The following is a 72,089-nucleotide window of genomic DNA, read 5'->3' on the forward strand; positions in this document are numbered from 1 at the left end:
CAACTCAGGAAATGATCCAAATGTTTATTAATTGGTTAATGGATAAACAAATTGTGGTACATCCGTACACTTGAATACTACCCAGCAATATAAAGGAACAAGTTGATGTCACGTGCAACAACATGGATGAATCTCAAAAACATTGCGCTAAGAGGAGAATGCCATACACAAAAGATTGTAGGACTACAGGAATCCACTTAGACGACATTCTGGAAAAGGCAAAAATGTAGTGACAAATATCGGATCAGTAGTCACTAGAGAGGAATGGAGAGAAGGGATTGACCAGACAGGGGCACAAAGGAACTTTTTGAGGAAACGGGTATGTTATATATTTTTTATTTTGGTGCTGACTACAGGACTATATGCATTTGTCAAAATTCATAAAAATGTGCACTTTAAAAAGATACATTGTACAGTATGTAAATTATATCTCAATACATGTGAGCATAGGAAAAATAAAGGAAATGGTTGAGTGGAATTGTAGACATCAAAAAGAGACAATTTTCTCAAGAAGTTTTCCTGAAAATAAGAGCAATGAACTGGGACACTGGCTAAGAGGGGAAGTAGAGTCAAAGGGAAACAAAGATTTTAAAATTGATTTTGCAGTTACTTGTTTTTCTTGTTCATTTGTTTTTTTTGCAGTTGTTTGTTGATGATGGAAGCAAGAGAAGTGGCTCTGTGTGTTGATGAGAATAGCCCAGTAATGAGAGAAGAGAATTACTGAATCAATGTCCCTGAAACGGTGAGAAAAGATGGGCTGGGGAGCACAGTGGAAGAACTGGCTTCAGATTGGAGCATGGACAACTCTCCAATGGTAACAGGACAGAAGGCACAAGACATGGGTCTAGACATCAGCAGTTGGCAGATGCTGTGGTGGGAATCTGGAAGTTTTCTTCTGATGGCTTTAGTTCAAGTCATGAAATAGAAAGCAAGATCAAGAGCTGAGAGAGTTTTCATTCTTACTGACTGAGCCTGGCCACTGCTCTTTGTCTCCACTAGACGATAAGCAGGAAAGGACCACACCTTGTGTATGATGGTATAGGATACTTCAAGAGTGGCTGATAGATCAGGTCACTGGACCACTCAATGTCAAGCAATTCCATTTTTTGTTGTTGATTTGTTTTTCAGCTGAATTGACCAATAACTTTGGAATTAGATTCCACCTCCCCCCCTCCAACCAAAACCTATTTTCCTCTTTACCAAGTATTCTTATTTCTGTAAATGCCATGATCACTGGAATTCTGTTTCCTCCCTTTATCCCCACCCCTCACTGCATCCATCTTCTTCAGGCCATGAACACGTCCTCTTTGTTGTTTCTTCAAACATCTCAAGGAAATGACCCCTTCTCTTCATCTCTATTCCCCACTGTCTTAATCCAGACCACTGTACCACATTCCTTCACCTGGACTACTGCACACCTTCCTTAATTTTCTTTCACTTTAAGCTCCCTACATTAACAGAATCTATTCTCCCCTATGGCATCCACTGTTCTCTCCCCCCTGAATTTGTCTACTTCTGAAAACTCATCTCATGCCCTCTCCCGTACTTACTCCTATCCAGTTGCCCTGATCTCGACTCATGTCTTTGAACATCTTATGCTCTTTCTGGTGCAGAGTATTTTCTTTGCCCTTCTGCCTGGAATGCTCTTCCACCTGCCCCTCAAATGGCTAACCCTTTCTCATCTTTAAGAGCTTAGTTGTCTTCTTGACGACTTCTTCTGTAACAGGTCTCTCCTACCCAACTCTCATCATTCTTATCTCTTTTGTTTTGCTCTCATCTCCACAACCTCTTTTAGCATATTTCTCTGCTAGATGGATACTGAATACACAAGCAGACAATAGCCAGACCATATGTAAAAATAGAACTTTGGTTCACAAGCTGCAGCAACCAACCCCTTTATCTACATAACTCAACCAGGAAGCCAGCCTGCTGTAAGTCAGACTTGCAGGAAGCCAGATAGCTATCTCTGATGACAATCCAGGAAGCTGAACAGTAACTTCTGAGGCAATCAGCCCCACATAGCCAAGACTTGATTAATTACTGACAGCTTCCCTAATTTTTGTCTCTATTGCCAACTTAGGACTGATCAGAGGAGGCCAGATATGGCCCAATCTTATGGGATATCGTGCTTCTAGATTGCATGCCTACGGAGGAAATCTATAATCATTGGTTAGTCGATCCTTCCTTAGCTGGGCTTCAAACTTTTTCCTTGCTGTATCCACTCTTACATCCTCTTATCCCTGTGCTCACAGTACATTCTTTTCTATAACACAGTTGAAGTACTTTCTTCCCCATGATACTTTTTTGGATCACCCTAACTCTTAGTGACTTTCCCTTCTCTGAATTCATTGAGCACATACCAGCTCATTTGGTATTTATTTTCTTTTGGTTCATAGGGTGTCTAATGTCCTTCAACTGATGGTTGCATTTTTTGTGTGTGCCTTGCATGATGTCTATCACATGCTATAATAATAAAGATAAGGATGATAACAAATAACTCCAAAAGATATATTCCGCTACTATTCTCATTTCATAGATGAAGAAACTGAGGCACAGAGAGACCAATTCTCTTGTCTAAAGTAATGGATTAGTAAGAAGTAGAGCTGAGGTTTGAATTCAGTTCTGCCCAACTTATATAGTATATATTTCAAAGCTCTAGACCATGTGAACTACTTTTCCTATACTGTACACATATTAGATTCTCAATAAATGCTGCTGAAGGTAATGAAATAACCCACATGCAAAAGTTTCATAAACAAAAGGGAGAAGGGAGCAGAACTCTTTAGGACGGTACCAAAGGGTTGAATGGAACAAGGGACTTTGTGAATTACCCCAGGTCTGCATTCTAGCCCTAGCTCTTGCTGTGATCAGAGAGCAAGTGCTCTTGTCTCCATGGTTTCTTCACTCATCACAGGTGGTCTTTCCACCTGCCTTGAGGCTGTTTCCCAAGAAAGAACCAAAGAGTGGCTGTGGGATATTCGGTGATTAAAAAATGAGCAGTTCTTTTCTTGGTGATTACATTAAAATCAACTCGCAAGTACTTTTTGAGATAGGGTGCTGGGTGCCAAGGTGAGAGCCAACACCTAGCAGGCACCAAGCATGTTCTCCAGCAGTTTGTAATAAGGACTCAGGGAATAGTAATTCAGCGAAGACTTGACCTTCCCCACGCCCGCTGCATCAAAGCCAAGATTAATGGTATTTCATGTGATGTAGAGCCCTCTGTAATTCTGAGTACACACTGAGTAGAAGGCTTGGGAAAAGCTTTCTGACCGGCTAAACAAGAGATGTTCCAATAATGCTCCACCTGCAGTTGTCAAGAACCTATCTCAGAGAAGATTTGAAAGCACTTGCAAAAGCAGAGTTGGATTAAGCAAATATGTAGGTAGTCTTGTTTAGGAATGTGTCTTTGAAGGGGTCTAGGTAGCATCAGACCTGTTCTGGAAGCATGGGAAGCTGTGATGTGTGGCAAGTAGAATTCCCTTTAGCTGCTGCCATGAGATCTGTGAGCTTACCAAATCACCTGGGAAAAGGAAAATCCCCAGGGACGGCTAACCCCGGACAATGCTCCTTACACTCTGGTGTTCTGAAGGAGATGGATGGGTGTGTCATCGCTGAATCACTGAGAACAGCTCCACTGTGATCTCAACTATAACAATAGATGTAAAAATAGACATAACAAATACAGGATATGCATGCACTCACACCAAATTGTTCAGAAAAAAAAAAAACACAGAATTTTGGGTACATGTAAATTAAATTTTCCTTCTCCATGCTTTTCTGTATTTTAAAATTTTTCTATAATGAGCATAAATGACTTACAACATTAGAAAAAGAAGTTGTTTATCATATTAAAATATATTGCCACGGATATAGCAAATTCCTTCTGAGAGCAGTTACTGAGAACTATTCTCTTATTCATAGGGTTTTTAAAGCCTGTAGATTAAAAATATATTCTGAGAGACAAGCAGTGTATTTATTCCATTTACTACCTGGCCAGCAGCTGCCAGTCGAAGACATGTTGGAAAACCGACAATAGTTTATTAAAAAGGAGAGAGTTGTCACTTACGATTAGAAAACTTGTCATCGAATTTTGAAGAGCAGATCAGTATCTCTTATGTGTCTACTGCTTTCTCTGTATCTCTGAGTGGGTTGACAGTCTCTCTCTCTCTCTCTCTCTCTCTCTCTCTCTCTCTCCTTGTAGTCCTGAAGATTGGGGGAAGGAGGGGACCTAAAACTCCTCTGCATACATTTCACCCTTAGCTTGCCAAGGCAGATGCAAGGACGATTACTTAAACAAAGGTGCCCTCCCCAGAACCTGTGAGAAGCTCTCTGATCTTGGGAGGATGTCATTAAGAAGGGCTTTTTTATTAAGCTGGCTTGAACTCCCAAAGGTTTTCCTATTGATATTATACCCCAAGGGATGAGTTAGCAAAAAAGAATTTTAATCAATGTCTGGGATAGGGTCAGGATTAGTTTAAGTGACAATTATTGAGGGTAAAAGGCAGCGAGGAAAGCATCAGTTATAATTAAAATAGAGTTATCAAACTTTAGATTTTTAAAGTAAATTTGGAAACTATCCAACCCAAATCTTTTATTTACAAATGAATAAAGAGCAAAGAAAGGCCAAAGAAATTATATTTTAACTGAGGTCATTCAACTGCTTTTTGCAAAGCTGGCCTGGTACCAAGGTTTTGAATATTGTGGTCTTGCAGGCATGTTAACACTGCTTCCTACCCCGAGTTAATTATTTCTTATGAAAAAAAACTTGACATCACAGGTATAATTTTTAATGGTTTTTCTGTTGACATTTACCTATAGCCAATAGTCACTGTTTTAATCTTTCTAAAACCCTATATTTATGTGGGGGAAAAAAAGCATTGGAAGATTAATGTTTATAATCTGAATTTCATTTAATTGCCATACCCTGTATGGTTTAGATCATAAGACCCCCATGGGCCAAGGTACTCCGTGTCATTTAGAAGCAGAACATTCAGTTCATCATTTTGTTTTTACTGACTCATGAATAACCCACTTGAAATTCAAATTTACAAACTGTTATCATCATCATAAACAGGCTTGAGACTCTAGTTTAAAGTTTGGGAAAGAGGGTGACTGTGTTATTTGGAATGAGACAGAAAGTTGAGGAGAAGAGATTTCTTGGGTTTTTTTTTTTTGCAGAAATGGAGAGATGACCTTTTTCAGAATCTAATGACACCAAAATGGATTACCTCCTATGCTTTTGGGCCTCATCTGTGCGAAATTCTAATGGTGGGGAAGGGGGAAGGCGGAAGGGGGAGAGGATGGCGGGGAAGGAACGTGCACGTGTGTGCACGCACACGCTGTAGAGGTAGACATGGCAGCTTCAAGTTTATTGTTTTGTCCTTTCCATCATGTCTCTTCTCTTTGGCATTACTGTGGTCACGTGTAAACCACAGTTGGCAATTTTTCTTTTATTCTTTTGGTGGAGTGGGAACAGAATAAGTTATATCCTGTTGATTTGGCTATGAAACCTAAATTGTCCTGGTAGAAGCCTGGTGCAGTTCCTGGAATCCTAGGTACCAAAATACCTACTTAACACCTTTGCCATGCCCTTGTGGTTGTTGATAAGGTTTGGAAGAGTGAAGGAGGTAAGGAAGAAGAACCTGATAGAAATAACCCCTGGTGCCTGGCTAATCTCACACTTCTGGGTCATGAAAATATACACCTTCTTTAGGACCAAATGATGTATTGGGTTGTCAAAGTTAAAAAATGCCTTTTCCTTTTGACTTGTTTGGACTCAAAGGTATTCCTTGAACATCTTATGATGAGGAAAATAAATACAGCCATCATTATAACCTAATGGACACAAACAACTCCTTCCTTACCAACGAGTGAGGAGCTCATGTGCAGTTTTTCTAGCTTATGAGTACTTTCCTTATCTCTCTCCCTACCTACGGGAACATGGAGGGTTAGTTCTGTCAGCAACATGCAAAGTCAAGCCGGATGGCTTGGGGGCTGTCTGGGGCACCGGGACATTCTTAGAAATCCAATTCAAGAATCACAAAGAGTATCAGTTTTGAAAGGGACCCAAGAGAGAACTTACTCTAATGAGAAAAGACCGGACTGAGGCTGTGGGTGGTGAATGGCCAGCTGAGGTCTCATGAGTTTTCAAGACAAAGCACGATTTCAGCTGGACTCTTCAAACTTCTGGTTCAACACTCTAATGACCACAACATATAGATTTGGGGAAAATACTAAGAACACATATGTAAAAACTCAGCTATTTTCCTGACACTTCTGCGTTGACCAGAGCTTAGAATTGCTGCCTTGACCTGTTAGTCAATAACCTTGAGGCACAGACATAAATCAGAACAACTCAGGCGAACCAGTTTAACCTGAAGATATTTAAAAATCATTCTGCAGAAGTAGAGAAAAATCAAATGATTAAGCCTCTACCGCAAGTTGTAATGCATCATGGCTTATCTGTGTTTTCCCTTGTTGAAAATGCCCTGTCTAGGTTGGACAGTCTTCTCTTGGTTGGAAAGCTCATCAGAGCCAGTTAGATCAATTGGCTGTTAGGAAGAGCTCAAACGGTCAACACTTTGGGGGCTGAGTCATGATTACCCGGGGACCGTCTCCCAGCAGGCAGCTCGAGAGATTATGCGTGTGGATAAATGCTACATGGGAAATGGTTTTTCTCCTAGTCTCATGTGCTAGTGCAGGTATAGACAGGGAGGCGAGCTTAGACTGTGCCATCCCCAGCAACTAGCACAGCAGGCTCTCAATGAACTTGCTGAGGGAGGGAATGAATAAGCCACTGATTTCACCATACCACACAACAGTTAGGTAAGGAACAACACAGGTAAGGAGACAGAACAGATTTAAAGGAAGATAATCTCCTTTGACCCAGAAAGATGAACCGAAAAAGGTTATTTATGGAATAAAAACTGGTTCTGGCTACTGGTTTAGAGATTCAGGTGGGCTTTTCTCCAGATTAACTCCTCAGACTTTATTGGTGGTCCCTTGGTGTCTTTTTTTTTTTTTAATTGTGTTGGTTTTATTTTATTTTTGCATTTTTTTATTTAATTTATTTTCAGTGTAACAGAATTCATTGTTTATGCACCACACCCAGTGCTCCATGTAATATATGCCTTCCGTAATACCCACCACCAGGCTCACCCAACCTCCCAACTCCCGCCCCTTCAAAACCCTCAGATTGTTTTTCAGAGTCCATAGTCTCTCATGGTTCATTTCCCCCTCCAATTTCGCCCAACTCCCTTCTCCTCTCCATCTCCCCGTGTCTTCCATGTTATTTCTTATGCTCGACAAATAAGTGAAACTATATGATAATTGACTCTCTCTGCTTGACTTATTTCACTCAGCATAATCTCCCCCAGTCCCATCCATGTTGATACAAAAGTTGGGTATTCATCCTTTCTGATGGAGGCATAATACTCCATAGTGTATATGGACCACATCTTCCCTATCCATTCATCCATTGAAAGGCATTTTGGTTCTTTCCACGGTTTGGCGACCGTGGCCTTTGCTGCTATGAACATTGGGGTACAGATGGCCCTTCTTTTCACTACATCTGTATCTTTGGGGTAAATACCCAGTAGTGCAATTGCAGGGTCATCTGAGAAGGGGGATTCATACAGCAATGACAGCATGGGGTTGCTGTAGGATCAAGTGAGGGAACTTAGGTGAAGCACTGAGAATGTCTTGGCTTCATAAGAAATACTAAATAAACATTATGTAAGCCTCCTGTCCTAACACCCTTGTCTCTAAAGTAGTGAAAGGGATAGTTTCTACCTCAAGGTTTTTGGGTACAGATGAAGTAATGATAATGAAAGATAATATTTGAGTGACTCCTATAGACTAAACATTATTCAAGGCACTTTGCATTTATTACTAATCCATTATATGAACCCAAAGGGTCAGACACTGTTATTATTCCCATATGCAGATGAGAAAATTGAGGTTCAGATGGGATAAGCTCAAGGTCACACAGCTAGGAAACAATGGAGTCAAGATTGGAACCCAACCTATTAATTCAAGAGCATTAACCATAGGGCTATGTTGCTTCTTGCAAATATAGAAAAAGCAGTTAGCACAGTGTCTGGCATATATTACATGTTAATTTTTTATCAATCAATATATGTTGCTCAATAAATGCCGACGATACAGCCATTTTGGGTATTTATTTAGCTGAATGATTTGCTTATTTACATTTTTAATTGTGACTGTGACATCATCAGGAAATACTACATCTATTGTCTCTTTAGTTTTACTACATCCATTGCCCTTTAAGCTTTGGTAGAAAAGCACTAGCTTTGCAAAGAAACTCTCACTCTTGATAATCACAGCTGAATCACATCCCATGTGATTTAACCCAGAGGCATTCAATTACGTTTGCTTGGCAAAAATGTCAAAATCTCATGAAACACTGTAAAAGCAAAATTTGCATTTTCAATGTCTATTAGATATTATAAATTGCTGACTGCATGATACATTTATATATAGATATTAATTTCTGTATAAAACCAAGCACACAGTGCTTTGTGGTATTTTCAAGGGAAGTTTTGAATAACCGGAATTTTTATCGTACCTGCTACCCTCCCAACCTGACTTGTGTGCAAGGTGAGGGTCCCCTTGATCCATACACGTACTGAATTGTCACAAGTGGAAGTGGATGGGAGAGTGGGGAGAGTCAGTGGCAGCTTCTCCTCCTGTTAATAACAAGTGGTCGATGACTATTTAGTTCCGACTGTGTGTCAGGAGCCATAGTCAGCCCTGAGCATAGATCATCTCGTCTGATGTCCATAGCGATCCTAGAGGATCTGCACCTTGAGGCAGGTGCAATGGAGCTCGTCCTTGGGCAGGTGAAGAGTAAGGCAGAGAGGCAAAGACAGGCACCCTACTGAGAGCCTGTTACACAGCAGCAAGTGCACACTTTCTCTCTGATTTTCATTAGAACCGCGTAAGGTAGGTTTTATCATTCTTTCACAGCCAAGGAACTAGAGGCTCACGGGGTTGGGTAACTTGGCCAAGGTCATGTCGCTGGCAAGTGACTGAGGCAGGATTGAGCGAGCCCAAAGTCTTTGCTCATCGCACCACACAGCCCTCTCATCAGGGAGGAACCAGCTCCCTGCCAGAAGGTGCATTCTCATCTGCTTTCAGTTATTCTGTGAGCGTAAAGAGGCATTGGCTTTACCGGCCATCACGATGATCATGTGATCTCCTTCTGTTTTGTGCCCTCACCTCTCCTTAAGTTGGTGGGGATTTCATGAAGATCACTATCAAGTTTACATACTGCTTTGACCTCCTTGAAAACAAGACACAAAAGAAACTCCTAGCTGACCATGCCTTTGGCCCTGGTGCAAGACATTATTTTGCCTAATTTCCTGGAAGTTCTGACATGGTGAAAAGGTGGCTTCTTTCCCTCTGTTTTTCTCAGTCAGCTAGTTTTCTATCCAGAAAAGCATGAGGCAGAGAAATGAGGCAGTCCCTTCCTCTCAGCAGAATGCTCTACTGCCTGGTTGCAAAAGCCAGACCTTGAGAGCCCTCCTTCTGCTTTATAGCCTTTTGTCCAGTCCATCCACAAAGGTCCTCCATCTCCAAACCATCCGCACCCTTCCACTTGGTGTTCTGGCATTTCCGACATTATCCCGAGTTGCCTGGGGAGGGGGTGCCCAATCTCTCCCAGCTAGTCTGGGACTTTCTAGGGCTTAGTACGGCAAGGCCAACCCCCAGGGAACCCTCAGGTGCAGGTGAACTGGGCCGGATGACTTCTCCACTGGCCTGGGCATCCGTAATAGCCTCCTAACAGACCCCCGGTCCCCAGGTTTGCTTGCCTTGGATTTCTTCTCCACCCAGCAGACCCCAGCAACCCTCTGACATCGTAGATGGTGGTGTCATGCCCCCCTACTTCAAATACCACCTTGTGAAGAAAAGTCAAACGCCTTACCTCAGCCTACAAGTTGCTGCCTGATTTGGCCTTTACTATTTCTCTCACCCCAAAGCAGTTCCTGCTCCTCCTCCTCCTCCACCAGGCTGCCGGGGGTCAGCCCCTCAACTCTGCCAGGCTCTTCTCTCCCCTGGCACCATTGCCCTTGCTGTTTCCTTGGCCTGGAATGCTCCTTCTCCAGCTCTTTATATGTTCACAATGTGTAATCGTGTACATGTGTGATAATCTGATGACTATCTTCCTCCCAGCATTATGGCTCCTGGGCTCCCGAGTTTATCACTGTCTAGCACTGGGGCTGACACCTAATCAAGTCACATGAAATATTCACAGAATGAATCCATGAATGGGCGAAGAACAGATGGATGAATACGGGGTAGCTCATGGGATGTGCTACTGAGATTCCATGATCTAAAAAGTCAGGGCTCCCAAGACAGAATGAGCAAGGTTCTAAGAAGGGTGGACAGGAGACAGAGGCCAAGGCACGCATGGCTTCACGGGCTGTGTCAAAAGCTGTTCCAAGGACCCTTGGGGAACTTCTGGGGGATTCAGAGCCTCGGACTGACATAATCCCATCTATATTTTGAAAAACTGAAGGTTGGAGAGGGGGAGAGAGGTTCGCTCAGCAAGAAGTCCCTTTAACCTTGGGCAGCTGCAGGAATTAGGATGTGTGTTGGTGGTGAGGCTTGCGGAGCCCGCTGGGTATTACTGTTCTCTTGATTAATTTGCTGGAAACAATCAGCCAATTATGATTCAAAGGCTTCTGTAGCTCTGGCCCATAACTAATTGCATTTTAAAAATGTGTTTAATCACAAACCAGTGATTATGTAAGGGGCCTTATTGATGACAAAGATTGGCTTCCTATAGGAGCAAAGCAAGGGTGCCATTTGTCCAAGGTTGAATTTTATAGTGTACAACATTAAGCTCACACTCCGGAGCAATGGCTCGTATCTGCTCTTGAGTACCTTGTAACCAGAGTTCAATACACTGAAAGAGGGATAGAAAAGCAGGTGCAGGGAGTAAGCAAGTGTTTCTCGGTCCCCTCGGGAGCTCTTTAAAGACAGGCATTGTATTTTGCTCTGACTTTTGAATCTCTCTATAGTATCCAGCATCATGTCTTTAACGTGGTCAATGCCTAGTAAACGCTCTTTGAATTGAACTCAGGATCATTTTCACCTCTAGAATTCTGTGATTGCATGAATTCTTGCCCAAGTAGTCTGCTATCCCGAAGTATAAGGCTCCCAGCGTTGTGCTTCCTCGGCATCCGGAAGTTAGCAAACTCCAGAAGCACCAGCTGGCCATGACCTCCATCTGAGCTCAGGGGTCTTCTTCAAGAATAACAGAGGTTTAATCTTTCTTTTATCTCTCAACTGGGCTGGGCCAAGAGCCCCTACTCGAGGCTTCGCTAGCATGATTTTCATACCTTTATCATTACATTAACCATGTTATATTGAATTTCTATGTATTCACATGTCTCTCTCACAGGGCTGTAGCCTCAGTGGGATATAGGGCTTGGCACACTATAAGCGTCCGATGTGGACACTTTGGGGACTTCTGACTGGTCTGCTGCTTGTGGTTAGCTTCGTGATGTACAGGCCCATGGGACAATTCATTGCAGCAACTGAAGTGTCCCTTGATCTCAGGCAGGATGCCATTCTTCTTTCCTTCCATCCTTTAGCCTTTATCTCCATGAGCTCATCACACCAGCATTTAAGAATCAGTATACTCTCACCCTGAACCTATCACTCCCTCTGAAACTGGTTTCTCATTTTGTTAAAGGCTCTGCCACCAAAACCTTAAAACACTTTCAACATTTGCCTTTAAAAAAACTGCCCCTTGCCTCTAAATAGTTGACCAGAAGCTTCAAGTTCACCTTCAAGGTCTCCTTCAAGGATCCTGGCTTTTCTCCTCCCATTGCCCTGATCCAGGCTCATTATTTATTTTTTAACACTTTATTACAAGAAAATATCAAACATGTATAAAATAAACAGAACAGTATAATGAACTTCCTGTACCTATCACTCAGTTTCTACAATTATCAGTATTATGCCATTCTCCAGCCTCTGCTCAATTATCATTATTGTATTTTTACAGCTATTTTCAAAGAAAGGTAAAATTTATGCAAAATTTATACGGTACACATCTTTGCTGTACAATTTGAAAAATGGAGCTATTCATTTAACTCATGCTTCTACCATGATCTTGAACATTTTTATCTCCCAGTTTCTTTGTGTCCCTGACCAACCTCTCTCTTCCCCCAAAGCGACTAACTCACTGTTCTGATTTTTGATCTTAGATTAGTTTAGCTGTTCTAGAAGTTCATATAAATGGAATCATACAGTCTGTACTCACTCACATCTGGCTTCTTTCACTCAGGAAAATGTCTGTGAGATTCTTCCATGTTGTGTCATTCATTGGTAGTTCATTTTTTAATATTGCCAAGTAGTATTTAATTGTATGAATAAACCATAATTTGTCTCTCTAGTCCCCTGTGCATGTGAACAAAACTACTAGGAACATTTATGTGTGGCCTTTTTATGGGTCTATGTTTTCACTTCTATACAGCACATCCTAGGTATAAAATTCCTGGGTCACACCACCTTAGTTTTTTGTCTAGATGGCTACAGTATTCTCCTAGCTGTCGTGACCACCACCAGGTGTCAGCCCCCAAATCTGGCCACCAGGCCAAGCTCCCTTTCCCAAAGCAGAGCTCCATCCATGTCAAAAATCCACTTAGGAAGCTCCAGTGCTCCTTCCCATTGTCTCCTGAGTAACGTCAAGCCTTCCTGGCCTGATCTTCAAAAATCCACCCCCACCACACACATACACACACCCTTCCCTCTCAACTCTCTTTCCCCACATTTACTTCCTCTGTCTTCCTTAATGCTTTCCGGGAGCTGATGACTTAGTCTCTTTGATCCTAAGCTCCTGTAGGACCATTGCCCTGAGAATCCCATCATACTGGACTCTGCAGTCCCTGGCAGTGCGTGGCTCACAGTGGGACTCAAAAATTTTGCTGACTGGAGATCTGATGCCACATCGTGTAGAGCTCAGACTTTTAACTGCGAGCTCAGGAATGCACCTATGATATAACTGTGCCTCTCACTCTAGCCTTCTAGAAGGTAGGAAATGAAAACAGGTGACATTTCTCTGCATGTTAAGATTCTGGGACTCTGGTGGGAATATTACCAAATCCACTGGATCCAGACATTCCACGTGGCTCATATCATTGAGTTATCAATAATAGGGCACTGAAGGTATAATGGAAAGGGCACAGGAATAACAATCTGCTGTCCCACATTTTCATTTTCCATGTACCATCCACCATGCGTCCTTGGGTAGATTGATCACCTGAGCCTCCATTGCTCCTTCTGGGACACAGGCATGGAGAGAAGTGACCTTGGTGATCACTAAAGTCAAACGCAAGTTCACTCATTGAGATGAAATGTTATGAGTGAACTGGCTCTGCTGGCTTTTCTGTAGCTGGAAGGCCCTTTGGCACTTTGCGTATTCCCCATCCCTTCAGTGATCCTTAAGTAGAACCCGACCTTACTCCTTGCCCCAAACTGTACATGCCAGCAGCCAGACTACAGTTGGAACACCAAATTCCTGCTCACAGGACCTCACCCACTGGTGGGAAAAGATGGTATCCAGCAACACTTTTGCCTGAAGCCGAGATATTTGCTTGAGAGCACACCATTGCTATAGGGCACTCCACAGATTGTAAATTATTCACCTAACAAACAGCAGTGAGAATTGCCAAGAGGCATTATGCATTTTTTTATTAAATTTTTTATTTATTTTCAGCGTAACAGTATTCATTGTTTTTTCACCACACCCAGTGCTCCATGCAATCCGTGCCCTCCCTAATACCCACCACCTGGTTCCCCCAACCTCCCACCCCCCGCCCCTTCAAAACCCTCAGGTTGTTTTTCAGAGTCCATAGTCTCTCATGGTTCACCTCCCCTTCCAATTTCCCTCAACTCCCTTCTCCTCTCCATCTACCCTTGTCCTCTATATTATTTGTTATGCTCCACAAATAAGTGAAACCATATGATACTTGACTCTCTCTGTTTGACTTATTTCACTCAGCATTCTGCATTTTTCTACAGGAGGAAATAAAATCTCTATCCCCCCGTCAGAGACACTAGTCGCCTTCTAGCTCTATGACTTAGTTTTTCTTTGCCTCTATTTGCTCATCTCTAAAACAGATGAAAGGAAGGAAACATTCTTCCTCTACCCCTCAAGGTCTTCCAGCTGGACTAAAAATTAAGTTTGCATGAGACAAGTTAACAGGAGAAAAACCCAAAGATTTATCAGGTGCATGCAGAGGTCCCAAAATAAAAGTCAGACCTAAAGAAATGGTCAAGACAGGCAGTTTATTTATTTATTTATTTATTTATTTGACAGACAGAGATCACAAGTAGGCAGAGAGGCAGGCAGAGAGAGAGAGGAGGAAGCAGGCTCCCCGCAGAGCAGAGAGCCCGATGCGGGGCTTGATCCCAGGACGCTGGGATTATGACCTGAGCTGAAGGCAGAGGCTTAACCCACTGAGCCACCCAGGCGCCCAAGACAGGCAGTTTTGATACATTTTAGACAAAAAGACAATAAATTTGTGAGGAATGGATAATGAAAATGATGTTTGGGAGCTTTCATTAGTAAGGAATTCTAAGCAAAATTGGGGCTAGGGTAGCACCTCAGAAAAAAAGTAACAAGGTTTGTTTTTACAGCTTCCTGGGCTTTAAAATCCCTAAGTCTGGTAATAAAAGTATCCTTTTGCTCCTTAGTATAGAAAGAGTGTTTTTCACATGGGCCATTCGTTTCCTGCCCTTGGATCTGAGTGTACTTGCACCGGCTGTTTCTAAAGTAGCTTTCATTTAAAATAATCCATACGCCAACATGGCATTTAGGGGAAGCTTGCCCTTGGGTGCTACATGGGAATAATAAAGTAATAATGACATCATAATGCCATTAGCCACATCCTAGGAGACAAAGACAGCCCTGAGGAATGTGGACCCCATGCTATGTTCTGCAAGGTTTTAAGGTGCTCACCATGTTCACCAGATGATTTCATTTCCTCACTCGTAAAAACACATTCCAAATGGAAACAGCGTCTCTAAGCGCAAGCCGCCTCTATTCTGTTTTCTTGGCAATGGAAGTTTTTTTTTTTTTTTTTTTTTAAAGATTTTATTTATTTATTTGAGAGAGAGAGAGAGAGCATAAGAGGAGAGCGGTCAGTGGGAGAAGCAGACTCTGTGCCGAGCAGGGAGCCTGATGTGGGACTCGATCCTGGGACTCCAGGATCATGACCTGAGCCGAAGGCAGTCGCTTAACCAACTGAGCCATCCAGGTGCCCCGGCAATGGAAGTTTTAAACTAGAAAGCTCATTTCTGAGTCTCCCATCCCTGACATCCCATCCGTGGTTGTCCTCCATGGGTGATGATGGCAGAAGTGGGCAATGGATTTCCTGTACCCTCTTGGGAAGAAGGAAAGGGAACTGGCAAACCCCTCGGGAGGGCAGGAGCCTAAAGCTCGTGAACATGTCCTTCACCATAAGTGAAGGAAGGCATGAAGAGGAGAACAGAGCGGCCAAACAAAAGCCAGAATTGTCTGAGACACGGACCCTTTTCAGAAGTCTTCAAAGCCACCCTTTCACCGAGCCTGGCGGGGCTACAGTATAGAGCCTGGGTGCCCGCCAAGCCAGGCCTGAATTTATTCTTGCCGACCTGTTTGTTGTCTTTATTTGCCAAGACGTAACTAATTGAACTTTTGTTGGTCCGGCTGCCCCTTGGGAGAACCGGAGCTATTGTTATCTGCTGCGGGAGTCCTTCCGTGGAACGTGCCAGACACTTGACCCAAGCTGTGGCCGACTTCCTTGCCCTGTTCAGGTTGCTCTTTCTCTCTCAGGCATGTTGCTGTTGTTTTGTTTCATTTTGTTTTATGGGTTCCAAGCCAGCGTAAGTGTTTGGAATGACCTGGAATGAAGTTCACTGACCCAAGAGGAGGATTCCTGTTGGGAGGTTGGAAACGTCCTTCCTTGATTTTCCCACTGTGCCTCTGAGAGAAGCACCTGGTCTCAGCTTCTCCCACACAGGGCGTGGAGGCTATGAACCAGGGGTTCTCGAAGTGTGATCTGGGGGGCAGCATCAGTTTCCCCTGGGAATTTGTTAGACATGCAAATTCTTGAGACCTGCTTCAAGCCTTTCCAGGTGGTCCTGGTGTACAATGAGGTCTGAAACCAATGCTCTGGGCTGGGGGTTCTCGCCTTTGGCACTGTTGACAATTTAAGCCAGATGGTTCTTTGTAGCCGGGGCCACCCTGGGCTCTGTAGGATGGTTAGCAGCACCCCTGGCCTTCACCCACTGGATTCCAGTAACCCCCCACCCTCATCCAATGTGACAACCAAAAGCAACTCCAGTCCTTGCCAAACGTCCCATGCGGGAAGGTAGTAGAATCGTCTCCGGCTGAGATAAAGGACGAAATGCCTGTCGTTTCTCCAAGCTCTTGCGTTCTCTGTACCATATTGACAAACAACCTCCAGCCTCTCTGGGTGGCTTAGCACACACACGACTGAGGAGCACAGAAGGACGGAGCCACTTTCCAGCAGATCTGGTTTTTCAATCTTGAGAAATCTTCCCTTTGAATCAGCCGCCATGCAAGAGCACGTGACTTTGACTTCAAGGGCTAGTTCTCTTGCTCACCTGGGTTTGTAGTCAGGCAAAACACAACCAAAAAACCTTTTGGTTTGAGCTCTCCTCGTTCTTTTGTTTGTTTGCTACCCCTAGAAGAGAGCAGGACCGAATTCGGAGATTCCGGGGCATCCCTAACGTCCAGGCTAAAATGAAAGTTTCATCTGCTCATCTTCTCCCTCACCTCCAAAGTGAAAAGATTCCCTTGTGCATTTCTGGACGTTGCCAGATGCCCTTTCTGTAGAATTGCCATCGTGGTTGGGTTCTTGGTGTTGTTGCATTTGTGATTTGAATTTGAAGGGAACCCAAACCAGGAAATTTGCTATTCGGCTCCATTCCCACCATTGTCATTTCAGGCTTTTGACAATATCTCCACTTGAGGAAGCTGAGTTTGGCAAAAATCAGTTCGGACTGACTCAGCCAAATCTGAAGTCAATTGCTCAAACTAACTCCAGCTAAAGGTCACAGTTAATTTGCTCATTTGGTTGGAATCCATTGAGCAGCTACTATATGCCAGCACTCTGCTGGGTCCTCAGGAGGTGGAGAGGGAAACCTAGGGCCACTGCCTGGGGCCTGTTCATTGTCAGACAAAGCAGAAGCCATTTCAGACAGAATGCAGAGTCCTTAACACGGACGAGGAAAGCACAGAGCCCTTGGGAGTGTGCTTCCCTGTGGAATTCCTCAGTGTCTGGTACATACTAGGGGCTTACTAAACATTTGTTGAGGGAATCTTAGAGGTGAACCATTCTACACTCCCTGCAAAGGGTAAAAAAATTCTAGCCAAACATAGTGCTACTTGGGTTGTCCTGGAAAATAGTAAGCTTGAGTCATGCAGAGGAGTGGGAAGGGCATCTCAGAGAAAGTAGCATGTACAAGGACAGTGGATGGAGAAATACCCATCATAGCCTTGGAGAGACTTTAAGAAGGTCTGAATGAATTGTCTGAAGAAGACATTATTCTGGTTATAGATTGCTATTTAACAAATTACCCCCAAACTTAGTGGTTTAAACCAATCATTTTGTTTCTATTGTAATTTCGTAGCAAGGAATGTGGAAGGACTTGGCTGGATGGTTCATCTTTCATTCACTGGCATTGAGTGGGGCAAGGGGGGCTGATGAGCCACTTCTAAGATGGCTTCTTCATTGACATCTCTGGTGTCATCTGTTCCGTGGCTTTCTTTCTCATTATCCAGGGTACACCATGTGATCTGGTCTTCTCATGACATGGCAGACTCAGGGCAGCTGGGCTTCCTACGTGGCAGCCAGCTTCTTCCAGAGAAAATACTTCAAGAGGGAGTGCTCTAACCCAAGAGGGAGTGTTCTGAGCGAGGTGGAAGCTGTAAAATTCTTATGACCTAGTTTTAGAAGTTCTAGAGTCTACTTTGCTATATTCTAATGATCAAACAAGTCACTACAGCCAGCCCAGATCCAAGAAGAGGAGAGACATAGCCCCTGCCCTTAATGGGGGAATGGGTTGCATACAGAAGGAGAGGAGAAATTTGATAAAAGGGAGCCATCTTGGAGAAAAGCTTCCTCAGAGGGTACCAGGAGTTGAAGCTGGGGCTACAAAATTGAGCATGAAGACCTTGGAGCAGCCAGCTCAGGGGTGAGCAATCTGCCTTGAATTATGTGAGAAGGCACGGAAAGGTCTAAACATGGAGTTAAGGTAGTGGTATGACCAGATTTGTTTTAGAATTCTCCACCTCTGAGAGCTACGGAAAATGGGGTGACGTGGAGCGAGACCAGGCACGGGGAGGCACAATGTGAGATGTCAGCAGCCTCGAAGAACAAAAGTGATTTGGGGGTGGGGGGCTGACACCCGGGTGATGCTCAAGGCTGTCAGATAGCTAGACTATACGGAGCACTCAAGTCATCTGAGGGCTTCTGACACCTCTCTCCGCACAACCCCAAATAGCTCCCTTCAAAAGGAGAGAAGAAAGGTATCGTTTTTCATTCCAGGAACTGAATGTGGGTAAATGGCAGCTGGCAACTGAGCTTGCCTTCAGAGGCTTAATGGTCACACTTTTTCAGGTTTGTTAGGAGCTGCCACTGAGGAAAACAAACAGGACTGGTGTGAAGACCATTAGAACGAGCCCTCACAACAAAGGCTCCATTTGGCAGCTGGTGCTCAGAGCTGAGTGAAATAAACAAAAGAGTTCGTTGAGCAAACATAAAAGGAGCCTAATTGATGCAATTAAGGTGAAATTAAATAAAGGAAGGTTTTAGCCCGAAGTTCATGGAATATTTTTCACAAGGTTGTCACTGGAATAGTCATTTGGGGCTTTTAAACAAAGGGAAGCACAGGATGTGGGAAATTGGCCCATTTGACCCTTGGGAGGGGACCAAGTCAAGTGCGGTGATGTGGCTCCCATGTGCTATTGTTTGGCCCGGGCTGTCCATTCTTGGGGTGGGGTGGGTAGTAGGGTGAGGTTGGTAGGCTGAAGAGGGATGGGACAGACACAGCTGCTACGGGAACAATCCAACGAGACCAAAATCTCCTGGTGATCACATTACTCTGGTGTGTTTCCTTCATAACACCACTATCTGAGATTTTCTTGTTAATTGCATGCTTCTTTACTATCTGTGCTCCTCATTCAAGCACACACAAACACACACGCACACATGCCCCACTCTGTGGAATTCTGGGTCTTCCTGGAACATAGCTTTGGAGATGCCTATCCGGCTGGGTTAAGATCCCAGATTCTGAAACCCCAAAGCAAACATTAGTTCCAAGCCACTGACCTGACACCTCCAAACTGTCCCATGGGAAACTTATGCCTAAAATCATCTCAAGTATATTTATTTAACAAACAATTAACATAGTACTTACTATAGGCAGGTACAATTCCAAACTTTTTCCAAATTTTAACCTCATCCTCATACCGATCCTATGAGATGGGGATATTCTTATCTTCACTTTACAGATGAGGAACAATGACAGAGAAGTCAAAGAGGTTTTCAGAGTCAGGAAACAGGGAGCCGGGATTTGAACCCAGGCCTGTGGACTCTAGCGGTCACACTCTTTAACCCTACGCTAGAGCCCTTTGCATTATAGTCAAGGGAGTAGCGACGGGAGCTGGGTAATGAATTCCACTGGCTGTGGCTAGTGGGCTCTGAGTCCTTGGTCTGCTTCCTCCATAACTAGACTCTCACCAGCACCGGCTACTAAGCGCACAGTTCATCCTCTGGCCCCCAGTGGTGGATCAGAGGTGAGACATCCAGAAAGTTCGAAAGCACACACTGATCAACTGATATATTGACAATGATCAGAAAGGGGGCCTTTCAGAGTGGAGGATGAATCCATAGTGAGAAAGTTCAACACTTTACACGTTCATGTATAAAATGTAAAAAATCTGACCCGAGGAAAATTAAGGGCTTAAAAAAAAAAAAAAAAAGGAACACTATATGGGTAACAGGACAAAACACAAACATATGGGGTTAAAAAAATGGTTTTTAGAAATAATTCCAGTTTGACTACTTTACTTCACAAATGAGGAAAGTGAGGGGGTCAAGCATTGTTAAATTTTAATGTTCATGAAAAATGCCCAAGGAACTTTGTTAAAAAAGCAGATACTGAATATTACCCCTTACCACCTACCAGACATCACAGATCAGTAAATGTCTGATTCATGAATTCCAGTGTGGTCCAATCTGTTATTCCCAGATTTTAAGGCAGGAGTTGGTCTTTAGGTGACTCTGATGCAGGAGATCCAGGAATCACACTTAGAAATACACCTAGAAATACACCAACCTGGAGACGAGAGACCTTGTCAAGCCTCGTATCTACTCAGTGATAGGTGTCTCCAAGCCGGCATCTGTTGGATTATAGGCTATATATTTTTTTCATTAAAGACTTTATTCATTTATTTGTCAGAGATAGAGAGAGACAGTGCACAAGCAGGGGAAGTGGCAGGCAGAGGGAGAATCCGAGAGCAGGGAGCCCGATGCAGGACTTGATCTCAGGACCCTGGGATCATGACCTGAGCCAAAGGCAGACACTTAACCGACTGAGCCACCCAGGTGTCCCTAGGCTATCTTTTAAACACTTTTTGCAGACCCAGAGCCACTTCTAAGAACATTATCGATAGCATGTATAACTTAGTTATCATACCATTATTTAATTCTTTTTTCTATGTTTCTGATTTAGAAGAAAGCTCAGCACACAAGTTACTGAACTTCAAGGAAGTTTCTGTACTTTTTTTTTTTTATAGATTTTATTTATTTATTTGTCAGAGAGAGAGAGAGAGAGAGAGAGAGCGCGAGCGAGCGAGCACTGGCAGATGGAGGCAGAGGGAGAAGCAGGCTCCCTGCTGAGCAAGGAGCCCGATGCGGGACTCGATCCCAGGACGCTGGGATCATGACCTGAGCCGAAGGCAGCTGCTTAACCAACTGAGCCACCCAGGCGTCCCAGTTTCTGTACTTTTTTTTACCATGTTATGATTAGCACTGAAAGGGTGAGATAGAAAGCATGAGCAGCACGTGGGTCAAACCCTTGTTCTCTGACCTATCTGTCCTTCCACAGAATTAATCTGAAAGGGAAGACATCTATTTCCAGAAATGGGGAAAAGGGAAAATGAGAGCCCAAACTCAAGTATTAGAATCTATTCCACCTAGAACATTTTTGGAATCATTTTTAATTTTTTACAACTTTATTGACATTTAATTTACATCCCATAACATTCATTTGTCATAAGTGGACATCCCAGTGAGTTTTAGTAAATTTATATAACAATGCACCACAATCCAGTTGAAAATACTTTGTTCACCCAAAAGTCCTCTTGTACTCATTTGCATTCAATCCTGCTTCAATGCCTGCCCCCAGTGGCAGGCAACCCCGGATCTTTCTGTCTCCCTAACTTTTCCTTTGCTAGAAATATTCTGTCCATGAAATCATATAATGAGTAGTCTTTGTATCTGGCTTTTTCACTTAGCATAATATTTTTGAGGGATGTCAATGTTGTTGCACAATTCCCATCTTTTTATTACTGAGGATTATCCTACCATATGGAGACTCCACATATTATCGATCCACTCACTAGTTGATGGGCATTGAAATATCTCCAGTATTTTGCCATGATGAAATATGCTGCTTGATCTTACTTATATGTGAAACCTAAAAATGTTGAATAATGTACATAGAAAGAGGGGGTAGAAAGGTGGTTAGCAGGGGTGAGGAGGTGGAGGGTTTTGGGAGGATGCTGGTCAAAGCATGCAAAGTTGCAGTGATGTAATGTAGAACAAATAAGTCTCCAGATCTAATGTATAGCATGAAGACTACAGTTAAGAAAACTGAATTGAGTGCTGGAAATTTGATAAGAAAGTAGATTTCAGGTGCTCTCATCATACACAAAAAGATTACATGAGGAGAGGATATGCTAATTAGCTTGGCTGCAGTAAACTTTTCACTACGTTATACGTATATCAAATCACCATGTTGTAAACCTTCAATATATATAGCTTTTATTAAGAAAAGAAAGGAAAAAAAAGGAAAGGAAAGAAAGAAAAAGAAAAGAAAAAAGAAAAATGCGGCTAGAAACATCTGTGTACAAGTCCTTATATGGACATTTTTTTTTTTATTTATTTCTCTTGGGTCAATTTCTAGGACTGGAATTGCAGGATCATATGGTAAGTTTATGTTTATTTTTTTAAGTAAGCCGCTAAATCTTTTTCCAAGGTGACTGAACCATTTTGCATTGTCACCGGTGATGTATGAGAGTTTCAGTTGTTCTGTTGCCTCATCAGCCCTTCGTATTATCAGTCTTTTTAAACTTTTGTCATTCCAGTTGGTATGTAGTGCTATCGCTGCAGTGTCATTTTTTGCTGTTGGAATAACAATGTTCCGCATCTTTTCTTGCACTTATTGCAGCCCATGTGTCTTCTGTGTGAAGTGCCTGTTTCAAATCCGTTGGCCATGTTTAAATTAGGTTGTTTGTCTTCATATTGAATGTAAAAGTTCTTATATATTCTAGATACAGCACCATTATAAGATACATTATTTGTACAATTTTCTCCCAGTCTGTGGCCTGACTTTTCATTTTCTTAATGGTGCTTTCTTTCTTTCTTTTTTTTTTTTTAAGATTTTATTTATTTATTTGACAGACAGATCACAAGTAGGCAGAGAGGCAGGCAGAGAGAGAGGGGGAAGCAGGCTCCCTGCTGAGCAGAGAGCTCGATGCAGGGCTCCATACCAAGGACCCTGAGACCATGACCTGAGCTGAAGGCAGAGGCTTAACCCACTGAGTCACCCAGGTGCCCCTTAATGGTGCTTTCTGAAACGCAAAAGTTTTTTATTTTGATGGAATCCAATTTGTAAATGTTCTTTTCTTTTACAGATTGTGCTTTTTGATGTCATCTCTAAGAACTATTTCCCTAATCCAGGGTCACAAAGATATTTTCCTATGTTTTTGTCTAGAAATTTTATACTTTTAGCTCTTAAGTTTGGGTCTGTGATCCATTTTTTACTAATATTTTATGTGTAAAGTGAGGCAGAGTCTAAGTTCATTTGTTGCATATGGATATCCAATTATTCCAGCTTCATTTTTTGAAAAGACTATCTCCCCCCACCATTGAATTACCTCGGTATAAGTGGGTTTCTTTCTGGACTCTGTATCCTTTTGCTTGGTCTTCATGCCAATACTGCACCATCTTGATTGCTGAAGGTTTTATAATAAGTCTTGAATTTAAGTAGTGCAGCTCTATCCTTTTTCAAAATTCTTTTGGCTATTCTGTGTTCTTTGCAATTTTATATTAATTTTGGAAATAAATTTCCCAATTTATACAAATAAAACCTTCTGGGATTCTGTAAGGATTTTATGTTGAATCTATAAATCAATTTCAGGAAAATTATTATTATTATTTTTAAAGATTTTATTTTATTTTTTTGACAGACAGAGATCACAAGTAGGCAGAGAGGAAGGCACAGAGAGAGGGAGAAGCAGGGCCCCTGCTGAGCAGAGCCCGATGCAGGGCTCAATCCCAGGACCCTGAGATCATGACCGGAGCCAAAGGCAGAGGCTTCAACCAACTGAGCCAACCAGGTGCCCCAGGAAAATTATTATTTTAATACCAACTCCTTCTAATATTGCTATGAAAAGGGTATGGATTTCTGTTTACTTAGATCTCCAACTTCCCTCAGCATATTTGGTTGGTTTGAGTTCTCTCTCACTGCTTATGTTAAATTATTACTAAGTATTTTTATGCTATTGAGAATTACATTATTTCTTAATCTTATTAAGATTTTTGGATTGTTGGGTCCGTGGGTGGCTCAGTGGGTTAAGCGACTATGTTCAGCTCAGGTCATGATCCTGGAGCCCTAGGACAGACTCCTGCATTGGGCTCCCTGCTCAGCGGGGAGCCTGGTTCTCCCTCTGACCCTCTCCCCTCTCATGCTCTCTCTTTCTCTCATTCTCTCTCTCAAATAAATAAAATCTTTGAAACAATTTAAAAAAGGATTTTTGGATTGTTTAGTATTTCTTCTTGAGCCAGTTCTGATCAGTTGTGTCATTCTAGGAGTTTTTGTTATTCTACATTGTTCAGTTTATTGGCATAAAGTTCTTCAAAATATTCCTTAAAATATTTCAATTTTTAATTTCTGTGGGTTCTATAGTGATTATAGTATAGTGACCTTATTCCAATTTTAATAATTTGTATCTTCCCTTTTTTCTTGGTAAATCTTAAGATTTATCAATTTTGTTGATCTTTACAAAGGATCCACTTTCAGCATGACTTTTTTCCTGTTGTTTTCTATTTCATTAATTTCCACTCCAATCTTTATTTTTGTCTTTCTCTATTGACCATGGATTTTATTTATTCATCTTCCTTTGTTCCTTCCTTCTTCTTAGAAGCTTAGATTACTGATTTTAAGTCTTTCATTAGAATATAGGCATTTAATGCTATGAATTTTCCTCTCAGCACTGCTTTAACTGCATACCATAAATCTTGATATGTTGCATTTTTCTTTCGGTTAAAGATATTTTCTGATTTTCTTTGTGATTTCTTATAGTCTGAGACATTTACAAATGTGTTAATTCCAAAATAGTTGCAAACTTCCAATTTTTTTCTGTTGTTAATTTTTAATTTAGTTACATTGTACATGTATACTTTTACATTTATTGAGAATTTTTTTATGGCCTAGAATTGGTCTATCCTGGAGAATGTTCCATGGGTGCTTAAAAAAAATCTACTTCGCTGATGTTGGATAGAGTGTTTTATGAAAGTATGTGTGTTGGGATGAAAGGTGGGAGAATGAAATGATGAAGAAGACATGATTCTTGCCCTTTAAAAGTTGAAATCTTGCGGGGCAGTGGTAATTTTGTACCCCAGGGGACATTTGGCAATGTGGGAAGGCATTTTTGTTTTTCCCAACTGGGGGTGTGTGCTACTGTTATCTAGTGGCTAGATGATCTACTAAACGGCCTACAATGCACAGAATACCTACAACAGCGAAGACTTTTCTGGCCCAAAATGTGAATAGTGCCAAGACTTAGAACCCCTGTTGCGGGGGATATAAAAGGTGTTTTGTTGTAACTTAGAGCTTGAGACAGTAATTTTCATGCTATAGCAATTACTATGCTGTGGCTGAAATCAAACAATCCCTTAGTAATTGCCACATCTCTCATGTGTTTGTTTGTTTGTCTTTCCCACTAGACTGTGAATCTCACGAGTGTTGGGATCCTCCCAAGTCATTATGGTGGTTAAAAGCAAAGAGAGGATCTAGAGTCAGACAGACTTGGATTTCAATCCTATATCTATATTGGCTAGATGTTTGACTTTGGGCTAGTTCTTTGACCTCCTTAAGCCTCAATTTTCTCAGTGGTATAATGTGAATAAAATGCCTACAATAGAATTACTGGGATAACTAATAAACTAATCAAGGGAGGCAACTGACACAGTCCTGCCACATACAGTCATTACCTTATTATTGTTATTAATATTGTTATCTCCAGCACTGAGCCCAGTGCCCTGAAAATATGTGTGAATACATGAATAAGTAACTGAGTCACCATCTCTTGCCTTCCTTCCTCCACCATAGGGCACTAGTTCTACAGTATTATTTTTACTGAGATGAAGACTGCCCTGTTTATTCCTGGACCAAGGCTCAGTTTCCACAGAGGAGGTTGTATATGCCCACAGAAGATGGGCAGGAGTCCAATAGGAGAAGCAGGTGCGAGACAAATATAGACTGACCTCAGTTCCATCCTTGAGGCCCCTTTTGGCCCCATAGGAAATAGTCATACGGGAAGGCAGCAAGGTTCATTCCCCAAAAAGCCCCCATGATACCGTTCAACCAGTACCACTCCAGGCCATCTTTCCCAGTTTTGCTTCAGAGAAGTTCTTTTTTCTTAAAGTCCATCCCCTGCCATGACACTCTCTACCCCATTCCTGAGTCTTGGACGCTTCTTCTGCACTAGGAACCTCTCCCAGATATTCCCAATACTTTTTGATCAATGTTAAAAGCCGTTGGACCCCTCCCTAGGCACCTCACCTCCTGTCACCATCTACTTCTGAGAGACTTGGCAAAGATCACATCTGTGAAACAGTTTGCTAATTTTTAAAGTGGTGGGAAAGGGCAAAGCTTTAACTTCCTGATTTTTCCATGTGTTTGCTTTTAAAGAAGGAGTTCAGGGCAAACAAAAAGACACCTCAAGCTTCTAAAGAGCCCTATGGTATATAAAACAGAACTCTCATGGTTCCTGAGAATCGCTGACCAGCCAGGAAGACAAGGAGTAGAGATAAAGTTTAGACGCAAGGTGGGGTCAAATCCACTTAACAACACAGAGGGCATGAGTCCATTTCACTATCTGGTTCCTACTGTGCCCTATCAGGCAGACAAAATCTGGAGCCATCCCCCTTATTGAAATTGATTTATGGGTCATTGATTGATGTCCTTAATACTCATAACCAAAAAAAAAACCCCATTATTTCCTTTATGGAGTTTCTTTATATATTTATCTAGAAACTTGCCTTGCCTGATGACCATATACATCAGAGATCAAGGCTAAGTAAGAATAAGGTGATCTAAACCCAAAGGAGATAAATCTAAGAGCAGCAGAGAGCATTAAGGACAGAGTGGTGGCCTTATTTTCCAAAAAAAAATAATCAGGAAAAGAATTTCCAAAATGGTTTAAAACAAGTATTTCTACTTTGTTAACTCCAAACATAACAAGGAAAATAGTAAAAACTAACACTTTTTCTAAAAACTAACATTTTTGGATGCTGAATATGTACTAGATTCTTTTCTAAATACTTTACACATTTAAATTAATTTCATTCATTCATTTAACAAATATTTTTTGACCACGTATTAGGGCCCTGGCACTGTGTTATGTTCTGGGAGTATAGCAATGAACAAAGTCCTCAAAGATCTCGGTCTTCATGGACTGTACACTCCCTTGGGGAAGTCGATAAACAAAAAGGCTATAGAGTATGTTAGAAGGCAGAAATCAATGCTATTGAGACAAATAAAACTGGGCAGAGGGCTAGAGAAAGTAAGGTGTGGGGTGCTACAATTTTCAATCAAGCGTTCAATGAATGCTTCACTGCAAAGATGTCATTTGACCAAAACCTTACAGGAAATCTCACAATTAATAAGACCAAATCCAAAGAGTGTTGCTGTAGGGAGTTCTTGTTTGTTTGTTTTTTGTTTGTTACTGAACCTTGGACCAACACCCTAAGTCCCGAGGAAATCTATATGAACCTCTACATTGTGTAAAATGACTGAGGCATGGCCAGGTACCACACAAGCAAACATGAAGTCACTCTCGCAGTCCCTGGTCCCTCTTTGTGAGGATCTAAGAGCTGTTGATTTTCCAGGCTACTTAGAGGAGCCAGAGGTATGCCTCTGAGGGGGTGTTGGCATCATGGGCATCTGGAGGGGTTTTCTGAAGATCCTTCTTCCCCAGATGGATCACACCATGTCTCCCCTTCTTGTAACCACCCTATTCCCCAGAATTGGAATTTCTTACTGCTAGATCTGGATGGTAATCATCAGAGAGCCTCCTTGATGTAAGAAAAAAGAAAAGGATCAGGACTTCCAAGGATCTGGGGAGCCCCAGTCCCTGAGCCTGTGAACTACCTATGACTTTGCTTTTGCCACTTTGTCTGCCTTCAACCTAAACTCTTGTTTTCCAAGTTCTTTCAGACTCCTTCCCCAAGTCTCTCAGCTGTGTCCCCTCTAACACCACCTCACTGACTGCCCTAAGCAAAACCAGCTTTGACAGATGTGAATTAGTCATGTATGTCTTAGTTTGACTTTCAATCTAAGGGTCCTCTCTACCTTAAAGCTAATTGTGTTTTAAGACCTATTTTCAACTTTGTGAGTGTAATTTTAAGTATCAAGAGCCCAAAAAGCAAATGAGAAATGATGGCCCTTGGGCAACTTCTGAAATATTTCATGTGATGGATCATATTGACATTCTGTCTCTTTGATTTGCATGATGTGATAGTTTCTCTATCATGCTAAAAAGGAAGACCCCAGTGCCCTGATCTTGTGCATGTAAGTTGGACAGAAGTGCTGGAAGTGTACCCCATTATAAACAGACTAATTGGTGCTTTGTGGATTCATTTCTAGGTTTCTCTGTGAAACCTAGAAATGTAGCTCTGTGAGTCAGGGTCAAATTCAGTTTTTCCCCATCTTTCCACCAATGAGGAGTCTAAATAAATGTTCCCATTCTCTGTTATTTAAAAGATTTTGCCTCTCAAACATTTTTTCAGTAATAATCATAGGGTAAGTTCCCGGTATGGAGTAAATACTCAATAAGTAACTCAGTATAATGGATATCTCCCATTTTTTGTCTTTTCAGCCTCTTTCTTCATGGGAATTACTCCATCTTATATAATAGGTAGTCAAAAATATGGTTCACTTCTCCCACCCCAGGCTTGGCAACTAAGTACCTGATCTCTCTAGCCCAGTAATTGATTTGGAGGGGGTCATTTAATGCAATGCTGACAAATCAGAGCAATCCCCAGGAAGTTGCTGGGATTGTTAGGATACAAGTGCCCTTTCTTTTCTGGGGTCACTAGTAGTAATAATTGTGCAAGTCAAGAGCTGCCAGTGATCATCTTTGCTATCAATTTACCTGAAAGTTAAACCAATGACCAACACAGAGAGATGAAGAGAGGGGAATGATGACCAAATATCCCAGTTTTCCCAAAAACTAAGGGATTTTCCAAGATGCGGGACTTTCAGTGTCCCACAGTAATCAGAATGGTTGGTCACCCTAGGCTGGAGTCCTAATGATATCTTTTGAACACCTGGATTCTGATGGGTCTGAAGACAGTCTACCTTTGGACTGCTTAGCCACAGGAATCAATAAATTAACTATATTGCTTCAGCAAGTCGGAAGAGGTTTCTAGCACTTGAAGTTTCTTGCTTCCCAAATAAAAGTGAAATTGCTATTAACTTGTATTGTTTTATTGCAATTTCCATTAGATAAAGTCACAAGAGCTCAATGACCACCATTATTTTTAAATTGATGGGACCCTAAAAACTCAAGAGTACCCAAGTTGGGAACCACTGAAATGATTTCACCTTCTCCTCTTATAAATGTTGAATTTAAGTTTTACTCTACCACTGAGTCTTATAGTTTAAGTTCATTTACTTCCCTATAAAGGAAGGAAGGAGGAAGGAGGAAAAAGTGGAGAGAAGGTGGGAGGGAGAAGAATTGAATAAGCATTCACAAAAATATCTGGGAATAGAAGACCAAAGTATTTTGGAGGAAGAAAATTGGAAGTAGAAATGGACTGAATAATTCAACCTTTTCTTTAGAATAAACACATATGGACTCTCCATCAAATAATTTAGCAAAGGTAACTACATGCAAGGTGCAGTGCCTAAGGCAAATAGTTCAATGGATGCCTAGTGTCCTGGGAGTTCGGTTCAAAGCAAATAAGTCAGGGAGGGATTTGAGGAATGTAGGCTCCACCCGGGGGCATTACCACCATTTTATTGTTTTTCTATCTCTCTCATTATTGCTAAGCACTGCTACTTATATGGCTATTTCCCAAGGTAGGGCAAATACTTCAACAGATGTGAACCATGATAATCATTACTTACAAGGAAGAAAGTAGAACATCCTCACCATAGTGGGAAACTTTAATGCATGTACTTTGCTAACAGAACAAGCAGACAAAAATTTGGTATGGATATAGAAGTATGAATAAAATAATAAATAAACTTGACCTATTTGAAGTATACAGTATACTGGACAGACACAGAACACACATTCTTCTTAAGCATACATGGAATGTTTACTACAATTGACCTTATGTTGTTAGGTCATAAAGGAAGCCTCAAGAAATTTCAAATGGTTGAACTAATATAGAATATATTCTCTGACCAGAGGTTGTAAAAATGTTTTTAAAAGAAAAAAGAAAGGAAAAAAAGATAAAATGCCCAACTGCTTGGAGATCAAACAATTCTTTCCGAATAACACGTGAAACAAAAAAGTATCAGAGTGGAACTGAGAGAATAGCTTTAATGGAAGGATAATAAAAACAGTATGCATTAAAACTGTCAGGATATAGCTAAGAGTGTTTAGGGAAATATATTATCTTAATGAGTATTGTAGAATATAAGAATGGCTAAAAAGCAGTGATCAAAGTTTTCATATAAAAAAGCTGGAAAAAACAAATTAAACACCAAAAAGTAGAGAGGAAGAAAATTTTAAAAAATTAAAGAAGTGGAAAGCAAAAGCACAGTAGAGAAAATTAACACAATCAAATGTTGGTTTTAAAAAGATTAATAAATTGATAAATTTCTAGCAAACTAAGAAAATAAGAGAAAAATAAAAAATTATCAAAGTGGGATTGAAAAGAGGGACATCACTATAGACATTAGAAAGACAATTAACAGTATCTTATGAACCACTCTGTTTAAATAGATTTGACAATATGATGGACAAATTTATTGAAAAACACAAGTTAGAAAAACTAACAGAAGAATAAATTAAAAATCTAAACAATCTTATGTAATAAAATTGAATCAATTATAAAAGCCCTTCCTTCTCATTAAGAAAACTTTGTTTTAGTCTAAGTTGGTTGACCAATCTATTCTCCCAAACATTTCAGTAGCAAATAAACTAAACTTACAGAAGCTCTTCTAGAGAACAGTTTTCACCTCTTTTTAGGAGTTCAGAATAACTTTAGCACCAAAATCTGATAAAAAATTTGTAACAGTCAAAAAATTACAGACTACTTTCTCTCTTAGACATAACTGGAAAAATTCTGAACAAAACAATCTCTTAGAATCTAATATTATATAAAAAGGATAATATACTATCACCAAATTGGGTTTATTGCAAGAATACATGTGTAGTTTAATATTTGAATATGAATTCATGTAACTTACACACTGTTAGAAAAAAAGGAGGAAAAGAAATCACGTGATCATCTTGAAGATACAGAAAAGACTGATAAAATGTAAAACCAATTCATGATAAAAAAAAATCCTCAGCCCACTAGGAATAAAATAAAACTTTCTCAGTTTATAAAGAACACCTAAAAAGCCAATAGTAAACAACATAATCAGGGGTAAAATATTAAAAACTTTCCCCCACAAGATCAGGAATGAGACAAAGATGCTACCAAATTTTTCTACTCAATATTGTACAGGAGAGGGCTATAACCAGTGCAAGAGAATTCCAATATGCTCACCACCAAGATATAAAAAATGAAGCTTAAAAAAAAAAATCACCCTTAACATTAGCATAAAAAAATCAAGTATCTACAAATCAATCTAATGACAGATATCTAAGACTTTTACATTAAAACTTATAGAACTTTATTAGGAGAAATCAAAGAAGACATAAATGATGGAATATAACTTACTCATTAACTGACTCAATATTGTAGACATGTCAGTTCTGAGATCAATCAATAGATCAAAATAATCCCAAATCAAACACCAAACTGATTCTGAAATTTATGATGAAGCACACTGGGCCAAAAATAAACAAGGCAATCTTAGAGAAAGAGAATGAAGATGGAAGCCTGACCCTACCAAATACTGAGACCTATTTTTAAAACTAACTGGTATTGGAAGGAGGGTAGCAAAGAGACCAAGGGTAAGGAATGAAAAGAAATCTAGAAATAGCCCCATATATAATTGTCCAAAGGTGACAAAGTTGTTACTACAATGCCAAGGGGGAAAGATGGTCCTTTCAAAAAGTCATGCCACATAAAAAGTTATCGGAGAGCCAGATATATAGACAAAAATAAATCTGTCTCCAACTACAGACAAAAATCAGTTCCAGATAAATTTTTAGGTCAAAATATGAAAAGGTAAAACAATAAAGCCTTTGGAAGTAAACAAAATATAATGTCTCCATGGCTTGGGGTAAACAAAGATTTCTCAAATACGATATAAAACTGCTAATCATAGAAGGAAGAATGTTTAAGTCAACATACCTTAAAATTAATAACTTGTTCAAAAAAGACACCATCAAGAGTACAAAAGACAAGCCACCAAGTGGGAGAAGGATTTGATGTACACACATACACAAATACTTGTATTTTGATATGTAACGAGACTGTGTATCCAGGAAATATCCACATCCCCATATCCAGGTCGAACAGAAACCTCATATCTAGAAAAATAGGACTGATTTATACAAATTAATTTTTAAAAGACAAATTTTAAAAAATCAAATAGGCAAATGAGTTGACTAGGCTATTCTTAAAAGAAGATAGCAAGGAGTTTAAGAAACACATGAAAATGTGTTCCATACCATTCATCATCAAAGAAATGTAATTAACATAGCCATGTGACTCACTTGCATATCCACCCCCAGAGACGGCTTCCTGAGAAGTGAGAAGCTCATGCAGTCACGGAGGGCTTGCCCTGAAAAGAACCCTGCAGTTGATTTAAAGCTTCATGGTCACTGTCTTGAAATTTCCAATAATTTTAAATAAAGGGTTCCACGTTTTTATTTTGCACTGGTTTCCACACACTATATATCCTGTCTTGCCCTCTATAATGGCTAAAATCAAAAGACAGACACTGGTGAGGACGAAGAGCCACTGGAAAGCTCATATACGCCTAGCAGGTGTAGAAAGTGCTTCAGTTACTTTGGAAAACTGTTGATCAATGTCTATAACAGTGAACCCAGATATCATCCTTATCGCATGTACGCCGGCACTTCCTCTCATGGATATGTATCGGGCAAAATGTGTGCTTGTGTTCACCAAAAGATACGTCCAAAAGAGTCATAGTGACACTATTCACTAGAGCCCCAAACTGAAAACAACCCAAATGTCAATCAATAGCAAAATGGATAAATGCATTTTGCATGTATGTATATATATATATACACACAGGATACCATACGTTATCAAGACAACACAATAATATGAATGAATCTCACAACAATCCTCAGTGAAAGAAGCCAAACACACAAAGTATACAGTGTAGGATTCCAATTATAAAAATTTCCCAAACATGTAAGAATAGTTGGATTGCTTTTAAAAGTCAAAACACTGGCAAACGGTAGATACTGGAGGAGGACTCGGGGAGGACAGCCTCTTGATCTGGGTACTGATTACACGATGCTGGTCACTCGGCGAGGTCTCACTGATCTGTAGGGATTTCTGCACTTTTTGGTATGTCTGAATGTTATAACGCAAGGTATTTGGGAAAGAACAGGTGCAGAGACACTTAGCTCCCCTCTATCTCCCCGGAAAGCAGTAAACAATCTCCCATGTGAAAAATACACTCTCCGTGTTAAGAAGCAAAAAAGACATCCTCATGATCAGAGATAGTGACTTCGAAGTCCAGAAAGCTGTAACATAAACCCAGTTTTCTTATATTAATCTATGTCAGCCCAAATTCTGCTTAGAATTCCTCACTAATTAAAGCTCCCAAACACCTGCCTTCCTTATCCTGTAGCTTCCTCACAGATCTCCCATTTCTTTGTCTAAAATGTCAAAAAGACTGCCTGCCTCCATCACTTCTTTGGGCTTTGATTCCATTAGTGGGGCTCGGTGTGTATGTAATTCAACATTGGGTTTGTTTTTTTTTTTCCCATAAACTTGTCTCATGTAATTTAATTCTTAGCCCAGCCAGAAGACCATGAGTGTAGAGGAAGAATTCTGCCTCCCTGACAATATCAGATGCTTTTGTTTTCACAGTCGTTTTCTCTGCCATAAACCTAGTTTAGAAGGCAAAAGCTGAGCGTCCAAATCTCAGGCCTCCACCTTCCCCAGCTCTTTTTTCTTGGCTAAGTTACTGACAAATTTCCTGGTCAGTAAAATGGAGATAATACTAGAGATCCTCTCATAAGGTTGTTGAAAATTACATGAGATGACAGGTGGAAAGTGGTCAGAACAATGGCGGGCACCTAGCAAAGTCTCAATAAATGTAAAATATTGCTGTTTCTGCACATTTTGGTCCAACCCTCCTCAGACAACAGATGGCTGTTGCTTGGGGAAGTAGATATAAGAAATCATAATATATTTTTTAAAAATCAACTTGCCATATATCCTTAGAATCCGAGACCTGATTTTTATAAAGTCTTCTTAGCCCTTAGCTTTGGAGATATCAACATTCAAATGCAGAAGAAAATAGGAGACTGGATGCTTGTGCCTTGGGGGAGTTTCCGCCAATCAATCAATCAGTAAGGTCCTAACCAACTGAATCCTAAATTAGAATGAAGTTTGCTTTCCAATGGTCTCATCTTCAGAAAGATGGCTCTAAGTAGGCAATTTAGAGGGAAGAAGTTCTCTCATCCTTGGTGTAAATTTTTGCATTGTGATGCAGTATTTTTGCTGGGGGTAATTCTGCCCCTGGAATCGCACCCTTCTATGGTCTACCTTTTGGGAATTCCAATACCTTAAAAGCTAGCTCTGTTCTTCTCTTCCTGGACATTTGCCAAGCTAATCTCCCGATGTTGAAGAGTATTATGAAAGTTAAGCTGCATGAAGAGGAGTAATAATTCTGTCCTACCTATACAGCTTAGGGTCAGTACTGCCTTCATAAATTTGTGTATTTTTTTTGGCAACCACCAAATACTTTTTCTGGCCACCATGACTTTACCCCAGTGTTACCACATCATTGAGCTATTTATTGAGTTTAGTTGAGTTGGCTGAGGACCTGTGCCAAAAATTGTTATTAGGAGGCTAATCTTATTACCCGTAAGCAACTAAAGGATTCTCAGAGTGGCTCTCTCTCTCTCTCTCTGAATTTTTTTTAAGCCTGAAGAAAAGTCTCATTTTTCCTTCTCTTGTTGAAGCAAGATAAGGAAACAGCGTTCCAAAGAAATGAAGTCACTCTGAGTGGATGATGGGGCCAGAAGTAGAATCCGCCATAGCTCTCTGCGTCTCTCAGATTTTTAGGAGCTGAATTTAAGTGAAAAAAATTACCAAGTGAAGGAAGCAACAAGAGTCAGAGGTCTGTCTTTGCTGTGAATCACACAGGAGTAAGCTTGTTTTGCGCATGATTCTGTAATATGTCATATCCAGGAAAGGGGACGCTCCTGGATGCAGCTTGGATGAGGGAGACAGACCATGACTGGCCTGAGAAAGGAATAGTTCTCCCTAAGCTGCTTTGAATACCAATGTCACATCCTTTCCTTTGAATCTGTCTTCAAAAGCAGGTTAATAAAGACTGTTCAGCTTCAGGGGTCAGCCTGGAGTTGTGTGAGACTCCCTGGACCTGCCAACAAGGAGCTGTTAATAATTCCAGTAATTTGATGAGCATGCCCGAGGGGCTCCGGGCTCCCGGAGTCAATATGTACAAGGGCTGGAGACAGTGTTTCTCTCGCCAGCATGATGCCTTGATGTCATGCCAGCTCTGGTGACTCAATTTCTCTACATCATGGTACCTTCTCCATTTTCCCTCCCAAGAGGAGACTTTCCTTTCCTTATTCAACCCCACTTCTCTGTGTATTAAAAAAAATGTCCAGGGGCACCTGGGTGGCTCAGTGAGTTAAGCATTTGCCTTCAGCTCAGGTCATGATCCCAGGGTCGGGGAATGGAGTCCCACATCGGACTCCTTGCTCAGCAGGGAGCCTGCTTCTCCCTCTTCCTGTCACTCCCCCTGCTTGTGCTCTGTCTCCCACTCTCTCAAATAAACAAATAAAATCTTTAAAAAAATGTCCAAAAGATGTAAACTGTCGTTTCTCATACATGGCCTTTATGATGTTGACATACTTTGTTGAATGTTTTTATCATGAAAATTGTTGAATTTTGTCAGGTGCTTTCTCCACATTGACTGATTTTTAAATATTAGATGATCTTTCAACCTAGCAATAAATCCCACATAACCAAGGCGTATATAATCTTACTAAAATGTTTGAAAATTCAAAAAAAAAATGTCCAAAAGGTTTTCTTGATATTTGTTTGTATTCCAATCAGCAAAGATTCCAAGTCTGAAAGTGTAGAGATTTCCCTAAAACTGAGGGGAATAGTTGGGTTAGAATGAGAGATGTTGATCCTGTTTTGTCTTCTAGAATATCATTCCGTGCAATGGGGGAGAATTGATCAACTAAATTCACTTAGAGAGTCAACAGGTGTCCTAAACCATGAACTCTAAAGCAGAGTAAATCTTGATTTATTACGAAACGTGTAACTTACAGCAAGCACTGAATATCCTGTAGTCTCAGTTTTCTCATCTGTAAAATGGATATACTATTACTACTAGTACTACCACTACTATTAATAATAATAATAATAATAATAATAATACTTGCTTCATAGGGTTATTGTAAGGAATAAATGAGATCATGGATATAAGGCAAATGAGTGAAGGCTGCCTCTTAGTAAGCATCAGTGTAACGTAACTATTACAGTGTAATTGTTCATTCTTCCTGAAATGGCTGGGTGGGAAAAGAATAGAAATGTCTCCAGCTTCCAGGGACAGAATAGAGTGTGCTAGAGGAAAGTGATTTCGATTAATCAGCCCATGGAGTCTCAGATCAGGAGAAAAAGCTCACATCTTCAGATTCTTTATTCTTTTTCCTTTGATATAAAACCAAAAGCTGGCTTTATAGGCCTGCTCATGACAGCTCTGACCCAAGTCCCCGAGGGCCCAACTAAACCATTTTTCAGCTCTAAAGCCAGATCACATTCCTCGTTTCCATGTTTTAAATGATCAGAGAGCCAGCTTCTCCCCTTTTTTCCCCTAGGAATTGGCAAGACCTGATTTTACATAGTCCTGCCATGATGAAGGGATTTGCCTATGGAGTCAGGTGCCCAGATTTCCTTCTGAGAGGCAGCATAGCACAGTGTCTAGAAGCTGGATGTGACAGTCAGTGTGCTGGGTGTCCTGGCTTTTCTAGTGCATTCTAGTGTATGCGTGTAGTCCCAGACTAATTGGTATTAGCACCCACTTCCACTCTCCAAACTGTCCTAATTTGAGTTTTTAAGTAGGATAGCGCCTTAACTCTAGAGTCAGAATGTCCAGACTCAAATCCTAGATTGACTACATAGGATTTGCATGGCAAGTCACTCCACTGTGCCTCAGTTTCCCCTGAGGTAAAACGGAGATGATGGTAATAATAGGAGCTCCCTTGAAATTGTCATGAGATTTAAATGTGTTAACACTGATAAAATGCTCAGAATTGTCACACACTACGTGCTATGTCAGGATGAGGCACTATTAATCTCTTACCAGCAAAACCACCGGATACCCCAGCCCCACCTAAAAATTTGTTAAATGAGAAGTGTAACATCTGCTGTCCTTATATTACAGACTCCTTTAGGGGTCATAGGAAATATTGCTGTTAAAAAATATGAAACAATTTATAATTTATGGCATTATTGTTTTTCTGGGAGTATGAATGACACAAGAAGCAGTAAAATATGAAAGAAAAAGCACTGAACAGTTTGTCAGTCGCTGTGGATCCCTTTCCCTTGTTGTTTTTTTTCCAAATTACTCTTTAACTTTTATAATTGATAGGACATTTAAAGATTCTACTGATGTCCACATCCCACTCCCATTCTCCTCTCATTCCTAGACATCATGCTAACATCTTTATCTTTTCACAGGTGTGCATTTTTGTGAAATATGTAGTTTTGTGTAGTTTGTGTTTTTTAAGTTCATTGGTTATATATGATACTATTTCTTAATATTTTCACGGAGCACTATATATTTTTTTCCATGTGCCCTGTTTTATTTCTTTATTATGTTCGTTAGCTAATATATAGTACAACGTTAGATTTGATGTCGTGTTCAACAACGAAGTAGTACATTTTTAAGGTCCATCCCTATTTTCATGTGAATGTGTGATTTTTTGCATGTTACACCTGCTTAATAGCCCACAGTGCTGGCCATGCTTTAGTAGTGATGGACACTGAGCCTGTCCCTGACTCTCTCCCACCATGAACAGCATTGCAATGAACAATTAGCTCACAGACCTCCGTATTAGTCAGTTTTGCTGCTACAATAAAAGGAAAACAAAATACCTCAGTGGCTTACAACCACAAAGGCTCCTTTCTTGGTCACGCCACATGTTCCAGCTGCTGGCAACAGGCTCCTTCCTGTTCCATGTATCTTCATTGCAGCATCCAGGCTGAAGGAACAGCCCTTATTTGGGACAAGTCCTATTCCTGGCATTAAAAAAAAAAAAAAAAAAAAGAGCAAGAGAGCTGGAGAAACAACACCTGCATTTGAAGCTTCTGCTCCAATTGGCGCACAGAACTTCCACTCCTGTTTCATTGGCCGAAGCAAGTCACGTGGCTGACCTCCCCCCCCCCCCCCCCCGGCTGAGAAGTACAGTGTCCTAATGAAAACCACTCAGAGATGGGTGGGAGTCCTTTTAGGGGAAAAGGGGAGCAAATAATTGCAAACAATAATAAAATCTACCCCTCTTAGAGCTCAGTGAGAATTTTTTCAGGATTTATGTCTAGGAGTGTGATTGCTGGGGTGATAGGGATGCATGCATATTCTCCATTGCATCAAATAACTCAGATTAGTGCAGATACATTCTCGTCAGTGTACCTCAGTGCACATGGGTCCCTTTATCCCTGTACCTAAACGACACCTGCATTTTATAGTTTTCTAATTTTTTTAGTCACTAGGTTGAAGGGGTATCTTATTGCTTTAACTTTCATTGACTGACTATTCATGATTTTGAGCATTTCTCCATTTATCTATTGCTTTGTAAGGTTTCATCCTCTTAATTTTTTTTAGATATTTATTTATTTTAAGATTTTATTTATTTGACAGCCAGAGATCACAAGTAGGCAGAGAGGCAGGCAGAAAGAGAGAGAGAGAGGAGGAAGCAGTATCCCTGCTGAGCAGAGAGCCGGATTGGAGGCTCGATCCCAGGACCCTGAGATCATGACCTGAGCCGAAGGCAGAGGCTTAACCCACTGAGTCACCCAGGCACCCCATCCTCTTAATTTTTTTTATTAGATTTTCTTTTCCCATTTTCCTGTGGGGGCTTCTTTTTCTTCTAGTTGGGTAACAGGAAATCATACCTGCGATCTCTAAATCATACATGCCTTTTCAATTTGAGATATTACAAATATGTTTATCTTTCCTCTGCTCCATGTACTATATAATCTGGTCTCTCCCTACAGAATTGTGGTGGCTCCTGTGTCATATATATATTAGGGTCTATATGAACATAGCTCTGACTCCTCTCTATGAGGATTTGCCAATCCATCTGTCTATTCTTGTGCCCATACCAACTACTTTTTCTTTTCTTTTTTTTTTTTTAAATATTTTATTTCTTTAACAGAGAGAGAGAGATCACAAGTAGGCAGAAAGGCAGGTAGAGGGGGAAGGGGAAGCAGGCTCCCCGCTGAGCAGAGAGCCCAATGCGGGATTCGATCCCAGGACCCTGGGACCATGACCTGAGCCAAAGGCAGAGGCTTAACCCACTGAGCCACCCAGGCGCCCCCCAACTACTTTTTCTTACTATCACCTTGTAATATGTCCCCACAGCTCCTAAGGCAATTCTCTCTTCTTTTTCTGTTCTAAAATTAACTTAGCTATTCATGTACTTAATCTTCCTCCAAAGACATTTCAGAATTCATTTTCAAGTTCCTCAAAAAGCCCACCTGGTCTCTGATGGCATTTAATTTATTAATTAACCTGGGAATAATTATTACCATTATAATATGAAATTGTCCATTCAAGGGCAGAGACTATCTCCATTTTCCACTTATTCAGATAGGTTGTTACGTTTTTCATTAGAATTTTGATGTTTTCTCCATAGAAGTCACAAATATCCTAGGTTAAATGATTTCTAGATTGCCCTGTGATTTTTGTGGTTTTTGGTAGGTACCTGAATCTGGATGAGACATGGGTTCTGATTTTGATTAGACGTTTTGCTCTCTATACTGATTATGTTGTTTGACTTTAGGCAAGCCAGTCCCCGCTCCATGATGTCAGGGCTCTCATTCATTAAAAGATTAGATGGAGATTGTTGACCCCCATGGTACCCCAGATAATACTAACAATGACAAACCCAGATTAAAATCTCAAAATGTGCCAGTCTTGGGACGCCTGGGTGGCTCAGTTGGTTAAGTGGCTGCCTTCAGCTCAGGTCATGATCCCAGCGTCCTGGGATCGAGTCCCACATCAGGCTCCTTGCTCCGCAGGGAGCCTGCTTCTCCCTCTGCCACTCTGTCTGCCTGTGCTCTCTCTCCCTCTCTGACAAATAAATAAATAAAATCTTTTTTTAAAAAAATGTGCCAGTCTTTGCAGGTGGAGGAGATCACATGTGCATGGCTTAACATGCCTGATACACCTAGACACTGAGTGTCTGTTAGCAACCACTGTTGTCATGCCCAAATCAAAAGGAAGAAGTGGACGTTCAGAGAGGTGAAGTAACTTTCTCAGGCTCACTCGGCTCATCAGGGGCTGGTCTGGGGTGCAGGAAGCACTAAACCCCGCAGCGGCCACTCCTCGGAATCAATACTCCCTTACCTCATGAGACTTCCAGGCTCTGAGGATCTGAGTTAGCAGCTCAGAAACACCTGTCCGTGAGTCGGATAGCTCGTGCCTCCTGGCTCCTGATTACCACAGGCCATGAATAACGTCTGGGGTTTCATTGTGGGCACGGTTGCTGGAGTTCCCTTGTGCTCTGGCCGTGTGCATTTGCTCTTGTAGAACATCATCTTTCCTAGAAGTCCGAGGTGTTCCTGGATGCCGCCGGCTGATAGTGGAGTCAGATAACAGCCCAGGAAGGCAGCCCAGGTTTGCAGGACAGGAAGTGGGTGCCATCCAGCCAGCTGGGTGAGAATCAGTGCCTCTTTCAGACTGCCCATGGAGACGGAGATGGGGATAGTGGAACTCTCCCGGGAAGCTACGCTTCTCTCCCCAGAGGCCAGGGCAGTTAGCCCTGAAGCCCGTGAACCCCAGCCTGCAGCCAGGTATGAGAAGAGAATGTGGCGAGAGCCTCCTGATGGGTTGTCCTGCTTCCAAATTATGGCCCCTGCATCAAGACCCTTCCAGCTGCAAGAGATAAGAAACTAACTCAAACTAGCTTAATAGAAACTAGCTTCAACCGGCTTAAATAAAAACAGAAATGTTATTAGCTTAAGTTACTCCTGGTGGTTTTAGGTCCGTTAGATCTGGGAAGTTAGAATGATTCCACCGGTCTCTCCCCCATCCCGCAGCCCCATTTGCCAGGAAGCTCTCTCTGCAGGAGGAGCATATAACTACTAGCTCTCCAGGCTTGCATCTAACTTAGGATGGAGTCTTATTCAGCATCTGTATCAATGCCCCTGCAAAGGATGCTGGTTGCGCGTGGGTCGAGGTCCACCTGCAGGAAATGGAAGGCTGGGCAATGTCATTGGCAGACCTGCAGAGTGAAAGGGGCATTTCCTCGATTCACATATTCTCCGTAGAGCCAGTGGGCATGCAGAGCCCTAGCTGACTCCGTGATGTGTTCTGTATCATTTCCTGCCATCCCGGTCCTCCTGCCATCCCTCCTGTGTTCTAGTCACCAGATCATGGGCTACTCAAATCATGTAACATCTTTTCCTTCACATCTCTGGGCCCCCCGTGCTTGCTGCTCCTCTTCCCGGATGCCTTTCTTTTACAGTGTGGTTAGCTGCTTCCCAGAACTTTCTCTGAACCTCCTAGGTGAGTCAAGTAGCTTCCTACAGCTACCTGATAGATATATCTTGATCATTTTGTGTAGTAGTCAAAGTTTTAGAGAAGGTCACATTTGTCTCTGGGTTAGACCTGAGGTGACTGAGAGCAGGAATTAATTCCTGTCCTACAGCTCTTTGTATGAGGTACACATGGCTCTCTAGTAGGTACTGTTTGTTCACCCAAAACCCACCCCCCGCCCTTTGCTCCTGAGCCCTGACTCGGGGCACTTTGTACCCAGCGACCCGCCGACTCTCTCAGCCTTCCCTGCAGCCAGTGATGGACAGATGACACCATTTCTGGCCCAAGAGACCTACTGGGGGACATCTTCTGGGGTGGGAAGCCGTCTCTGAAATCACTTTTGCTACCTTGTTAAAAGGGATGAGATGAATGTAGCACTACAGTCTCCTCCTCCTCCTCTCCTGCTCTGTTCTGATACTTGGGACTGGAGCAGTCATCTTGCAAACAAGAAGGGAAGGACCAAAGCATCACCTTGACAGTCTGGACATGACCGAAGTTTTGAACCAATGCCTGCAACATCCTACGTCGGGATAGGAGGTCAGGAGAGCTTCTTCCCAGTTCTGCGGTCCAGCGTCCATGTGGAAGACCTCAGGGTGTACAATGGTCTCAGTTGTGTGAAACTCACTGTGGAATAGGGAATTAGGGCAGCGGCTTCCAATTGGATTCCAAAGCTTGAGAGATTGTGCAGGGCCTAAAAGGCACGTACATCTCATTAGTAATTCATTGTGATTATTTAAGAATGAAAGATTATTTTTTCTTTCGATGTATGTGTATTATTTCTTCGAACAGCTGCTAGGTTGCTGTATGCTTATTAAGTTGTATGGACCTAACTACTTAGCAATTGAATTGTTAGGTGTCTCTCTCGGCTTAGGGCACTGAAAAGTTTGCTGAGACACTAAGGGTCCCTTTCATGGAAGAGTTTGGGAACTTCTGACTTAAGAAAGAAATGAATGGGGGCGCCTGGGTGGCTCAGTGGGTTAAAGCCTCTGCTTTCGGCTCAGGTCATGATCCCAGGGTCCTGGGATCGAGCCCTGCATCAGGCTCTCTGCTCTGCAGGGAGCCTGCTTCCTCCTCTCTCTGTCTGCCTCTCTATCTACTTGTGATCTCTATCTGTCAAATAAATAAATAAAATCTTAAAAAAAAAAAAAAAGAATAGTCCTGCTCTTTTAAAGGAATCCTTTATACTGACCCCATATTATGAGTAAGAGACATCAAGCAGCTGAGTGAGTTGCTCAAGGTCACCCAGCAGCAAGGGACTGGGGACTGGACGGGAATAGTATTCACTGTTGGGTAAATACTCATTCAACCCCAACCACATGGGGGGGTGGGGGTGGAACTAAGGCCTGGGACTCAGAGTTGCAGGGGGCAGGGGGCAAACATACCTCCTGAGGGGGCAGGTGAACCGTTCATTTTTCTCGTTCAGTTGGAACTTTCTGCTAGAACATTGTCTGGAAAACGCCTTATGGAACCGGGCACACAGAAGCACATTGTCAGGGGAGCAAATTAGCTCCTGTCCATAATACCACCAGAGTCAGATTTATGATTTTCTTGATTTATCATTTGTTCTTATCTTTCTATGGTGGTTTTGGAACTACTTATCCACTTTAACTATATCCTTTTTCATGTAGCTATTCAACATAGATTTATGAAGCCATTGCCTAAAAACCTGAATATCAAAAGAAGGAAGGAAGGAAGGAAAAAGGAAAGAAAAGGAAGGGAAGGGAGGGGAAGGGTAGGGAAGGAAGGTAGGAAGGAAGGAAGGAAGGAAGGAAAGAAAAGGAAAAAAGGAAGAAAGGAAGGAAGAAAGAAGGAAGGAAGGAAAGAAGGAGCTCATGTTCTTTGCACAACATCCGGGGAATCTGTATGTAAAACAGCCATTAAGATCACACTGTGGGAGGAAATCCAAAATCTTTAGCCAAGACCCCTGGGTACGTGATGACACAGCCCGGCAAGGGCCCGAGCCCTGACCCCAAGTACAGAGGTGCAGAGTTTGAATGAGGGCGCAGGTGCTGGCTGGGTGCGAGTTCCGACTCTGCCACTCACAAGCTTGAGTGAGTCACTTAAGCAGCCTGGAATTTATGTAAAGTGGGATCATAAAAGTAAGTAACCCACAACAAGGATGAAGCTCGCAAGCATTATGCTAAGTGAAAGAAGCCAGAACAAAAGGCTACATACTGTACGATTCCATTTGTGTGACATTCTCTCGAAAGGCATCAGTGGACACCTGGGACAGTTGAGTGGACAGGACTGACTACAAAGGGCCGTAAACATACTCTTAGAACTAATGGAAATATTTGGTTTCGGTTGTCATGTAGTTATATATGTGTATGTATTTATCAAAACTCTATCTATGTACATCTGTAGAGTGTGAATTCTACTGTATTTAAATTTATCTCAATAAAACTGATGTAAAAAAAGAAATAGGGGCGCCTGTGTGGCTCAGTTGGCTAAGCCTCCGACTCTTGGTTTCTGCTCAGGTCATGATCTCATGAGTCATGAGACTGAGCCCTGTGTCAGGCTCCATGCTCAGTGGGAAATATGCTTGAGATTCTCTGTCTCCCTCTGCTCCTCCCCTCCCCCAGCCCTCTCTCTCTCCCCCTAAAAAATGGTTCATGGATTCTTATTACCATCATATTAAATAATACCTACAAGGCGTGAGGAAGAGCACGAGGACAGAGTCAGCACTGGGTGTGCATTTGGACTTCCTACCAAGTCAGCTCAGCCCATCTCCGGAAGCCAACAAGAATTCTGCAGAATGCAGGATGAAGAAAAAAAAAATGAAAATTTCTTCATGAATTCTTGAAATTTGATATTTATCACTTAAGAGAAGATGACAGAGCAAATCCTAAATTCACTGAAATAACTGTATAACCATTTAAAGCACCTTTAAAAGACCAGCATAGAGCCCCAAAGTGAAACATACAGATGGGTAATGGATTAAAATGGCAATTTACTCTGTACTGTTTTCTGGCAGTGCACAAGTAACTACTTGTTTACGGGGGGGAAACATACGCTCGGGCTGGTCACATACGCAGGCTACTTTCTCCCTTCTCCCAGAATCAGCTGCAAGTTGCTTGATTTCTAAAATTTCTTTAATTGCTTTTGTCCCCAGACTCTGGTGTTAACCACTCCAGGCACATCCACCTGACCCAGATGCTATAGTGGGATGGCTTTTAACTGCCCAGGAACCTCACAAAGCTGAGCTCTCAACCTGAGGTTGAATCCCACCTCCCTCCACCATCACCTCCTGGGTGACCTGGGGCAAGACTCCCATGTCTCTGAGCTGAGTTTCTTCATCTGTTAATTCAAGGAGAGAGACTAGATGCTCTGTGAAAACCCTTCATACTCCAGCTCTAGAATTCTACTGCCCCTGGAATGGAAAAGCAGACACGATTTGGTTAGCTTTCGATGGCTCCCAGCTATCCAAATTCTCTGGGCCCGAATTCCTTATGCATAAAATGAGATAACAGTGCCCACCTCCACAGGATCTTTCTGAAGAGCAAATGAAATTCTGCATGTGAAATCTAATATAGTTTATGGCCCAGTGATTTTGATCTTTCCTCTCTTCTTCTATTTTTTTTTCTTTCTTCCATCCTTCCTCCCCTCTTCTCTGTATAACAGACTTCCATGTAACATGGAAAAACTTACATTCTTGTTCTTTTATGTGAAAGCATATTTGGTCTTGAACTTGTATGTTCATAGTGTTGTATGCCAAGTACTGTTGCCTGTGATGGTGCTTGTTATTTATTAGAAGAGAGTTTAAATGAATTTGCAATGATAGCAAAGGTTATCATAATTCAATGCCAAAACTGGCTTATTGATTTTTTAGATAACTCAACAGATTTTCTGAATGTTTCTTTACTCCTATTATGCACTTCACTCGTTCATTTATTCATTTGACAATCAATTTTTTATCTCCTCCATGTGCCAGGCACAGTGCTAGGTATTAAAGATACAGAAACGAAACAGATATTGTTGTTAAGCTCAAAAGCTTCCAGGTTGGGGGGCCTGGGTGGCTCAATGGGTTAAGCCTCTGCCTTTGGCTCAGGTCATGATCTCGGGGTCCTGGGATCGAGCCCCGCATAGGGCTCTCTGCTCAGCGGGGAGCCTGCTTCCCCCTCTCTCTCTGCCTGCCTACTTGTGATCTCTCTCTCTGTCGAATAAATAAATGAAATCTTTAAAAAAAAAAAAAAAGCTTCCAGGTTAATGGAAGGAGGCATAGAGCTGTGAGGTAAGTCTGTTCAGGGTACATTCAAGGTCTAGAGGAAGGTGTGGTGGGTTTTTTCAGGGAGGAGTCAGGAAGGGCTGCATGGAGCCAAGGGGGCTGGAAGATGTGTAGGTGTTCACCAGATAGAGGTTGCAAAGAGGGGGATGGCTTCCAGAAGGAGCAGCACGCACAAAGGCCTGGGTATGCACAGTTGTCCTGTATAATCTGGAAACCACACCAAGGTCAAAGTACTAGGAGTGTAGCCTGCAGTGTAGTGACCCAGTGAAAGTAGGAGCTGGAAGTCCTCGGCATGTTTTCTTTAAGCAAATGCTGATCTGCTCGGGAAGGAAGGACTTCAGATGCTGCACAATTGTTGGGGACAACAGGAGAGGAACTTGTTATGTCTCAACTCAACTGCCAGCTGCTCACGTTGGCAGATCATAGCTCTGTTGTGTGTGATGGGGTGGACATGGTTCTCCAGGGCTTTCTAGGGACTCAGCTCCAGTTGGATTGATTTCTTTCCAAATCAGGTCATAGCCATTACAGAGAGCACAAGGTGAAAGCTGTCTGGTCAAGTTTTCCTTAGAAATGGCGTCAGATTTTTGACTGACTGTAAATTCATTGCCTAAGTGTAACATTAGGAGTTAGAGATTAAGAAATTAAAGGTTTTTGTTTTGTTTTTTGTTTTGGTAGGACGATGATCCACAATTTTTTATTGTGATAAAATGAGCTGTCAATAAGGGAACTAAGAGTTATCAAACACCTACAACGTGCTGGGTGCTTTTAAAGACCCCAACACACTCGTGATGTTCAGGTGTACACCTCTCTGAGTCCCAAGTCGTGATTCTCCCGCTACACCACCTTGCCTCTGAGTGACGTTCTCAAAGAGCCTTGGATAGGTAGGTCTTAGTTTTTGCTTCTAAGGAGCCAAAATGAAAGGAAAGCAATGAGGAACAAAGTGGTCGTCTCCTCCTCTCCCCACATCTCATTGAGGCCACGGAGAGTTGCAGGTTTAGATTTAGGTGAGAAGAGAAGTCTGGGTTTGGGGGCTAAAGACGGAACATTGCTAGACTATTCCAAACCTCCAACACTGACAGCAGCACCTCAGACATTTCGCCTCCTACTCTTAAGTGGGAAGAAGGAAAGAAGAGAGCACACTTGGAAATATAGCCATGCCTTGAAACAAAGGTAGGCAGGAAAGAAAGTTGCAAATAGAGCAAACACATTTCATCTCTTTCCAATTTACAGAAAGACCCTTCCCTCCTTAAAGGGAGCCATTCTCTCCCTCTTGCCTTGGTTCTTTCCCATGTTCCTGCCTTTCGTACCTCTCTGCCCCTCTTCCTTTTTCTCTCTTGCTAGTGCTCCTGCTCCTTCAGTCTCTTTCTCAAAGTTCAAATTGAAATACCAGCCTTAATCCCTGAGAAACAGCTCTGTTTTCCCTGCCCCTGCCTTGCACAATTTGTGGTATGGCTCTGTGCCACCATTAGCTACGCGGCGAGGTCTGACGTGGCCAAGGGACATCTTGTACAATGCCACTTTTTATCAAAACCAAAGAGCATAACGATGAATCCAGGGCCCCGTTCACATCAACCTCGTAAGATTTCATTATGAGAAAAGCAGTGGGGTTGAAATATAAAATCCAACCCCAGCAGAGCCTCTCCCTGCCCCATGCCCTTCCCAGGCCCTCTCCTAAAGCCCCCACACCTCCTTCACTGCTTCACCTCCCCACCCTTTTGTCATTAAGTGCTTCCTTTGGCCTCCAGGTGTTCAGGTTTCACCAGTCTGGTGACCCACTGGGATGGGGTTGCACCACACGGGGGTGGGGCGTAAGGGGAGGGAAGGAAATGGCTTGAGTTGAAAGCCCCACTGAAGCCAGGCTCCCCTCCCCTACTGTCATGGTCCCCATAATCCTGGCAAGGCAGGAATGTCTTAGAGATGAGTGTTCTCGTTGTGGGGATCAGAGCACGAGAAAGGGAGAGGAATGTCTACACATGAAAGTTTCAGCCCTTTGTGCAAGAGGTCTTGGCCTGCTCATCAGCTTAGAGGTACCTTTAGCCAGAGACCTCTGAAGAGAACAACAACAGTCAGGAAAGCACTAAATGGACAGCCCAGGATCAAGGACACAGGCCACGTTGTCCCAGTTTTTTTTTTTTTTTTTTTAAATTTATTTATTTGTTAGAGAGAGAGAGCGAGCAAGCACAGGTAGACAGAGTGGTAGGCAGAGGCAGAGGGAGAAGCAGGCTCCCCGCCGAGCAAGGAGCCCGATGTGGGACTCGATCCCAGGACCCTGAGATCATGACCTGAGCCGAAGGCAGCGGCTAAACCAACTGAGCCACTCAGGCATCCCCGTTGTCCCAGTTTTACATGAACATTAGATTAGGGAGACATCCATGAAGGATGGCCTTTGCCCCCACGGAGCCCCTCCCAAATTGTTCCCAACAATAGGACTAAATGGGATTCAGACATCCCTTTGCCTAGACATAATCATAGCCTTAATGCCCCAGAGGAATCATGGGTTCCTAATAAGAAGATTTCATGCTTTCTCCCTGAGCGCGAAGCAAGGTTTTCAGTGTTGGGTAGGTAGAAGCGAAGACTGGAAATGGGGATGACAGCTGAAGTCTAATGAGAAAAAGAAATCTCCCGTTAGAGTCCTTGGGCTCAAGACTGAGCCCTCCTACCTATCTAGTTTGTGGACACCATTCATTCATTCATTCATTCAAGAAACAGTCACTGGATTTCTACTCTATTATTAGCACTGTTCCAGGCTCTGGGGTAATGAAATTTACACGAAATAAAGTCCCTGCTTTCATGGCTGAAGAAGATATATATCATAAATAAATAAACAAAATAAAATGATAAGTAAATTCAGTCAGCATTCGGTGCTATGAAGGTTTATTTTTTCCAAAAACAGAATATGGGGAAAAAACAAGTGTGGAAAGTATGTGGCTACTTTACATTGGGGTGGACAGAATGGCTTCTCTGAACAGGTAGCGTTGAAGTGAGATGCAGGTGAGGAAAAGGATGCAGGGGAGGAACGTTCTAGATGTAGGGAATGGCAGATGCAAAGGCTTGGAGGCAGACACAAGCCTGTTACGTTGGAGAAATACAAAGAGCTTTCTTTAAGGCTGGAGTGAGTGACAGGGGCGTGGAGGTCATGCCAGGAGGTTGGGGAGGCAGGACCCATCTCCAGCCTCCTTCTTGCCCCCCCTCCACCCCCAGCCACAGTGCACTGCCTCTTACTGTGTGCCTGGGTCTATCCAGTTAAAGTCCATCTGGGGCTGAGTAGTGAGTCTCTGGCTTCTGCCTGTGGAGGGACTCTCGGCTTCCAGCGGCCTCCCCAGGAGAAACCCAGCCCCTCACATCCCTGCCCAAGCACCAAGCACAGAGATTAGTGCGTGATTTCTCTGGGTGTCAGCCCTTGGGTGTGAGACTTAAACTCTTAATTCCAAGCCATTACGACATGGGTGTCCAGTTGCTGCTGATGACTCCGAATGGTTTGCTTGTGTGTGCCAGACATTTTGTCAATGAAAGGTTTTTCTCCTGGCTTTGGTTTTAGGTGAGTCCGATGTTTGCTGAAGCTCCAGTTTAATTAAAAACAAACCAGAAGGATGAGAGAATGAAAAGGGCAGAGAATACCTCATCGAAGGTCTCGGGGAGAGGGCATATGGGTGCATTTGAGGGAAAGGGGTATTCGAGTGCATGTAACAGGGAAAGGAGTGAAACTGTTGGGAGCATGAGCTCTGGGCTTGGCTGCAGAGTTTCAAATCTGTCACTTGCCAGCCGTGTGACCTCGGGTGTGCTACATATCATCTTTGTGCCTCAGTGCCCTCCATCTGGAAAATGGGAAGAGAAACAGTACTTTCAGTGCGGTTTTGATGAAGAAGGGAGTCAGCGCAGGTGAAGAGCTGAGAACATTGTCTGGCAAGTCACAAGGATGCAATGATGGCTGGCATTTTGTTGCTCAAGGGGCAATGTTGGTGTGCTCCTGGGTTTGTGCTCACAGAGGCTTGGTTCAGCCCAGTAGGGACGCTGAGGTAGAGCGCGAGCGAGCTCAGTGTCTGGAATCACACCGTATTCCTAATTCCAAATATTTTATCTCACAGCCACAGGACTTTGGTCCCAGAAGAGAACAAATAAAAAGGTGTAGAGAGTTCATCATGAATTCATTCTTCCTTCCGGATAGAAAAGCTCAAGCCCGTTGTGGTGAGAGAGGGTCCTTCTCCTGCGTGAAGGACAATGCGTTACCTCTTGTAAGGGAGTCCTCGGGCTATCAAGAGAAATCTGGTCCCTGAAAAATAATGTCCAGGTCTGTGCTTTCAAACATTTAAAAAATGTATTCTTAAAGCAATTGACCTTTTAAGTAAAATGCAGTCTCACCAGGAACCCCAACACATAAAACCAATAAAAATGTTGAAGGGCACTACCTTCTTGGTTACCCCTTTTCCCTCTGTGACTGTCCCTAAAGCAACCGTAGAAAATATGACTTAAATAAAACCAAAGAAAACAACACAAAACACAGGCATAGCTATCACTTCTCTCAGTCACTCATCTGCTAGCACTTTTATGAATTTAATTTTTCAAAATAATATAGGTACATCATTTTTTTTGAAGTCAGTCTTGGAATGAAAATCAACAGTGCCCGCTCTCCTCCTTTATCCCCTTAAGTTGCTCTCCCTGAAGACAATAACTTTCAGCCTTTTTAGCTATTTCTTTGGAATTTACTGCTCTATCTTGAAATGACAGGCTTATCCTGCTCGTTCTTGATTTTTCAACCTTAGACATTTATCTTTGGTTCTTCTATCATGGAGGATCAGGACCCAGGCCTTTACATCTCCTTTCTTCTGCTTTTCCTGTATCCCCGGACAACACACACTTCCCCTTGCCTGTTCACTCACATAAGACTACACTGATATTTTGTTAACAAGCCAATACTAACTGTTTACCTGGTAACGTCGATGAACCTGTTGTTCACCGGCAAGCCACATAACATAACATGGCTCTATTTCCTTTCTTGTGTGTTTTTTCCATATAGTTAACAATTGTCTCGTTTTTCCATGGCAGTTTTGTGTATCTATATTAATTCAGCCCCCAGACTCTCACACAGAGCTAGAAGTTTTATAGCTCTGTAACCAAAGGGTTTCATTTTCTTTGCAGGGAGCAGGGAGTGGCAGATATCTCCCTCCTGGAGACCCTGGGTCCTCCTTCAGTCTAGGCAGGTGGCTCCACAAATCCGCTGTGCTATCACAATTAAGATCTTTCTTTCATTGTCATCTGAAGAATTCCATGTCTCCTGGTCACCTGGGCTCCATCCCTGGATTCTAGACTCTATGACTTGGTTTGTGCGCCCTTTTTTCAGTAGAATGCTTCCTCCTGTAGCTTCCCAAGAAAAACTGCTTGGGAAGTGGCTCTTTTGAGACCACGGATATCTCAAAACATTTTTTTATTTTATGCTCACACAATTCATAGTTGGCAGGTCAATCTTTTTATTTACCGCAAACCTAATGGTACTTGTTAGGACCATGCATTTTGCTCTTCGTCTGCCCAAGAGTTGAAGAATGGGTGTGTATCTAACTTTGAATATGAGGCATTATCTTCTACCTTTCTTTTGAAAGGATTTCTAGAGACATAAATATCTGACTCTGGGTGTATGACATGCCATCTATAGCAAGATAAGGCAAGAGATAATTACCACCATCCTTCATCTACCATCCGTATTTTCATTTAGCAAACCCTTGCAGAAAATACCTAATAGCATGTGCCATGTACTGTGCTCAATGCTGGGACTTGTTTTGATTTGGGATGATTAATTCATATGGATTTATTTTGACAGGTTCACATGGAGCCCTCAGGCCATAGAGCAACACTAAGACTTTTCTTTCAAGCTAGTCTCCTCAACTAGGTCAGCTTCCCTGACTTTAGTCAGCAGAAGCCAAACCCAATAGATGAGCTTGCCAAAAGAAGGGCATGATAATGAACACCAGACTCTTGCAGGTGTCACTGTGCAAACAGTATAGAAGACCTATTGTCTAGAGTTGAGGGGCTCTGTGGGGTCAGGAAAAGCTTACCTCACCTGCTTAGACGAGGAAGGTACTGGAATCTCTGTGTTACACTCCATGGGAGGGTCTGTGGGGCTCTCAGCAAATGGCCCACTTCTCTCTCAGGAGCCCAGCCGGAGGGGATCTCCGAGGAGGACAACAGCACAGAAGACAGTGATAATAGCAACAACTACAATAAAAATACTAGTCGTTATTGTTGCCAATGAAGGCAGAAGGGAAATACCACTCAAATATGGTTATTTGGAACACTAGAACTGTGCTAGAGACTCAGAAACATTAACCTACAGCACTCACTTCTGATTTCATTCCCAGAGATGTTTTTCATGATCCGTTAGTGAAATTACAAGAAAGGAAACCCACCAAAACTCAAGTCTACTGACCTTGAAAATGTATTTCCTTCTAGACCCAGCAACAGCACTGCTAGAAATTATCCCAAGGAACTAAGATATGAACTCTTGCTGTTAGAAGTTTTGAAATGATGAAAGACATGAGAAAGGATATAATCTTAAAGATATTTACTGAAATACTACTATAACATTAAAAACTGGGGGCGCCTGGGTGGCTCAGTTGGTTAAGCGGCTGCCTTCGGCTCAGGTCATGGTCCCAGCGTCCTGGGATCGAGTCCCACATCGGTCTCCTTGCTCGGCAGGGAGCCTGCTTCTCCCTCTGCCTCTGCCTGCCACTCTGTCTGCCTGTGCTCGCTCGCTCTCTCTCTCTCTCTCTGACAAATAAATAAATAAAATCTTAAAAAAACAAACAAACAAACAAAAAAACTGGAAATAGCTTAAATACCTCCCTGATTAAAAATTTGAGCAGCACCCTCATTCAGTGAAAAACCAACCAGTCATTAAAAATTTTTTGAAGAAATGTGTGCATTGATGTGGAACGATTTTTACCACATATATTTTTGCATGTATGTATACCTACATATGTTTATGTGCATATATACACATGTATTCAGAAAGAGATTGATAGGGAAAATACCAGTTGAGAGTGGCTATCTCTGGGCTGGTGGAATAATGTTTGGTTGGGTCTTCTCCTTTTTCTGCTTCTTCTTCTCCTCTTTCTTCTTCTTCTTCCTCTTCCTCTTCTTCTTTCACTTATCTGTATTTTCCACCATAATCTTACTTTACTTTTGGAATAAGAGAAACAACAGTAAAAGGTATTTTTTGAGTATCTTGACCAAAGAAGAAAGGGCAAATCTTGAAAGAGGCTTCCCCAAGAGGCACGATTTCCCAGAAGCCCCCTTTTTGTACTCATCACTCTAGAAACTCATGGTTTCTGGCTTTCTGTAGCGTAGGCTTGAACAGACCCGGCTGCAGGTGGCCAGGAGATTAAGTGTTGGCTGTGGCCACCAGGGTCCCACCCGCCCACATAATGTTGGTGAGTCAGAGCTTGCTTGTGCTGTTGCAAGAAGCATCCAAGCATTGAGCCTGGAGGTCACAGAGAGGTCATCTGCCATCAGAAGCCCTTACTAAAGGTGCTGATTTGGTAGAGGAAGATTTTCCCAAGGACAGAATCTGGAAACCACTCCAAGGTCCTGAAGGGCATTTAACCTGCCTTCCAGTTGGTTCACAGCTTACGTGCGACCAGGCTCAAATCTGTGCGACGTGACACTCTCTGCCCAAAATTAACTGCTCATTCTCTGAATGAGATGCTGTCACTGCCATTTTTAATCACCTACTCTGCACCATACATGATATTGGACTTTTTATGGGCATGGTTCCCAATCCTTGGAATTCTGCAGATAAGACGTTATTATCTCTGTTCTTCAAAGGAGGAAATTGAGCTCAGTAATTTGTCCAAGGTCTCATACGAAGGAGCAGAGTTGGGGTTTGGACCAGGTCTGTGTCACTCCATACCTGCCAGGCTAACTTTCAACCCTTCCCCCTTCCACCGGTAGTCCATATTCGAGCATCAACCTTATACTACCCTGTGATGGGTCCTATAGTTCTTAGCTATGTCAGGAGCTGTCTTCCTTCCTTCGGTTCTCACTAGGGGCCCAGCAATATACTCAGCCATCATGAATGAACGAAACTCAAGTTCAGTGCTAGTCAAACCTCCTTAAGGGAGAATTTTAACTTTTCTTTCATCTCCTCCCACCCTTTGCCCCATCATCTCATATCAGCCTTGGAGTAGGAGTTGAGTTCCGAACTGCCCGTGGGAATATTCAAAATTCTTCCCCAGCTGGAGGTTGTTCATGGACTGTGATGGAGGAAGGCACCAAGATCTCCTCTGGTTGTTTGCCTACCTGTCTGTCCTGCCTTGTCAGCCATCTTTCCTCACCTCAGTCCTCAAGGCCAGTCAGCCAGGGCTGCCTTTTGTTCCTGAACATTCCCACCTCCAAGGCTGTGTCCCCACCATGTCCACTGTCTGCAGTGCCTGACTCTGAGGAGGCATTTAATAAAGAGTCATTGATAAATTAACACATGGTAAATGAATGAGTAGATGCCTTTCACTTCATCGAGTTAAGCGCTTCCCTTCCTCCAAGGTCAAGCTCCAGCCCCACCAGCTCTGTGAAGCCTTTCTCCCACTGCCCACAGAGCAAGCTCTTCTCTCAGAACACTGGGAATGCACGTGATCAAGGTGCTGGTTTGTCACTCCTCATGGGCTGTCTTATACGAGTAAGGTATTTTGTGTTTTCTGTTTCATGATGGTATGGAATGTGTTGCATTATTCCGTGACTCTGGAGCCAGAGAGACCTGAGTTCAAGTCCCACTTCCACCACTTGTAGCTGAGGGACCTTAAAAAGGTTGCTTCAACTCTCTGAGACCCAGTTTCTGTTAAAAAGGGGCAATGCCCACCTTCTACGATATTACGAGAGATAACTGCCCTTTCTCACAAATGTCACAGTCAAATAATAAAATAATGTGTAGAACGCGATCCCATTTTCCTAAAAAGAGGTATCTTTTGGAGGCTTACGTATTTATAGGTGTTTATGTTTGAATATACGCACAAAGTCTGGAAGGATATACACACTAAACTATACACACAGCTCATTCCACCATGACTATTGTGCACAACATTTTGTGTGTGTTTTTTACTATTTTGTGTGCATTTTTTTATTTCCCTCCCCAACGATTGTAAGGATCAGAGAGGCAAAAACAACCTTTATCCATTCCGATGGGCTAAATTATGCTGGGATAAGCATCCCCAAATCCCAGAGACTGAACCAATGTCATCTCTCTCTTGGGCTACGAGGCCACCATGGGTCTGGCCAGCTTTGCACGTCAAAATCGCTACTGGCTGCCAGCCGCCAGACCACCTTCCCTTCACAGATCACCAGGGAGCACGCTGAAAGGAAAAGAGAGGGTATTGGCTCATTGCTCTTGACGCCACCTATGATTTTTTTTCACACTACCAAAGTGACAAGTCATAATTTTAGAATATACGAATTGCTCAGCAAGAAAAAAAATAAGGTTCACGTGCAGACCCGCTCCCTCAATAAAAGCACAATTAATGTTCCCTAATGTCCTTTCTGTTTTATCTCCACACACACACTTTCCAATTTAGCCAAAATGCAATGACTTTGCACATCCGATCTCGAGAAAATGAATATTCATGAAGCACCTGGGTGTTAAGTCCCTGAACCCTTGTTTCCTTCTCTGTATCTTACAAGCTATCTGTAAACTGGTATTATAAATGTAAACACATTCAGTATACATTGACAATTATCATTATCATAAACAAGAATCATAATTACTATTATCTTGCTTAATCATCACAGCAACGCTGCCAAATTATAACAGATGAAAAAAAACCAAGGCTTAGAGAATTAAGTCATTTATCCAACCTACATAACTTGTAAGGGGGGAATTCAGGATACGAACCCACATTTATTGATTCAAAAACCCAATCCCAGCATGGCCCCCAAAGATAAACAAGGGGAGAGAGCAAATTTCCTACAGAAGATTTTTAGTCTAGGATAAGACTGTTCGCTCCAGAATCTTCTCAGTTCCTCAGCTGAACTGATTTGTAGCCAATAGTTTCCGCCCAGATTCATGGTTCCAAGCCTCCCCCTTGGATAAGGAGCAGGAAGGAAGCCACAACTATTCAGAATGGCTTTCCCAAACCCTGGGCACCCTCAGTCCTGCCTACTCTCTTGATTTCCAATTACAGCCAATTGCGCGTTTCAATAGTAATAGCTCGAGCGCAACTAAGACATCTTCCAGTAATCAACTGGCTCCTCTTAAGCCCCTTGTAAATGCTTTCGGATTAGCCACTGCATCCCCGTGCCTCCCTAGCCCTGCATCAGAACGTGTGAGAATCGACCGTCACCGTCCTCCATCCGCAAATGCCCTTTACTAGACTTCATTCATTTGGTTCCCAACGGCTTGGGTAGGATCCATCCCTTGGGTGGTCGCCTTTGCCTCTCTGCCTCACACACGGGCACACACGTGTACGTGTGCACACATGCACACAGGTGCTCACACACACATATACATGCGTGTGAGTCATGTGTTAGAGTATCCCGAAATCTGGCACCACACCTGGGCCGGCCCAGATCACACCAGGGTAAAGGGTGGCTTGGCACACAGCTTGGCTCGTGGAGGGATGTGACTTCAGCTGGAATTAATTAAGGGAGAACTGGCTTCCAGCTCTTAGTGTATGCGATACACCTGCTCCTTTCTAGTCCCTCCAGAGTGCACCAATGACCAAGCCCTGGCATGAAGGGGGTGTGGGGGGCAGCGCCAGCAAGACCCTCCAGCTTCACTGACCTGCGGGGTTGTGTGAGAATCTTCTGCCCCACAAAGCTCCATTGCTAAAGTGACTTGTCTACCAATGGGGACAGGTGCCTGGAATTCTACCACTAGAACTTCATCTCTGTGGATTCAAGTTTTGGAGTTGCAAAAGACGCTCTCTTAAGATGCACATACTTGGGGCACCTGGGTGGCTCAGTGGGTTAAAGCCTCTGCCTTCGGCCCAGGTCATGATCCCAGGGTCCTGGGGTTGAGCCCCACATCGGGCTCACTGATCAGGGGGGAGCCTGCTTCCCCCCCTCTCTCTCTGCCTGCCTTTCTGCCTACTTGTAATCTCTGTCTGTCAAAAAAAATAAAATAAAATCTTAAAAAAAAAAAAAAGATGCATATACTTGTGAGGGAGAATAAAACAAGGCCTGTTAATTAGTAATGCAGGAATGTAGATGATTGCATTGGACTATTTCATTATTTAACATGACCCTCAGGGGGCCAGGACATGTGAGCGTAAATGGGAGGCTTCACTGGGTAAGGGAAATGGGGAACAAGGCAGACCAGAGCCCTGGACACTAGGGAGGAGAGTGTGAGCAGAACTGACTTCATCACCTTGATTTCTATAGCCTGGTGAGGTGACTGGGCTGCAGACACTGTTGGGTGACCTTAGACAGATCCCTAGCCTGACTTGGTGACTCAGCCACCCCCTGAAGGTGATCAAGGTGACCTACAGCTCAGGGCAGCTGGGTGCAGAATTAATTAAGGACATGAAAGGTGTGCTTATTAAGTCATTAGGAGGACTGATTAATTATCATTTCAAAAGTTGCTTGTGGAAGGTGACAACCCCCTGTTGCTTTAGATGGGGAGAGCCTCGAGAGAGAGCTAAGAAAAAGTTTGGGGAATGTGGAAGGGATGCAAGGATAACCCTCATCACTTGCTCTCAGTCCGTCCTGGAAAACTGGGTCTTTCTATGTCCAGAGTACCATCTCGTGGGACAATGGTGGCCAGTGGTGGAGGTGTGAGGAGCAGCAGTCCAAAATGGCTTTCTGGGCTTCTGGCTGGGCTGTTGTCTTTTCGCCAGGACCCCACATGCCAGTTAGCGGCCCCAAGAATCGGGAATACCAAGCACTAACAAGAGGAACTAGTCTGTGGTAACTCCATACCTCCCATCATTTCTTGTGTGGCCCAGGTGGCAGGTGTGACCAAGTGCTCTGGCGACCAGGAAAGGAAAGCGAGTCCAAGAAAAGTGTGGCTAAACTCAGCCAAGAGAGGTGTCTAACCTTGGTTGAAACCTCCTGAGCTGTAGCTTCTTTATCTACAAGACTGGGGACCACAGAGCATATCTCAGTTTTCTCCTCCCGGGATTGATGTAAAGATTAAATGAGATAGCACATACGAAAGCTCTCTGTGCAGCATAAAATGCTAGTTGTGTATTATCTCTATTCCTGTGCTTTTCAGGGTCAAGGTCTGAAACTCTCATCTATTTTTCCCAGAAGCTTTCTCAAATTTTGAGGATAGAGAAGTCATTAAACTTCACAAGGAGTAAATGAGGAAGAAGATGTGTCTGGGTTTTCATGTAAGGAAGTCTTACTTGGTAAAGGGAATCTCACCCAACACATGGCCACAGCACCTAAAATTTTGAGCATTTGTCAGTGTTTTCACTAAAGGATTTTTCCCTCCCGAAGGTTCATCTTTAAAACAGATGAACCTAATAATAGCCAATAAAACATAATAGCCAACACAACAAGTGGATGGGAGAGGAATGGGGGAATCCATGGTGGTCTACAGATAGACCAATACACATTGGTCCACCAAATCAGACTGCTCTCTAGCAAGACTTTGACATAATGGACTTGGGGTGGGGGGGTAAATTTTGATGAATGTGGCGTGGGGGGGGGGCAGACAGCTCAAGGAGGCAGGAGCCCTGAAACTGACAATAGAATGTTGGGTTCCAAAAAGTTGCAGAGTGGGAGGAATTGTTCCAAGCAAAGGTGACAAGTAGAAAGAAATGTGCAGTTTGGAGCTTTGGTACATATTCTCTCGCCTGATCCTCACAGCAGCCTGTTGCATGATTATTTTCTTTTTACAGAGAAGAAATTGAGACCCAAGGACCTTCAAACACTTGCTGAAGTTCCAGATCCAGCCTGCGGTAGAGGCAGGACTCAAAGGAAGCTCCTGCGTCTCCGCGCTCTTTCCGCCACACCCCCACTCCCGTGCTTCACATCTTACCTGCAGGGAATACTCTTTTCTAATTTGAATTTACCCAGCCCAAAGATTTTATCTTCCCTTCGAGAGTGCCTGAGATGTTGGCTGGAGATGCTCCGTAAGTAGCTGGCTCCCTTCCTCTCCTTTCTCCATTTAGTGGGTCCCTGTCCAGTCAGTTCAGTGGAACAGTCATTCTAGCTAACATCCGGGGCACATTGCTGTGTGCTGGGTGTCTTGCAAATCATATACCTAATTCTCGCCATAATCTTTAAGCTAGTCTCCTATCCACAGTCTACAGAGGCAAAGACCAAGGCTTAGAGAGTAGAAACAGCTTGCCCAAGGTTACTCAGGTGGTCAACAGGGAGTCAGGATTCAAACCCAAGTGTGCCTGTCTAAAGCCCATGAAGAAGCATTGTCATCAACACACAAAAGCTACCGAATGGTATCTTTCTTCTTCTTCTTCTTTTTTTTTTTTTTTTTACTAGCTATTATTCTCAAATTCCCATTCATATATAAGTTAAGCCCTTAGGAACCATCCTTACTCAAAAATACTTTTTTTCATGTTTTTGTAGAACCTATGAACAAGAGGTTCACTACATTATATACCTGGAAGTAAAATTTCTGTTTCCTGTAGCGATGGACATTTTCAGTTTTACTAGATAAAGTAGTACCAACGTACGCAGCTCCCTGTGGCATATGGAAAAACCATTGCTTGCTCTACTTCCTACCCAAGACTTGGCATTGTGAGAGCTTAAAATTTTTTTTCTAACCTAGTAATGTGAAATGGTATCTCATTGTGGTTGTAATTTGCATTGTTTTGATGACTAATGAGGTTGAGCACCTTTTTATAGGCTACTGGCCATTTGCATTCCCTCATGGTGAAATGCCTTTTCATAGCTTCTGACTGTTTTTCTATATTGGTTTATTTGTCTTTCTTCTTGGGTTTTGGAAGTTCTTTGTAAGATAGTCTGGATACTAACTCTCTGAGTTATAGGTATAGCATATATTTTATCCAGATTTGTGGCTTGATTTCCACTCAAGTGCCCTTTGGTGAACATATTTTGTTTATAATATACTGAATTCATCAATTTTAAAGGGTTCTACTTTTTTTGTGTCTTGTTTTAAAAATCCTCTGCTACTCTGACCATTGCATAAGATGTTGGCTATAGGTTTAGGTGTGATAAACTTTGTTTAAGATAAGGAATTTCCGGGATGCCTGGGTGGCTTGGTTGGTTTGGAGGCTGCCTTCGGCTCAGGTCATGATCCCAGCGTCCTGGGATCGAGTTCCACATCGGGCTCCTTGCTCAGTGGGGAGTCTGCTTCTCCCTCTGCCTCTGCCTGCCACTCTGTCCGCCTGTGCTCACTCTCTCTGACAAATAAATAAATAAGATCTTAAAAAAAAAAAAGATAAGGAATTTCCCTTGTAAGCTAAATTTAATAAGATCTTTTTACATGAATATATGTTGAATTGTATCAGTGCTTATTCTGTGTCTATAAAGGCTATCTTAATTTCTTGGTTTTTAATCTGTTAATGTGGTAAATTACATTAATAATTTTCTAATGTTAAGACAACTTTGCATTCCTGATATGAAGTCATGTCAATTTTATACAGGTGCTGTACTGAGACATTACATCTACCTGAATGAAATTAGTTGTACTGCATTAATCTGACTGGAATTAACAGTTATACCAGCTACATAAAATGAATTGACAAGTATTACCTCTTAGCCTTTTCTCTAGAAAAGTTTGTGTGAAGATTAGAATGATGGGTCCCTTGACTATGTTTGACGGAACTTCCTATAAAGTCAACCTATATCAGATGTTTTCTTTGGGGGGGTGGATTTTAATTCCTGATTTATTTTCTTTAAAGGTCATAGAGCAATTCAGATGTTTCATTCTTTCAGAAATTGGTTTCGTAGGGGCACCTGGGTGGTTCAGTCGATTAGGCATCCGACTCTTGGTTTCAGCTCAGGTTGTGATCTCAGGGTCATGAGATTGAGCCCTGTGTAGGGCTCTGTGCTCAGCAGGGAGTCTGCTTGAGATGCACTTGCTCCCTCCTCCTCTGCCCCTCCCCCCTGCTCTCTCTCTCTAAAATAAACAAATAAATCTTTTTTAAAAAGACATTGGTTTTATTATTTGTATTCCTTTGTTATTTATAATTTTGACCTGTGTTGTCTAAGCTTTCACCTGATGAAAAGCTCTCATCATCAGAGCTTTTGCTGCATCTCAGTGTGGTCCCCTTCTGTCATTTCTAATTTCTTGTTTGGGCTTCTTTCCTATTTCCTTCATCCTTCTTGTCTTCTCTTCTTCCTATGTGCTGTGCAATTTACCACAATGACTTTAGCTTGATTGATTTCTTTAGATTTATCCTGTTTGTGATTCATTGGCTTTTCTGAATCCAGTAGGACATATTTCTTAAAAATACGGAAAATCCTTAGTTCTCAATATTTTCTCAATATTGCTTTCTCTAAATCCTCCTCCTCTCCACTTGTACAACTTTGGTCAGATGTATGCTAGCACTTCCCCAGGTTCCATCACTTCAATTTCCCTTCTCATCCTTCCATGTCTCTTCATAGTTCTTCCATATTTTCCATATTTTGGTCTCTTCTCTATACCTGGGTAATTTCTTAAGATCTATCTTCAGGTCAAATAATTAACTCTCCAGCCAGCTTTTGCCTTCTGTAAGGATTTTGACTCCTGTTACTATTTTTGTTTTCATTTCTTGAAGTCCTATTTGGATATCATCTAAATCTGCCTGGTCATCCTGTTTACTCTTCTTTGTCATCCTATGTTTAATATTCAATTTTCATTCTGGATCTGGATCTATTCCTCCTTTATTGTGCCTTGTTTTCTCATGTATATTGGGATTTTTATTTATGTGAGCATAAAAACATTATCTATGGGTATTCTTTGTAGTTGGGTTTAAATGGCAATCCATGAGAAAGGATTAGTATGTACTCTTGCCAGTTACTTGAGAAAACTAACTCAGGAACTACTTTTTTTTTTTAAGGTTTTTTTTATTTATTTAACAGACAGAGATCACAAGTAGGCAGAGAGGCAGGCAGAGAGGGGCGGGGGAAGCAGGCTCCCTGCTGAGCAGAGATTCCCGATGTGGGACTCTATCCCAGGACCCTGAGATCATGACCTGAGCCAAAGGCAGAGGCTTAACCTACTGAGCCACCCAGGTGCCCCAGGAACTACTTTTGATATTTGTGTTGAGGTATTTTGTACTGCCCAGGTAGTATGTATTGAGGACTTGCTCATAGATAGGTACTTTTGGGGGAAGCAATTTTTCTCTCTACTGAAGGCCAAAGCTGAGACACACCTCCTTCCTTGCCAACCCTCTTCTTCAGTGGATCTTATTTTCCTAGACATTGTTTCACTGACAGAACAACCTTATCAGAGTCCTAATTTAAGTAAGAATCTCTGTTCTGACATCCACCTTGAGCATTCTCAAGTCCTGTTCCTATCTTCAGAAGTTACAGGTGCACTTGTCGAAAACGCAAAAGAAAACAAAACTAAACATTGAGGGTGTAGGTTTTTGGAGAAGCTGCTATGCTTACTTCTGTCTATGGGTTTGTATTCCAACTTCGGGTTTAGGATCTGAGGGTTTCTCTTCTTTTCTTGCAATATTGGCTAGGCTCCTTGAAAGATTTCTACTTTACTTTTTTAAAGATTATTTATTTATTTAACTATTTATCTGGGAGAGAGTGAGAGAGGGAGGGAGTCGGGTCAGAGAGAGAAGTAGACTCCATGCTGAGCAGGGATCCGATGCGGGACTCAATTCCAGGACTTCAGTATCATGACCTGAGCTGAAGTCAGTCACTTAACCAACTAAACCACCTAGGTGCTCCTAAAGATTTCTACTTTATATTTTATCCAACATTTAAAAAATTTTTTTCACTTTTTTCAGAAGGATTTTGCACTATTCAGTTCTCTGTATTGCTGGAAATATGTTTCTATAATGTTCTTCATCCCAACTTTTCCCACCTAAAAAGCCCTCATTCATACTCAGATTCCTCACTGAGATGTTGATTCTTCTGGGGAGCGTTCACTATCCCACTCACTGCCAAAGCAAAATAAATTAGTCCATTGTCTGTGTTCTCACATACTTGGAACATCTAATAAAGATCTCCCACATTTTTATTTTAGTTATTTGCTTATCTGCTTCTTCCTTCTGTTCTGCAAGTTCCTGGCAGAGTGTTTTAATTATCATTTTAGGTTCCATACTTAACACAGTGCATAACATAACATAAAATGAACAGTTAAATGTGTATTTATTTGAGTTTCAATACAGAAATGAATAAAACGTCGTTGTTTACCAAATGAAGTCCAAACTCATTAGCATTTCACTCAGGTACCTTTACAATCTAACTGCAACCTCCTTTCCCAGGTTTATTACTCAATCATTGCATTGTTAATTAATATATTAGTTATCTATCATCATCATTCATACATCTCTTATCTAAGTATTTTTCAAGTGCTTATTATATGCAAGACTCCATGCCAAACAGTGGGACTATCTCCATGGATAAGACAAATATGATTTATGTCTACATGGAGTGTGTTAGCAAAGGGGGGCAAACAGTAAGTAATTATATAATTATTTAGTTATATCGTGATAAGCATTACAAAGAAAAGATAGAAGCCCTGAGAGACGCTCAGCAAAATACTTTGGTGCACTGATGGAACAGCAGCGTCCTGAGCATATGGAACAGCTCATCCTCTCATTCATTCTGTGCAGCAACAAGGAACCAATCATTGTCCCTTGAATGTGATGCCTGGGCTCAACCGGTTTCGTCTGTCTGATCTGTCCTTATCACTCACCTGTCCTCCACCACCTCTGTCTGTCAAAATGTCAAGATCCCACTTCTTTCCCAAAGGTTTTGTCCATGAAGTCTCCCTTGGTATAGAATGTATTTTACTACCTTTTTTCCCCACTTGATATCTTCATTATGGTGTTGATATCCTATGGTGTATGATATCCACATACATAGCCTATGTATGTGAACTATATGAAGGCAAGTGATATATTTTATTTAGCTTGATAACTTTCTGCTATGTAGAATCTCAGTTTGGCCACTATTTTCTTCTCTTTTTAAAAATATTTTATTTATTTATTTGAGGTGGGGGAAGCAGACTCCCCGCTGAACAGGGAGCCTGATTCTGGGCTTGATCTCAGAACCCTAAGATCATGACCTGAGCCAAAGGAAGTTGCTTAACTGACTGAGCCACCTCAGCGCCCCATGGCCACAGTTTACTTCTATGGCAAAGTTACAACCAGACTGTGCCAGACCAGAAACTGTAATGACGTCAGAAAGAAACTACAAACTGGTTTACCAAGAGAAGAATTTTCGAAAAATCAACCATGCCAAACCGCAGGTTCATAGGGTTTTGGACAGGTAGCCAATACCCAGGACCTTTTCAAGCTTAGTACTGTTAACCTACCAATCTGGCACAAAAGAAAAAGCCCTGAACTATATAACTTGATTTGGCCATGTTGGGTAACACCAACTGTCTAAGCTCTGCAGGTAGGGAGTTAGTATGGTATGGTTAACCCATACTCATTTCCATAAGGAATGGATGCCAAGGACTATTTGCCCCAAATCATTCTGGGTTGGAAGACAAAGTATCTGGGGTGGGAGGACACTCAGGTGAGCTCAAAGCAAGAGTTAAAGTGAAGACCCACATACAATATTTCCAAATATTTAAAATTTATAAATAAAGTTCACATATAGTTACAAAAAAAAAATGTTCCATTCTATCACCTTGACAAATACATCCTGAGAACAATATAGAAGACCAGGTTTTAATTTGAAATTCTCTAACACATTGCAAGATGGTGGCTCAAGAAGAACCAGGGACTCCATTCTCTAAGAATGCTTCTCCTTCTCTTCCCACCTTTGACTCCATCCTTCACCAAAAGTACCTTGCATACATATATAAATATCCTAGCTCACATATCCAAGCTCCACCATACTTCCAAAACTGGTACCCATTGGCTTCCTCTTCTAGAGGCACAGTCTATCCTCAGGAGAATAGATCCAAGAAAGAGGCCTATGCAGGTCCCAGAAGCAAGTTCAAGGCCATTTGGGTAGGAAATTATTGGGTCTAGAAGCATAGTCTTGAGGTAAGGCTAGGGCTTCAGGTGAGCCCTTTCCTTTGGTCCCATGGACCCTTTACCTTACAGGGAGAGTCTTAGCCAGAGAAGATTGAGAGTGGAGTCTCCTAAAAGGATGAGCCTGGATCAAGAGGCCCTCTCACTTGCATCTTAGGACAGTGTCATGGAAAGGACCAGGGATTTGTGTGCTAAATAAAGTTAACAAAGAGGAATTTCCAGCATTTCAGTATGATACCCTTTGATGGCATATGAGGAGAAATACACAAAGAAACAACCATGTGATGATGGAGGCAGAGACTGGAGTGATACATCTGTAAGCCAGGGGGTATCAAGGATTGCCAAGAACCACCAAGAACTAGGAAGAGGCAAGGAAGGATTTCTTCTCTAGAGCCATTAGAGAGCATGGCTCAGCTGACACCCTGACTTCAGACTTCCAGCCTCCAGAACTGTGTGACAATAAATTTTTGTTGTCTTAAGCCACCCCATTTGTGGTACTTTGTTACAGCAGCCCTGGGAAACTAATATGATCCTTTTGCATAGTTTTGTTACAGTAAGTCTTAAAACTTTGTATGAGTCATGTAAGTTTGATTTTTTTCATGATTGCCTTAGACATTCTAAGTTATTTACAATTCTATGTGTATTTTAGAATTCCCTTGTCATTTTCTACAGGAAAAAAAAAGTATGCTGGGATTGCACATAATCAATAAACCAGTCTAGAGAACATTGTCTTAAAAATGCTATTTCAATCCATGAACATGGTATATAATTCCATATACTTAGTTAAGTCTTCTTTCATTTCTCTCAGCAGTGTTACACAGTTTAAGGTGTAGAGATCTTGCACATCTTTTGTTAAGTTCAGTTCTAAGAATTTTATGTTCATGTGTTTGTTAATACATTTTTTCAATTTTATTATCCAACTATTTGTTCTTACTATATAAAATAAAAAATTTTTTGGTATATAAACCTATTATCTTGTGACTTTGCTAACTTCACATTGATTATAATGGTCATTTTGTAGATTTCTTTGGATTTCCTATGTAAGAAAATTTTTCATTGAAATGCAGTTTTCATGACTTCCATCCACTCTTTATGCCTTTTATCTCTTTTTACTGGAAGTTATTATCATTACATGAGTGCTGGTACAGACTTCATTCTCTCAGCTCAGTGCATGATCTTGAAAAATGGTGAAACTTCATGGGCTTACTTGCCTTTCCTGATGTCCTGAGATTATGCAGAGGTAGGCAGGGACTTCTTTTCACATTGATGTTTCACATAACTTTCCTTAGACTGTCTTGCACTGACTCATTTTGCTTCTCCCTAAGTTGAAGAATCATGGCCAAAAAAAAAAAAAAAAATCCCAAGAATGTGTCTGTTTATGTTCAGGATTGCTTATTTAGGGCAGGAGTGACATTAAAAATGCTGATGAGCAGATGAGCTGTTTTTCTTTCTTCTCTTGTCCTTCCCTTTTACATTGTATAATGTATATTTTCTAATATAATACTATATTCTTTATTTAGTAACTACTGAATTTTTTTTACTTCTTTTAAATTTCTTTTGTATTCATTTTGTTGGGTATTTGGTGGAAGATAGTACATGATATGGCTTCATTTTTCTGTCTTTATCAAGAAGTTCCATACTTAGTCTTCAGCAGAGGGAACTTAAACTCAAATACTAGAGTCTAAAAAATAGCACATAAAAAAGAAATGGGCTGTATGGACCTGTGGGGAAGAGAGGTCCCAGGATTTGTCTAGAGGAAGCAGTTATTACTCTGTTTGTTCCTATAAAATGTTTCATGGGAACATGCGATGAAGTCTCAGGATTTTTAAAGAAAAGCTAGAAATCATATTTTTTTTATTTTTTTATTTTTTATTAACATATAATGTATTATTAGCCCCAGGGGTACAGGTCTGTAAATCATCAGGTTTATACACTTTATATATATATTTTTAAAGTAAAATCTCTCTCTTTTTAAATGTTGGCTATTAACTCAAAAAAAAAAAAATTCTGAGGGCAAAAATAAATATTGGCAACCTGGATGTAGCTGTAAGGCTACCAGTACCTTTTGGAGAATCACTTCATGGAGGGCTCAGCCAGCCCTCTGGTGCTATTGTAAGTCAGAGTAGAATTTTGACTTGAGTATTCTGAAGCAGCTCAACAAACAAATGAGCAAGTCATTAGCAATATTGATTTCCAAAAGCATTAGTACAGTCTCTTCAAACTAATGAGGAAAAATACTTGTCTGTTTAAAGTTTTATAACCAGTTAAGCAATTAGTTAAGAGTGAGGGCAAAGGGGCACTTGGGTGGCTCAGTGTATTAAGCGCCTGCTTTCAGCTCAGATCATGAAGCCAGGGTCTGGGATGGAGCCCCAAGTTGGGCTCCGTGCTCAGCGGAGAGTCTGCTTCTCCCTCTCTTTCTGCCTCTCCCCTCCATGCTCTCTCACTCACTCTTCCTCAAATAAATGAAAAATAAAATCTTTTTTTTTTAAAGTGAGGGCAAAATTAAGACTGCCTTTTCCATTGGTTTTTAATATTTTTAGTCACCTTTAATGTTATGAAATTTTACCATGTTTTTTAAGCATAAAAGTACCAAGAGAAACTACATTGCAGACTCTAAACTATTGAAAGCCATGTTTCAGTAAGAAGGAAATCAAACCCCTAACAAGGATGTGAGAGCGATGATGATCACAAGACTGGAAGACATGCCAATAAATTTAACTAATTAACTGTTAATTTAAAATTGCATTTTGTGTATTTTAGAAGGTCAAAGTAGAACTCAGTCAATACAAACAAGGTAAGGATTTGCAATAATTAGGTTTATCCTGTGCTAAGTTCTGAGTCTTGGTATGAAAGGGTAGACATACAATGTGTTGACGAACTTTAGAATTTCTTAGAAAACAACCTTCACTTACGTATGTGTGGCAAGTTAAAATTCCATTCAACATATTTTTTGTTTCTGGTGAAGTTGACTTTCTTTTGAAATAGCAATACTTCTCTAAATCGTTAACATTAGGCTTGGTTATCTTGGTTATTTGACTTCTGCAGCCATTGAAATATAAGTGGGAATAATATGTGTTATGGTCAAGTGGAAGGTTTCAGAGCCTTTACCAAGGTTTCAGTGTGAACTTCACCATGATCTTTTTTCTTGTGCCTCCAGGCTGGGGTTGCCAGATAAAGCACAGGATATGCAGTCCAATTTGAATTTCAGACAAACAAAAAACAGGAAACCATATTTAGTATAAATATGCCCCATGCAATATTTGTGACATACTTACACTAAAACTATTGCTCATTGATTATCTGAAATTCAAAGGTAACTGAAATAAATACCCCTCACAAAAATTAAGCTCAAAATGCATTACAGACTTAAATATAAAATGCAAAACTATAAAACTAGAGAGGAGAAAATAAGAGAAATAAGAGAGGAGAAAACCTAGATGACCTTGTATATGACAATAACTTTTTTAGAACAAAAGATATAATCCATGGAAGAAATAATTCATAAACTGAATGGCATTAAAATTTAAAACCTCTGCACTGCAAAAGACAATGTCAAGAGGATGAGAAGACCAGCCAAAGAGTGGGAGAAAATATTTGTAAGACACACATCTGATAAAGAACTGTATCTAAAACTGAAAAGCAAGAGAACAAATACCCTGATTTAAAAATGGGCCAAAGAGCTTAACATGCACCTTACCAAAGAAGACAAACAAATGGCAAATAAACATATGAAAAGACATCCCACATCATATATCACCAGACAAATACAAATTAAAACAAGATACTACTACAGATCTATTAGAGTGACCAAAGTTCAGAATACTGACAACATCAAATGCTGGTAAGGATGTGGAGCAACGGGAACTCTCAATCATTGCCAGTGGGAATTCAAAATGGTACAGCCACTTCGGAATACAGTTTGGTGATTTCTTACCAAATCAGCATATTCTTAGCATATGCTCCAGTAACTGTGATGCCAAAAATGAACCCTAAGGTCAACTCTAGGCTTTGAGTGATGGTGATATGTCAGTGTAGGTTCAGCAGGTAAAACAACTGTACCACTGTGGTGGAGGATGTCAGTGGTGGAGAAGGCTATGTATGGGGTGGGGATGAGGAATTCAGAGTAGAAAAGAAATTTCTGTCTTTCCTGTGAAGTTTTCTGTGACCCTAAAGCTGCTTTAAAAAAAATTAGGTCTTTATTTTTTAAAGAAGTCAAGTCATGTACTAAGTATAGAACCCTGCAATGTATGTAGAAAAATATAGTCCTTATCTAGAGAATATTAAATATTCTTGCAAAGCAATAAGAAAAATAATCAATTCAAGGAAATGGGGCAAGAATATCCACAGGCAATTTCCAGGTAAGAACAACTGCAAAGACAATAAATATATGAAAATGGCTCAACTTCATGAACTTTTGTGGAACACAAATGATAATAATAATGAGATACTATTTCACAAGCATTACATTTATAAAAATTCAGAATTATGGCAATGCCAAATATTTGTAAGGACAGGGAACAGCGGTTACACTCATGCCTGCTCTTGGGGAGCTAAACTGATATGATTGCTTTGGAAGACATCTTGGCAGTACTTGGAGCATCCAAGGTGCTCTTACTCTCCAGTATACCATGCTGAAGAAATTCCAATGCGTACTTAAGGAAGCATGTGCAAGAATGTTTATTGCAACTTTTTTGTGAGAGCAACAGTTTGGAAATTATTTAAATATCTATCAACAGAAGAATGTGTAAATTGCAATTGAAGTATATAATAGAATACTATTCGGCACTTAAAATGAAGATGAATGAGCAGCACTTATCAATATTGATAAAAGATAAGGGGCGCCTGGATGGCTCAGTGAGTTAAGCCTCTGGCTTAACTGCCTTTGGCTCAGGTCATGATCTCAGAGTCCTGGGATCGAGCCCCACATCAGCCTCTCTGCTCAGCAGGGAGCCTGCTTCCCTCCTCTTTCTCTCTGCTTGCCTCTCTGCCTACTTGTGATCTCACTCTGTCAAATAAATTTAAAAAAAAAAAGATAAGTTATAGAATGACAGTGTAAGGCCATCTGCATAAAATTTTTAAATGTGTAAAACTTCTACTTCTAGCTTAGGGATAAAAACATAGATAGCAAGAGTAGCAAATGGATGAATGGATAAAGAAGATATGGTCCATATATACAATGGAGTATTATGCCTCCATCAGAAAGGATGAATACCCAACTTTTGTATCAACATGGACGGGACTGGAGGAGATTATGCTGAGTGAAATAAGTCAAGCAGAGAGAATCAATTATCATATGGTTTCAGTTAGTTGTGGAGCATAAGGAATAACTCAGTAGACATGGGGAGATGGAGAGGAGAAGTGAGTTGGGAAAAATTGAAGGGGGAGATGAACCATGAGAGACTGTGGACTCTGAGAAACAAATTGAGGGTTTTTGGAGGAGAGGGGGGTGGGGGGATGGGTGAGCCTGGTGGTGGGTATTAAGGAGGGCATGTATTGCGTGGAGCACTGGGTGTGGTGCATAAACAATGAGTTCTGGAACACTGAAAAGAAATAAAATAAAATAAAATAAAATGAAAAAGAAAAGTAGCAAATGAAGCATGGGAAATCAGGAGAGTACTTATCTCCCTGGAACAAAGGAAGAAATTAGGACGGGGGTCTCCAGCTGTTATTTGTTGTTGTAAACTATTTCTCAAAAAAAAAAAAAAATCAGAAGGAAAAGTAAAATCAAGACTTTTAACAGAAATCATCTCTGGGTGTGTGAGTTTATTTTGTGCTTGTTATTCTAGGATTTCTTTCTCTTTTTTTGTCTCGTTGTCCAAAAGGGTTATCTTTTCCTGAATAGGAAATAATTAGGCTTTTTCTCTAGCTGAATATTGTGGACGTGTGTGTCTGTGTGCGTATGTGTGATACAGCACACTGTCCTCCAGTAACAGTAATGGCAGTTACAACTGGAGAAATTTTTTCTCCATCAATCATCGAGAACGTTCAGTGGAAAAGTGATTTTTCTGGACTATGCTGATGGTAATCTCACAAAAGTCTTGGCATGTGTGGAATGACCTCACCCACGGTGGTTTCCAGGGTTTGGATGGGAACCAGTTTCTGGCTATTTCACCATCTTCAGAGAAGTGAGAGGTGTTGCTTCAGGGACACTCGGTCAGCACCGCATCTCCCAAGAGGCCCTGCCCTGCCATGCAATCTTTTCTGAAACTAATGAGATCAGCAGCTTTTCACGAAACCATGAGTCATCCCTATCGGTGAGGATTTCCAGGAGCCTGAAGCGTGCCTTGAAGGGCAGGCTTCACCAGATGTGCTCGTATCCCCAGCCCTTCCCCTAATGCCGAGCCCGGCATCCAGCCCATGACCAACGGTCACAAGGTCACCAAGCGCCTGAAACACTACTGGGCTTCAGGTAAGGACCTGTAAAATTAATGCAATTCCAATTACAATGCCAGTTGGACTGTTTTTCAGGAACTTGATGATCTGATATTTATGTTGGCTCACAAGTAATCAAAACATCATTAATTTTAAGACATATTAGAAGACCAGTAATAAAAACAGAAAGAGACAAATCAGGCCATGGAAGAGAAATTGGTGTCAGATATAGACCGATAATAGATAGACAGATGATAGACTTATTGACAAATTCATAAAGACACTTGGTTAATAAATGGCATTGGGAAACTAGAAAACAGATTATTATGGGAAGCAAATCAAAGCTAGACTCCGTCTAACTTCATAAATAACAGTAGATCCTAGATGAACTAAAGAACCAAATGGGAGCAGTAAAACAATAAAATAAATAGAATAAAATGCAGAATATCTTTGTAACCTAAGAGTTGGAGGTGGAGAAGAATGGGAGCATGGCAGATAATAAAACTTCCAGAATACAAATGCTATGGCAAAAAGAGAAAGAAAGAAAGGAAGGAAGGAAGGAGAAAGGACGGACTTGACTATAGCAAAATCAAGAACTTTTGTTCATAGAAGGACACCATGAACAAAAGTAATAGGTAAGTGATGGAACTTGCAGTCTCAGAAGCCAAAACCAATAAAATTTTCAAGGAAACTCATTATAAGACAATAACCCTAATAGAAAAAATAGGCAAGGGTATAAAAAGGCAACT

Source organism: Martes martes (genome assembly GCF_963455335.1).
Source record: "Martes martes genome assembly, chromosome: 10".
Taxonomy (NCBI): Eukaryota; Metazoa; Chordata; class Mammalia; order Carnivora; family Mustelidae; genus Martes; species Martes martes.